The following is a 72,089-nucleotide window of genomic DNA, read 5'->3' on the forward strand; positions in this document are numbered from 1 at the left end:
AATGTGCTTAACCCTCAACCCCCATCACAACAAAATGCCTATGTTCCTCAACAACAAAAATATGTCCCTCCACCGGGTTATCAAAATCAACAAAGGCCCCCACAAAACAATTACCAACAAAATCCACCACAAAATGGCCAACAAAACAATCAAGGAGTTGGTAAGCTCGAGGGCATGATCATCCAAATGCAAAGGGAATTATTGGCTCAAATTCAAAAGAACGATCAAGCTCATAGTGCCGCGGTCAAGATGTTGGAACAACAAGTGGCTCAACTAGCCGCTTCTAGCTCTCAAAGGAAGAACGGCCAACTACCCCCCCAAGGTGAGCAACCACATGAAACCGCTAATTCTATTTCCTTGAGAAGTGGTTCAAGCTATGATGGGCCATCCATGACTTTGGATGAAGAGGTGGTTGTTAAAAAGGCTAAGCTTGGGGGAAATGAAAAAAAGAAGGCTAGTGAAGAGCCTATTGTTAAAGATCGTGTGCCATTTCCTCATCGATTGTTGATGCTAAAAAGGAAGCGCAAGCTTGGTGCCAAAGATGTTGGGTCTCCTATGCTAAAAGAAAGTGATGAGGTGTTTATTGAAGAAATCTCTCATAATGCTAAGGTGAGTGATGTCATTTCAAAGGAACTGGATGCTCCCAAGGAGAATGAGAAAGAGATAGTGAAAGATGTGGAGGATGCTCCTCCCAAGGAAGTTGTTCAAATACCATTTCCCCATCGTCTAGCAAAGCAAAAGGAAGAAGGTAAGTTTGGTAAGTTCATGGAAATGTGTAAGAATTTACAAGTCACCGTCCCATTTTTAGAATTGCTTACCCAAGTCCCCTCCTATGCAAAGTTTATGAAGGAAATTCTCTCAAAGAAGCGATCCTTCAATGAGGTTGAGACCATTGCTTTCACCGAAGAGTGTAGTGCACTCTTACAAAACAAGTCTCCCCCGAAACTTAAGGACCCCGGTAGCTATTCTATTCCTTGCACTATAGGCAAATATACCATTGATAAGGCCCTTTGCGACCTAGGTGCTAGTGTGAGTGTCATGCCTTATTCCCTTTGTGAAAAACTTAACATGGGTGCTTTAAAATGCATAAGTACAACATTGCAAATGGCGGACCGTTCTTTAAAACGACCCTTAGGTGTCTTAGAAGATGTACCCGTCAAAGTTGGCAAGTTTTTCATACCCGTTGACTTCCTCATACTTGACATGGCCGAGGATTCACAAACCCCAATTATATTGGGTAGGCCATTTTTACGCACCGCGGGTGCGTTAATTGATGTGAAAAATGGGAAGTTGACGTTGGAAGTAGGTGATGACCGGGTTTCTTTTAGCAAAAACAACACCATTAGAAGCCCAATGTTACAAGAGTCTTGTTATTTACTTAGCACTGCGGACTCTTCTTACGCCTCTACTATGCTTGGATCCTCACTAATGGATCCGTTGGAGGACGATGTGTGGGTTGTTTGCCTTGTAGGTGATGATGCTAAGGACGCTATTCCTAAAAGTGGAAAAAGGAAGAAAGGGAAATTTTATTTGAAGAATTTCAAATGGTTGAGAAATGCAAAGATAGCTATGAAATGGAGCTTGGTTGGTGGCAAGCTCAAGAACAAAACTTGACTCAAATAGCTTCTTACGTCGTGCGGGACGTTAAACCAGCGCTTCTTGGGAGGCAACCCAAGCTTTTTATTTGTTTTTATTTATTTTCTGCAATTTATTGTTTTTTGTATATTAGTAATAAAATACTCGACTTGATAATGTTTCTCTTTGTGATTTTTAGGTGAAAATGGAGAAAAGTGAATTTGGCACGCTTCCCCATGCAAGAACCCCGTTCAGGGACGTGGTTTTCGAAAAACGAGAAGGAGTTCAAACAAATGCGGAAAAGAGTCAAAAATCTGAAGAGGAGGTCAACCCCGATCGGGGTCGTGGTTCTGTGACTTCATGGCCTTTGTTCTATACGGGTAAAAAAAAAGGTGGATTTCTTTCTATCATTCAAACATACCCGACGGTACTCATTTCCTCCTTTCTCTCTCGTTTCTTCACATTTCTTCACTAAAGTCACAAAGAAACATCTACATCCTCCCGAATTCATGCTAGCTTGGGGGAGATTAGCAAATCGAGTAAGTCTTTAATTGCTTTGCATATTAGTTTAGATCTTGCAACCCATTAGACATAACCTCTAGTCCTTCCTGTTTTGTGCCTTGAGCCATTTTTATGGTTTGATTGGGTGATTTGGATAGTTGGCACATTGAGGACAATGTGATGTTTAGCTTTGGGGGAGATATTGCATTTGCATATAGTATAGTTTGCATATAGTGTAGAATTTTTGAAAATTTTTGAGAGAAATTTTTGCTTTATGCTAGTTGTAACCTACTTTCCTCTTTGCTTATCCTAAAAATGGCTTGGTGCTAATGATTTATTCTTTCATGTTGGGATATTAGCTACATGGGGATGTCTTGACATAGTAGGTGGGAGATGAAGAATGAACCGAATAGGCTTGATCTTGACTTGTGGCAAGCTACAAAATTGATAAGGAAGAGCCTCTTTTTGACCGATGCATCCATATCCGGTCTCTCTTAGGTGAGTGTAGGTCTCCTTATGATGTGTGTTACGTTAAAACGCACAAGTATGGTTCTCATGTCATCTCTTGTTAAGCATGCATTCATTTGTTAAAGTATTTTGGAGCCATTCACATGATAAATTTAGCTTTTTTGACCCCTTCACAAAATTTATCCCTTGCTACATCATTGAAATTGCCTACCCTTGTTGAGCTAGTAGCTTTGTTTGGTCTTGTTTAGGTGCTCAATTGGGATTTGTTTCAAAGTTTGAATATCATGTGAGCTTGGTCTTAATGCTCAAAAAAGAAAAGAAGAGAAAAAAATGAAAAAGTTGAAGTGATGTAATTGGAAAATGAAAAAAATGAAGATGGAAAAAAATGAATGAATGAGAAAAAGCATGAAAAAATGAGAATGAAAATGAAAAAAAGAAGTATGCATTGAAAAGAAAGAAATAGAGAAGAAGAAAAGATGTGAGAAATTCTCAAGCATTATTCATATATTTTGGAGGATTTTCTCATGGTTTGAATTGCAAAATTGGGTTAGAATTGGGATTGAGCATCCTTACATTTGGTTGTTGCTAGCTTGACTTAGCTCCACATTACCATAATTCATTTGTTCCCCCTTCTTACCCATGTTTATTTGCCTTCTTCCTACCCATTTGGCTTCTTTATCATGCTTACATTTGATTGTTTTGGCTTGCTAGTTTTGATTGTTTACCATATTAGATTGCGGGCACATTATTATAGGTCGAGGATAGTTGAGTGTTTTTCACAAGATTGTCCTTTCACATAAAAAGAGTTTGAGTGCCCCGTGAGAGTCCATAAGTCAAAAGATCACGCAAGAGCTTAAGGGTTTATTCAAAGTTTTCTATGCCACGCCGTCGTGTAAATCTCATCCATGTCTTGCTTTATCCCTTGCCCATGTTGTTTCGGGTTTTAAATCATTATGCTTAGCTTGTTAGGATATTGCATTTGATGGGATTTGGTTTCTTGCTTGGGGACAAGCAAGGGTTTAGCTTGGGGGAGTTTGATAAGTGCATATTTTATATACTTGTACCCCTCATTTTAGCTCGGTTTCTATTGTTCGTCATACTTTAATTAGTATATATTTGAGCTAATCTTGTGTTCTAGGTGTATTGTTGTGTTTGTTACGGTTTTGTAGGAATCTAAGCATTTAGAGGCTTTTTCCTACCATTTTATTCACCAAGTTCACTAAGCTAAACAAGGCCTAACATTGGACTAGCATGGGAGTGTTTGGATGGGTGTTTGCATAAAGATTTGTTGGTTTGAAGTGAGAATTGCAAATGTTGCCAACAATCAAAGTCAAGCCCAACTTCAAAGTCCAAGTCAAGGTGGAAAAGATAGGATTCCAAGCTACCTAGGATGCCAAGAATTAAGGTCTTAACCGGGTGATTAATCGCACAATTAATCACCAACATTGGATACCCTTTGCAATTAAGATGAGAATTTAGGGAATTGACCGAGAAACACACGACCCCGATCGGGGCCATGCAACCCCGATCGGGGCCATAGTCATCTTCAATGCTTACGTTTTGCTTTTCTCTCCTATAAATAGGAGAGGTATTCCGAGGCTTTGATCATCCAATTTTCACGTCCCATTTCCATCTTAGAATAGCCTCAAGCTTTATAATTCTCTCATTAGTTTTCATATTTTGTTTTCAATATTGTTAAGCATTTGGTTCTTAAACATTTGGTTATTTTATACATTCAAGCATTTGGTTACAATTTGTTCTTCTATACAAGTTATTCTCTATTAAGGTATTCTTATTTTTAGTTTGCAATTTACATTACTAATTTAGTTACCACATAGTTTACAATTAAGTGCTTCATTTTACATTAGCATTATTCCTTTTACATGTTATATTATCAAATCCATATAAATCATACAACCATGTTTAGCATTTCTTATAATTTAGTTTGCAATTTACATTTTAGTATGAGTAGCTAATTCTCTTGGTCTAAGGGCTAGGGGAGCCATGCAATAATCAAATATGTAACATGATAAAATAAGTTAATAATAATATTGTTCATATTGCTTCTATCACATGCTTGTGCCACAATGTTTAATCTTTGTTTAGGGCCCTATTCAATTGATTAAGTTTGTTTATTCGTTCTATAAGTCGAGAGGCACGGAATTGAATTAGACTAAGCATGCATAGTAGGACGACCTAGTCATGGACGAGAGTTTCTCTAGGACCCGGTCTATGGTTGATGCTAATATCGTAAGATGGGTATCTTTAAGCCTAAGCAATTGACAATGTTGTTAGTACCAAGTTTATCATGATCATATGTTTATCTTTGCATGTGTGACCCGAACCCCTTAGACTCTCCTTTATTATATAATTTTACATCATTATTATTATCATTCACCAAACAACCAAACCAAACCAAATCGTAATCGACCTTGATAAAAATCTACCCATAGCAATTCACGAAGTAATTCCCGTTTCCTTGTGTTCGACCCCTATTGCTACATTAACTTGTTGTTTAGGGAATTTATCTTTGCATAGGTACGCGATAAGCCTATCACATGTCTTTGTAGGACCAAGCGAAAACGTCTTTGAACTCGCGTAGGAGGTCTATGAAACTGGCCCATTCGGTGGGGCTCAAGGTGGTCCCTATCCAAAGTTCTAGGGGTTCTAGTTTGGTTCCTACATTGATGGGTTCAGTGTTCTCTATTACTGGTCCCCCTTCCTCCTCTTGTAGTATTTCCTTGGCTATGTAGGGAGGTATCTCAATTGAGTTTGGGTCTGGGTCATCCTCAGTATCATCATAAATAGAATTGCATTCAAGATAACACAAAGAGTAAGCAGAACCTGATTTATTCATATTAAAGTTTAAGAAAAGTTGAAACAAAGAAGCCATCTGATATGTGGTCAGCAGCGGTAAAGGGACAGTTGTTGGGGCATTTCCCGAACTACTGTTACCATTTGAGGCTAAGCTAGGATAAATAAAGGGAATGGGGGTGACGACAGGAGGAGACTCCTTAGTGACTTCTCTAGACTCCGACTCTGACTCTGACTCGAATTCATCGTCTTCTGGTTCTCCTTTGAACATCTCTCCTTCTCCAGTGGTGAGCTTGAAGAGTCTTCCTTGATTGTTGGTCCACTTGATTGATTTTCTCCATCCTTTCTGCTGATTCGCGTTTGTTTCTGTGATTAACACAGTAGGGTTGAAGTGGTTGTCTTGAAGTATCATGGTAATGATCTCATCCTGCGCGGCTCTAACAAATCGATCTTCTCCAAACAGTAGACTAACAGCTTGTTCATCTAAGCAAGGTGCTTGACGAGCTTTGACGGTAAGAACCGTTTCTGAAGGAATGAAGTAGCAATCGTGAAAGATCTCGATTCCGGCTAGCTTCTTTTCGAGATAGTGCCAAGGTTCGGGAAATCCGTGAAAGAGTTCTTGACTTCCTTCTTTAACAAAGTATCCATTTAGGGTAGGGAGATAGGGTCACATTTGGACTCCTACGCACTTACGGTTTTGAACTTGAGCGAGCATCTCGAGAACTTCCTCTTTAGTGGGTTTGTATCCTAATCCAAGTGGTATCCTTTTTGAGTTGCCTTACTTGTAGGGTGCGAAGGTGTTTCTTCGGACAGGGTTCAAAGGCATTCCAGGGAAGTATCCCTGGGATTTGAGTATGTGGTTGACCACCAAGTTGGAGTAGGGATCGTAGTATAGGGGTGCCAATTCGCTTTCTATGACACTTATGCTTTGAAAGCCCCCAAGTTCATGTACTGGATCGGCAAGGACTTGATTATTTGACTTCTTTTCGATTATTGCCTTGATGTGCGACGAAGTGATCGTCACCACTTTGCCGTTTAGTGGAATTTTGATCTTTTGGTGAAGGGTGGATGTTACCGCTTTGGAAGCGTGAATCCAAGGTCATCCCAGAAGTATGTTGAAGGAAGCTTCAATGTCCACTATTTGGAATTTAACCTTTCGCTCAATTGGCCCTGTGGCTATGGTTAGGTTAACGAGTCCTACGACCTTTGGTCGTGTACCATCATATGCACGAACACCTTGATTGGTAGAGGTCCAATCCGACTCTTTCATGCCTAGTTTGTATGCCGTTTTGAGGGGTATGACGTTGACCACGGAGCCATCATCTACCAAGGTCATCGGCACGTTCTTCTTTAAGCAAATGACGGTGATGTAAAGAGCCAAGTTGTGACTAGCGCCAAAGGGTGGCAAATCTTCGTCTGAGAAAGTAATAGGATTACTTAGCTTCAGTGATTCTTGGAAGACCAAGTTGACTACATCGTCGGGTGTGGAGTTATGTGCCACATTTAGCTTGGCCAAAGCTTGCAATAAAGCTTGGCGATGTGGGAATGAGCTTGCTACTAATTGCCAGACTGAAAGATCAGCCTTGGTCTTCTGTAATTGCTTGAGCAAATGGTCAGTAGAGTCATATTCATTATCATTTGGTGTGATAACAATGGTTGGACCATTTTGAGTAGTACTTTGATATGGACGCCCCGAACGAGTTAGGTGGTCCACATCTTGGTCTTCACCATTTTGGACTATTTCCTTGACTAGGGAGTGTTCAATGAGATACTCGTTTTCATCGTCATCGGCCCATACTCCATTGACTGTAGCTAGTTCCCTCATTCTCATGATCTCGTCCTCTAATTGTGTGATTTGGTCGACTAGTTTATCAACCACGGCGACTATTTCTTACATAGTAGCATTTTGAGAAAAGATTAGTGGCGCATGTTCTTTAGGTGTCTCATTGGGGTCATGTAAAGTTGTCACCACATTTTCCAATTCCCAAACTTGCCTATCCACACTTCTTGCCCATGCGATGAAGTCGACAATGGTAGGGGAAATGGTAGAGTAGAACCCTTCATTCTCGATCGCGTGGATCTTGTCTTCGACTGGAGAAATGAGGTGTGAACAATCTAAGGTAGATTCTTCACTTGTGATCACTAGAATTCCAAGAGGATTCTGAGTGTTGTTGGGCTTACCTCCCGGCGGTATTGGTAGTCGACCATTCTCTATCATGTCTTGAAGCACATTTTTCAATTTGTAGCATTTTTCTGTGTCATGCCCCTTACCCCTATGATATTCGCATTATGAGTTCTCGTCCCATAACTTGGACTTCTTTTCAGGTTTGGGCGTAGGTTCTATGGGTTGGAGTTTGCCTTGTTTCATTAGCCTTTTTAGAGCATTGGAGTAAGTGTCCCCAAGATTTGTAAATTTCCTTGGTGGGGCACTCTTCTTGGATGACTCGAGGAGGTTAACTTCATCGGTCTTGCTAGTGGAGCCGTAAGAATGACTTATTGAGCCTTGATATCCTCGACCTTTCATTTTGGAAAAGAGCCCTTTACGGATGTCATCTTCGATCCTTGTTCCTAGTACGGTTAAGTCCTTGAAAGTTTTAATGTTTTGGTACCTCAAATGATTGGCATAGATGAGCTTTAAGTTGTGCACGAATTTCTCCACGAGGGTAGCCTCATCCGGGCGTTCAACTAGTTGGGTACTAGTCTTCCTCCACCTACTTAGGAAGTCGGTGAAACCTTCTTTGTCATTTTGGATAAGAACCTCTAAAGTGCGCATGTTAACTTGGATCTCAGCATTATCTGCATATTGCTTAGCAAACTCGACTGCGGCATCTTCCCAAGTAGCGATCTTCTTGTATTCTAGAGAGTAGAACCATTGCTTTGGGATGGTGTCGAGAGATGAAGGAAAGATCCTTAATAACATATCGGGTTTGATGCCTTTTATAGACATATAGTCCTTGAAAGCACGGATGTGGTTCAAAGGGTTTCATGCCCCTTGAATTTAGGGATATCCGTCATGTTGAAGTTGGTTGGCAATTTGGAACTCACGGCCTCATACTTGCGATTATTCTCCCTATAAATGTCATCCCCTTTAAGATACATCAATTGCTCCTCTAAGTATTGGAGTCGTTTCTCAGCTGCAGTCATACCCATGGGAGGATTTTCGTCCCTGAAGTCATTCACGAAGTCATCAACGATTTCACTTTCTCGAGGAGGCAACCTTGCTTCTACGGCATAGATCCGGCCCTCGATGGTGTCAAGGCAATCATACACTTGGTCTTGGGTAACTTGGAGTTGAGCTAGCGCGGTTAGGATTCGATCATTACAATCTTGGAGTTGATTGAAGTCGCTTGTTTCAGGCATCTTGGAAACTGGATAAGAGATCGACGACGAATCAAAACACGATCGACCATTCTAGCACACTTACTAAGAAAGAAATGTTTTGACTCGTGAAGTGGGTGTGTGCCACTTGTGTCAGTGAGCTTTTGAAGAAATGATAAAATTTGAAAAATGTTGGTCCTAGTCAACTTTAGTGTAGTTGTAGGGGTGGACTCGAAGTGAGGTTTTGAAATGGGTTTGGGCCTAAAATTTGACTCGACAAATGGACAGAGTTTTGACTCGGTTTTGCGCTAATCATTGGCCTTTTTCGAAATTTACATTTTAAAAGGGATTTGATTTTACAAAAATCGTCATGGTTTCGTTTAGAAATGGTGATCACGTAAGGTACAAACATTTATACAAGCATTATAACGGGATGCTGAGTGCATTTAAAAGGGTTTTGGTTTAAAGGGTGGGTTGCCATACCGAACAATCAAACCCGAAGTCTGTGGAGAGGCTCGTACCAAACAAGAGTAAGGCCGATTCCTAGTCCATTTCCTCAAGTAGTGAAAGTCCTTGATACAAACAAGAGTAAGTACCATGGTATGGATGATGTCAATCGCTATCCATCCTTAAGCCCAAATATTAATTAGGACCGTTTAGACGGGACGATTGGTCGAATGGGTTGGGTTGGGCCTAGGAAGGCCGAAGAAAATGGTCTAGGAACACCGAGTTATGAAAACCGACAATTATCTTGTACAAACTATTCCCTAAACTTGTTCAAGTTTCACCCTTTTGGCTACTCGTAAGTGTATTATCCCCAGCGGAGTCGCCAAACTGTGGACATGGGGCCACGGGGGCGCTTGGGAAACAAGCGTTTGCATTTGTGGAGTCGCCACCAATTTTTATGGGAAATTGGAACCGTTCGAATACCTCGTGTCATGTCAAGACACAAAGTAGTGACAAGAACACCAAGAACTCGTTACCCTTAGCATTCTATGTCTAGAATGACTCTCGTGGATGCCAATGAACACGGATGTTCACAGAGATCTGGAGTAAGTGGTGAGGGTACGTATTAGGAAGCTCTTTTGATCAAACATCTAATCCCGCCCACCTCGATAGCGGCCTCTACTAATGATTATATACATGCAATGCAACATCTAAGTAGGAATTTAAGCTCAATTATATGTGAAGGCATACAAATGATACAATAAAAGAAATACAATACAATAATGAAAATTACAATAATTACAATGGATTCAATTGATTTATGTCGAAAATACTTCCAAAAACGGATAATTTGAGAAAGAACAAAATAAAGGAATAAGCGAACAGGAATTAGGCGATAATACGATTAATAGTTGATTAAGTACGTAAGCTAACTAAACTAGGTCAAGGCAGAACGGAAGTTCAGAGACAGAAATCATCCTGGAACAGGCGCAGCAGAGCTGCGCCCTCTGGAAGAGGCGCAGCAGTTGCTGCGTCTGTTCCAAGGGTGAGTTCTGGCTGTGAAGCCGGAACTGCAAATCGTTAATGTTAATTGGTGAATTTAAGGATTAATCATGATATTCGACTCGGATGAAAGTGATTTAATGGATTAATTACATGCGAATGAGTCATAAAAGCAACAAAACATGGATAAGACGAACGCAAACAAATTAATTACATGAATGAAAGATTGATTAGTGATATAGGTGAACTAAATAGGTTAAATATGACAAATTAATGATGAATTAATGACGAATATGACAATAGACAGATGAAAATATACCAAAGATTGAATTCCAGAAACTCAATATGAAAGAATCGAATCTCTACAACCCGGATTGATTTTAATGACGAAAAATCCGCAAATATTAGATTACTTGGGATTTAAGTCGGGATTTAATGATGAATAATATTTGTTAATGATGATAAATAATATACATGTGAAATTATTATGCTATTATGTCAAAGAATTGAAGAACAAACGAAAACAGACAATGAACGCCGAATTGACAGAGGACGAAGGAAGAAGAAAGGAAGCAGGAACTACGGCAGCCTCACGAAGAGGCGCAGCAGGTGCTGCGTCCCTTCGAAGAGGCGCAGCAGTTGCTGCGTCCTTTCTCGACGGTCATCTTCTGGTAATCCGTAAAAAGGGTTTTAAAGCATGGTTTTATAAATCGGTTTTAAGAAGTATTTTCGACATAAACCTTACATTAATGATACAAAAAGGTAAATAACAATAATAAAGGAGAGATTTACACCCTCAGACTTACATATTTGACGAAACGAGATGAACTAAGTTTACGATTAGTGATGCTCAACTCGAATGTAACGAAAGTGCCCTCGTAAGAGGAAAACGATTAAGATTAATTAAGTTGATTGATTGTGGATTTAGTCAAATTGGTCGGTCATGCAAACGAGGCTGGTACTCAGAAGGATCCGAGCTTACGTGGTCGAATGTTCAAGCACGTAGACGCCAAAAAGTAAGAACGTGGTCTAGAATGCAAAGGGAGAAGAGAAGGGTGGACACTCGCGTGAGAAATATGAGGAGCGAAGGCTCCTATTTATACTAATCACGTGAAGGAATAGGGTTTTTGGAGAAACTTTGGAAGTGAATCTCGAAAAGATATGAAAAGATACGAAAAAATACGCAGAAAAGGACCTTGGAAGAGGCGCAGCACCTGCTGCGTCTGTTCCCAGGTGGTTTCCTCCTGCGAAAGAAAGATTTTCGTGTTTAATTTATGGAATAACGGGATAACCTTATTTTCCTTAATATTTTGAATGAATATTACGGGAAATTGTTTACCAAAGATTAAAAGATTGTGAAAGATTTATAAAATATGGAATAGAAATATCCGGAACATTCTAGAACATTCTGACTCGGGATTTAAAGGTTATCAGAAAATGAAGACGGTTTTAGGCCCGGACTCCAAATGTACTCTAATTACTGTCAAAACGACCGTATCGGCGCGTATATGACAATTAAGAGGTAGACATCAATGTTTGAGCAATCACTTGACGATAAACTTACGAACTGTCACAAATCGTTCCGCGTACCAAACATGCGGCCCAATCATCACCGGGTGGTTTGCGGGAGGTTCATAAATGAGGTATCTACAGAGCGCCTAAAGTTCGACTCGGCAACTAACTGAGCTATTTGAGATTCAAATTCATTGATTTGGGCGTCCATAAATCTATCATCTTCTTGTAGTTTAAGTGCAAGTGCCTTAATCAAAGATTCAATTCAGCAATCTCTTCTTTCTGTTTATCAAGAGAAAGAGCTTGTTATTGCGGTGGCCAAACGAATGGAGGCTTTTGATAGCCTCTTTGATGAAGCGGATGTGACAGCACAATTGCAAAGGGTTGACTAGCTTGTCTACGCTGCCTAAACGCATAAACTTCATCGTTCCCTGTCAAGCAAATAACGGCATTGTGCCCAGCGGTACCACATCTCTCACAGTAAACCACCTGTTATGCCATAGGATGGAACATAGGTGAAAGATCAAAGGTACTCAAGCCTTCCCTTTAATGATCTTTTACTTAGAACTGTCTAGGTAGGACCTATGGGGCCTATCAAAACAACACTAGAGAAAAAGATAAGAACTGCCTCAAGGAATAAATTCCTTGAGGCTAAAGACAGACAAAAATAAAACAAGCAGATAAAATAGTTGCCTCCCGGCAACGGCGCCAAAATTTGATACCTTCGTTAGATACCAAAAATAAATACCTATTACTACTAACAGAAGCTAGCGGTAAGTAGGGTCGATCTCCACAGGGAGGCGGTCACTATCTACTTGTTAATTCAGTCTGTCTACGGTCACAAGATGGGGGTTTTGAGTAATTTTAACTAAACTAAAAAAAGTAAGGGTCAAGAGAGAGTAAAATGCCAGGATGTCGGGTTATTGTGATAGATTCATAAGTCATCTAAAGGTAGGTCAGTCGATCTAATGTGAGAAGGGTAAAAGAAAGGTCCTTCCGGTCCGCTACCCGCCCTAAAATACAACTAGCTTAACTTCCGCCCTCACTAGTGTAGTCTATTGTCCATAACAGGTCTATTCATTCCAATCTTCCGATCTAAGTCTGAACATAACCAAATTAACTAGTTCAGTTGCATGCATCCAACCAAACGATTATATAATTAAATTGTTAATGCAACAATTCTCACAATAAATCTATTAACCAACTATCACATCATCACTACACTATCATGACTCACCTAATCCTAGAATTAGAGAATTAGCTAAGCATAAATATAAATAAAGCAAGAACAAGAGATGAAAAAATAATAACCATTGCAAATTAAAGAGAGTAAAGAGAGAGAATTACAAGTTAAGATCCGGAAGAAGAGAGGCAAGAACAAAGTAGCAGCAATTAAGAGAGAAAAACAGTGTTTAAGAGTATATGAGATATTCTTAACCTAATCCCGACTTCCTTTATATAGGGAAGTGATTATTAACATAAAATAAACCTAACACGGAATAAAAATCTTGAGTATATAAGCTAGTCACTCGATCGAGCAACTTTATATCACTCGATCGAACAAATCCAAGCTAAAACCTCTCGATCGAGGAATTTAGGTACTCGATCGAACACTATAAAAAAATAAGCCATTCGATCGAAGACAATAACTACTCGATCGAACAAGATAGTACTCGATCGAGTACTTTCCAGCGCACAATTCCTGCTTCGCGCACTGAATTTAAAACGGCCGCCATTTCTTCGTTACTTGGGAAAACAGAGCATTTCCAGTGGCATTGGAAACCTAAGAGGACAAACTTTCATCTCCAATTAGAATCATCTGAAAATCACTTGTAGAACTCTAGATATGGCTCTTTAAAGTAGGCACTAGCAATATGAAACTCTTCCTTTGCTCGCCTAGCTATCTTACTTCTTTGTGCATCTCAAAATAGTAGTCTTCAAGCTCCAACTCAACTCATCTCCTAAATGCATACATAGGGACATGTTTTAGGCTTGATTACACTTCTCTTTGGTTCATTCCTGCAAATAATATAAGACAAACCAAAGTAGACTATCCGGGGGACATTTACTACTAAATATGCATAGAAATGCGTGCAAATACGGTATAAAAAAGTCTATATAAAATGCACGCATCAACAAGCTATAATTTCCGCCTCCATAGTAGAGGTAGAAACCGTATTCTGTTTGACACTTTTCCAAGAGATAGCACCACCAGCTAACATAAACACATATCCTGTATTGGATTTCATATCATCTACACAACCCCCAAGGCCTGCATCTGAATAACCAGCGATTTCTAGAGTAGTAACATTTATGTACACAAGCATGTGATCTTTTTTTTTGCGAAGGTATCTCATAACCTTCTTAGCTGCAACCCAATGCTTATGACCAGGATTAGCTATGTACCTCCCTAACACATTCACTGCATAAGCAATGTCAGGTCTAGTACACACTTCAGCATACATCAAACTACCAACAGCACTAGCATAAGGAATGTCTTTCATAGCCTTCTCATCAAGTGTATTTTGGGGACTATCATTCTTGCTTAACTTATCGCCTTTAGATATGGGAGCTACACCAGGCTTACAGTCTAAGAGGCTAAAGTTTTCTAGAACTCGATCGACATATGCCCTTTGAGATAATCCCAACATTCTCTTAAACCGGTCGCGCACAATCTTAATACCAAGTACAAAGGATGCTTCCCCCAAATCTTTCATGTCAAAGACATTTGAAAGATTTGCCTTTGTTTGATGCAACAAACCAAGATCATTACTAGCAAGTAAAATATCATCAACGTAAAGGACAAGAAATATGAATTTCCTCCCACTGATCTTGGAATATATGCAAAGATCAATTGCATTCTCAATAAATTCTATAGATTGCACAACCTCGTGAAACTTTAAATACCACTGACGAGAAGCTTGTTTCAAACCATAAACAGATTTCTTTAATTTACACACCATATGTTGTTTACCTTTCTCAACAAAGTCATCCGGTTGCTGCATATAAACTTCTTCACTAAGATGACCATTCAAAAAGACAGTCCGAACATCCATTTGGTGCAATTCTATATCATAATGAGCAGTTAAGGCCATAAGAATTCTAAATGAATCCTTAGAAGAAACAGGTGAAAAAGAATCATTAAAATCAACACCTTCCCTTTGAGTATAACCCTTTGCCGCAAATCTGGCCTTAAACCTCTCAATAGCACCCTTAGAATCCTTCTTTATTTTAAATATCCATTTGCACCCAACCGGTTTAAAATCACTAGGAGGATAACTAATTCCCAAACTTCATTTTGAGTCATAGATTGCATCTCACCATTGATAAGACGGGTTTAATATGGTATATGAGTGTCGATTTGGATCATTATTGTTGGAATAAGTCAGATTCTAGGGGGGAAATGTATAAATTCTCATTTTACAATATTTATTGTATTTGAGAATATTTAAGTGAAATTATGATGTTAAGTGTGATTTTGGGTTGATCTTGAGACATGGTAAACAAATTAAATATTTGGGCTCAATAAATAAGAGGTAATAGATAAAGATTGGAATGTCGAGTGTACTAGCAGTGGAAAAGAATAGCCAAGAAATTGTAAAAGCCTTTGGACATGAATGAGGTAGGCCTTGTTCCCTTATGGGTCAACAAGTGAAGAAGTCCAAGCAAGTCACATAGGCCTTGTCTCTAATGGGACCAACAGCCTTCACAAAGGAGAATGACGCAAGACGGAAGATTTAAGCACGGAGTAATTTCGAGCAGCAACTCATGCGGGTCGCGGGTCAGGCCGCGGGTCGCCCGTGGTGCGGATTTCAAGAGTCGAGTTTTTTATATTTGCAGCTTTTGTTTTCTTATTTTTGGTTTTTGTTTTGTTTTAATTATTAATTAGGTAATTTTGCTATTAAGTTGATATTATCATTCATATCATTCATTCAATAAGTGGAATTTGGGGAAAAACTCTCTTGAACCCTAATTAATCTTTTGCTTAGAAAATTATGAGGAACTAATCCTATTTTTATTGAATCGATAAACTGAATCTATCTTCAGATTAATTGTGAGATTGTTCTTTCTCTCTTTTATTTCTCAAGTATTGTTTATGTCTCTTGCTCGTATTTTATGATTATTGTTTTCTCTTGCTAATCTAATCAATTGGTAATTGTTTACATTAATCTATTGCAAGTTTAGAAATTGAATCTGTAATTATTCAATTAATCTAGACTAAAGTAGCAAGCTTTACCCTGATAATTTGTATGTGTTTCATCGTTATTAGGACGAAGTAGAGACTAAACATATAATTCGAATCGTTAACTGCGTGTGTTAAAGATCGCTATCTTTATTGCTTTCTTGGATTGTTAATGCTGGTTTTGGATTAAATCTAGACGCGTGGATTAGATTGTTCAATAATTAGGGTCTTCTAATATCGCGTTTCGAGTTAGTTGACTAAACTTAAGAGGGAGAAGGAAATTCGTATTTCCACAATAAAGTACTTGAGAGTAATTGAATTAAAGACAATCGAAGACCAATTAGTTTGTTGATAGTGGATGTTTGTTGACCCAAGACCTTTTAATCATCTGAATTCATCTTATTTACTCATTCTTTGTCTTATTAGTCATTAGCTTATTCAATCAACAAAACCCTCCCTATTATTTTTACTTGTACTCTTTACTTTTTATACATTAATTACATCGCCTTCCCTGTGGATTCGACACCCGACTTACCTCTACTATATAGTTAAGGTAATAGGACTTTATTACTTATTTTTGGGAGCATACGACTTCGGCGCACCAAATTTTTGCGCCGTTTCCGGGGAAGCCAATAGTTAATTTGTGTGTTTGGCAGTATAGAGTCTTAGTTTTGTTTTATTTTTGTTTATTCCTAATACCCGTTCTACTAACCATCCACTCGAGCCTTACAACTGAGAGATTGAGCGGACACTTTTCAGGTTGAAGCATATCAGTGGGAGCCAGTTAGTTATTTTCGAGCACCTAGATTCCAAGGCGGATTTACACTCTGATTCAGATATGTCGAAAATTTCTATTACCACTGAGAATATGGCCCGAGAGACCCGCACATTAAAGGAGCTCACAGCTCCAAATCTTGTTGTTCAGATATTATGTATCACTTTTCCAGCATTGGATGATGGGGTTACTTTTGAACTGAAATATGGGCTGATACATCAATTACCAAGTTTCAGTGGGACGAGTATTAAGGATCCGAATAAGCATCTTTTGGACTTTCATATTGTGTGCACCGGTATGAAGCCAATTGATGTCACAGATGAGCAATTAAAATTGAGAGCGCCTTTCCTTTCTCCTTGAAAGGCAATGCGAGAGACTGGTATCACTACTTGGATAGGTATGAAGAAAGCATTCTTGGAGAAGTATTTTCCGCCTTCTCGATCAGCTCAATTGAAAAGAGCCATCGGTAATATTGAGCAGCAAGACGGAGAAACTTTGTACAAGTACCTTGAAAAGTTTAAGCAGTTATGTGCCAGTTGCCCCTACCATGGTTACTCCGAACATGATCTCATAATGTACTTTTGTGGTGGACTGAACCAAGATGACCGTCGTATGATTCATTCTGCTTGTGGAGGAAATATGGCCAACAAGAATCCAGAGGAAGCTTGGGAGGTTATCACATAGCTAGCTGAGACCTCTAGATAGTTTAAGAGAAGACCTTCACGGAGAGGAGTGAGTGCTATGAGTGTTAATCCTGTCTTGGAGGAAAAGATTGATAATATTGCGTCCACACTCCGTGATATGTTATCTGGCAGACAAATGGCTGTTATTTATGGCATATGCTCTACTAAGGGTCATCCTAGCGATTTGTGCCCTCAAATGCAAGAGGGTGATTCTCAGACGGTGAATGGTGTATGGGAGAGTATTCCAAAAAAGAAATGGGATCCATACTCTAATACTTATAATGAAGGATGGAAAGCTCATCCCAACTTCCGTTGGGGAAATTCTCAAGCTAACCCATCATCTGGCCTCCTAGAGGTCAGTTTATTATGCGACCACAAGAGCAACCCTTCGTACCTCAGGCACCACCACAAGCTACATCGAGCTCATCAATGTCTACTGAGGACATGATTCGGGCTCTTACCATCAGTGTCACTCAAGATAGAGCAGAAAATAAGCAAAATTTCAAGAATCTTGAGAATCAAGTTAGTCAATTGGATACAGCAGTGAATCGGCTGGAAGCTAAACATTTGGGTGCTTTACCATCTCAGACAGTTCTGAATCCTAGAGAGAATGTGAGTGATGTGTCATTGATAAATGTTAGACAATTGGTGGAGATTGAAAAGTCAAAAGCTAAGCCTAAGGTGGTGACTATTCAAGAAGAAGAGGAGTTAGTTGTGGAAGATGATAAGCTACTGAAAGATGAAGGAGAAGAAGATGCATCTAATTCAAAGAAGGTGACACCATCCATGCCTTCATATGAGCCACTGCCACCTTTTCCAGAGGCTTTGAAGGACACAAGGAAGAAGGAGACTGACACTGATATTTACGAAACCTTTCGTAAATGCGAGGTAAATATTCCTTTACTTGATTTGATTAAGAGTGTTCCTAGGTATGCAAAGTTTTTAAAATAACTTTGTACAATTAAAAGAAATCAAAAGGAATGTAGTTTGAAAAAGCCAAAGAGTAAAGCTAGTGAATTTGTGTCGGCTTTGTTTAAGAGTAAGACTCCTCCTAAGTGTAGTGATCTGGGTGTCTTTACTATACCTTGCACTATAGGTGATACACGGTTTGAAAGAGCCATGTTAGATCTAGGAGTGTTGATAAATGTCATTCCCTTCCATGTTTATGAGTCTCTTAAGCTTGGTCCTTTAAAGAGTACTAGGGTGGTAGTACAACTTGCTAATAGGTCTAGTGTTCACCCTAGGGGTGTAGTAGAGAATGTAATGGTTAAGGTAGATCAGATGGTTTTTCCTGCTGATTTCTATGTTTTGGATATGGCACAGGAGGTCGATGGAGTACCAATTTTATTGGGTCGACCATTCTTAAAGACTGCAGGAACCCGAATTGATGTTCCAAATGGTTCCTTGACTATGGAGTTTAATGGGAGGGTGGTTAAATTTGAAATTAATCCACCTAATTTGATTAGCTCCGTGGTTTATTCTCTTTGTGATATTGCTACTACTCATACTTCTATGAGAAGCCGGAAGCCACCACTTCCGAGCAAAGATTGTGAGATTTTGTAGGACTCCCCACCTAGAGAGAAAAGGTGTATTCTTTTATGGGAGAATCTTAAAGATGCTGAGGCTGGTAAAATAAAGGGTAAGACTTGGTTTGATAAACTAATTCGCCGGAAAGGCTCCGGTAAAGCAACACAAATCATATATATCAAGTCAAGTAGTGCCCACCCCGTTCCATTGGTAAGGTAACTTTCTAGACTCTTACTTAAGTCGGGTGGTTTACCACTCCGCGAGATGTCAAGCCAACGACGTAAAACAACAGCGCTTCTGGGAGGCAACCCATAGATTTGTGTGTGTAATTTTTGCAAAAAAAAAAAAAAAAAAAAAAATATCGGAACTGCCTTGATTTCTAATGTTGGCGACATAAGAAGGGAGACATACATAGAAGGTTAGTTGGGTAGGATAGTGGTTAAGGTGTGTAGAAACCGCGGTGTGTTGTTGTGGGCACCTTTCTAATGTGGTTGGATGGATTGTTGATTTGGTGTAGAGGAGATTAGGATTGACCATGTGAGCTTGGAGTTGTAGAAGTATTTTATTTATGTGCAATCTGTTGCTGGCACATATGTTATTAGAGCGACTTGGTCATTTATTAGGATGGAGTAATAAGAGGCGTTAGTCTTATTTGGTTACTCTTGTCTTTTGTTGGCCTTAATGTTAGTGTACTTTATGGAGGATGCTAATGGTCAAGTGTGGGGAGGAGGTGTGGTGTGTGAATTGCTCTATTTCACTCGGTGTTGAGGGTTGGCATGTCTATTGAGTCGTCTGGATGAGGTTTGTTCTCCTTTTCTCTATATTGTGTCCTTGCAACATTGAGGACAATGTTTCATTTAAGTGCGGGGAGGAAGAATCGTTCCGATTTATACACCTTTGTAACTGTGTGGTGTGTTTCTTTAAGTTATTTATTTCAGCAAAAAAAAATTTGAAAAGAGGAAAAAAAACGAAAAAGGATGAAAGAATGAAAAATGAAAGAAAAGTATCCCGGCTAGGTGAAAACCCGAAAGGGCGCCTAGGCAAGATTGGGATGTGGCCGAGGACGGAGTGAAAACCCGAAAGGGCGCTCCGGGTAAAATGAAGAATCGAGTTGTGCCACTGAGAGTAGAGTGAGGTTGAAAAAAAAGATAAGTTAGAGTGAAAACCCGCAAGGGTGGGCGCTCTAGGCAAAATGAGAGAATTAGGTAATGAAAAAAAATTCTTCCGATGCTATTTTCTCACTTTGATGTGTTGAAGACCGTCTGGTATAAGCATTATTGTGAGTCTTGTTGATTTTCCTATACTTCTGTGGATCGGTGTTGGTGTGAGCTATCATTAAGTCCTTTGAGTTTACTCGAGGACGAGTAAAGATCTAAGTGTGGAGAAGTTTGATAATACGGGTTTTATATGGTATATGAGTGCCGATTTGGATCATTATTGTTGGAAGAAGTCAGATTCTAGGGGGGGGGGGGGGAATGTATAAATTCTCATTTTACAATATTTATTGTATTTGAGAATATTTAAGTGAAATTATGATGTTAAGTGTGATTTTGGGTTGATTTTGAGACATGGTAAACAAATTCAATATTTGGGCTCAATAAATAAGAGGTAATGGATAAAGATTGGAATGTCGAGTGTACTAGCAGTGGAAAAGAATAGCCAATAAATTGTAAAAGCCTTTGGACATGAATGAGGTAGGCCATGTTCCCTTATGGGTCAACAAGTGAAGAAGTCCAAGCAAGTCACATGGGCCTTGTCTCTAATGGGTCCAACAACCTTCACAAAGGAGAATGACGCAAGACGGAAGACGGAAGATTTAAGCACGGAGTAATTTTGAGCAGCAACTCACGCGGGTCGCGGGTCAGGCCGCGGGTCGCCCGTGGTGCGGATTTTAAGAGTCGAGTTTTTTATATTTGCAACTTTTGTTTTCTTATTTTTGGTTTTTTTGTTTTGTTTTAATTATTAATTATGTAATTTTGCTATTAAGTTGATATTATCATTCATATCATTCATTCAATAAGTGGAATTTGGGGAAAAACTCTCTTGAACCCTAATTAATCTTTTGCTTAGAAAATTATGAGGAACTAATCCTCCTTTTCTTCGATCGAAAAACTGAATCTATCTTCAGATTAATTGTGAGATTGTTCTTTCTCTCTCTTATTTCTCAAGTATTGTTTATGTCTCTTGCTCGTATTTTATGATTATTGTTTTCTCTTGCTAATCTGATCAATTGGTAATTGTTTACATTAATCTATTGCAAGTTTAGAAATTGAATCCGTAATTGTTCAATTAACCTAGACTAAAGTAGCAAGCTTTACCCTGATAATTTGTATGCGTTTCATCGTTATTAGGACGAAGTAGAGACTAAACATATAATTCGAATCGTTAACCGTGTGTGTTAAAGATCGTTATCTTTATTACTTCCTTGGATTGTTAATGCTGTTGTTGGATTAAATCAAGACGCGTGGATTAGATTTTTCAATAATTAGGGCATTCTAATATCGCGTTTCGAGTTAGTTGACTAAACTTAAGAGGGAGAAGGAAATTCGTATTTCCATAATAAAGTACTTGAGAGTAATTGAATTAAAGACATTCGAAGACCAATTGGTTTGTTGATAGTGGATGTTTGTTGACCCAAGACCTTTTAATCATCTGAATTCATCTTATTTACTCATTCTTTGTCTTATTAGTCATTAGCTTATTCAATCAACAAAACCCTCCCTATTATTTTTACTTGTACTCTTTACTTTTTATACATTAATTACATCACATTCCCTGTGGATTCGACACCCGACTTACCTCTACTATATAGTTAAGGTAATAGGACTTTATTACTTATTTTTGGGAGAATACGACTTTGGCGCACCAATCATACATAGCCTCTTTCCATTTTCTACTTGTGGGGAAGAAATAGCTTGCTTATAGCTTACGGGTTCAACTCACTCAAATCATAATCATCTTCCCCATTATAGACAACATAATCATCAGGAATAGCAGAATGTCTCTCTCTATGAGAACGCCTTAAAGGTGCAACAACAGGTGACAACCTATTCGGGACTGGTGAAGCTGTATTATCAGTCACCATACTTCCCATATTTGAAGAAGAAGGAATGCTAACAGGCTCAGAAGGACAAATGGAGTTAGTATTACAATGACAAGATTCCAAGTCATTCTCCAAAAATTTAGCTGTCAAAGACTCCAGTAGAATCTATAACCTTTAGAAGTTGCAGGATAGCCAATGAAAAAAGCAGGAGTGGTTTTAGGGTCAAGCTTCTTTTCAGAAGGGCTATAAATTCTCACTTCAGTTGGACAACCCCATACCCTCAAATGATTCAAACTTTGTTTTCTCCCAGTCCACAATTCAAAATGTGTTTTAGGAAGTGATTTGCTAGGTACTCTGTTTATGATATATGAGGCAGTTTTAAGAGCTTCTCCCCAAAGAAAATCAGGTAATTTGGATCTCGACATCATACTCCTCACCATATCTTTCAAAGTACGGTTACGACGCTCAGCCACACCATTTTGTTCAGGAAGACCCAACATAGTATATTGTCCAACAATACCACATTCTTGCAAGTATTCAGCAAAAGGTCCCATGAACTGTCCCGAATCACCATGTTTACCATAATACTCATCCCCTTGGTCCGATCTCACAATCTTAATAGTCTTATTTAACTGGTTCTCAACCTCAGCTTTAAAGATTTTGAACTAATCAAGGGCCTCAGACTTGTTACTTATAAGGTAGACATAGCCATATCTAGAATAGTTATCAATGAATGTGATATAAGATGTATTTCCACAAATGGTAGAGGATAATGGTCCACTAATATCAGTGTGAATAACCTCTAGGAGTTCGTTACTATGGATTGCACTCGTTTTCATAGATTTGGTCAATTTTTCCGAATACAATCAACACAAGTGATATCAAAATCCTCAAAATTTAGCTTGGGAAGTATTTGACATTTGACAAGTCTCTGGATTCGCTCTCTAGATATGTGGCCAAGTCTCTTATGCCATAAAAGGGAAGAATTTTCTTTGGTTAATTAAGGCTCTTTTGGTTCCAACACTCTCAACATTCAAGGAAACATCATTTGAAATTAAATTCAATCGGTACAAATCAACACAAAGAAATGCATTTCCAATCATACGAGAGTTATCAAACAATTCAACTCTTTTATTAGAAAAAACCAAACGAAATCCACACTTGTCTAACAGGGAAATAGAAATCAAATTCCATCTATAGACGGTACATAAAGAGTATTTTCTAGAGTCAAAAAAATCCTGAACTAAGCTTTAAGATAACTGTTCCTACGAACTCCACATCAGGTTTCGCTCTATTTCCTACGGACATAGTGACTCTACCCTCACTTGGTGTTTGTTTGTTTTGGAACCCCTGCAGATAAATGAAAATATGAACAGATGACCCACTATCTAACCACCAAGAATGAGGAGGAACATCAACTAAATAGGATTCAAAACAAAATAAGGCCAATGAATTACCTGTCTTTTTCTTTGCTAACCAGGCTTTATATTTAGAACACTCACTCTTCTTATGACCAGTTTGGTTGCAGAACCAACAAGTAACTCCAGTAGTATTGGTGCCATGTTCTTTATTACTCTCAGCCTCAGGACCCTTAAGATTGTGAGATGGACCATGCCTTTGATAGGGACTAGGTTTGTGGTATGGGATAGATTTATTCTTTTGGAACTTATTCCCTTTAGAGCTCTTATATAAAGGTTTACCCGACTTCCCCTTCGAAAATGGTGGGTTAGTTACTAAGTTCACAACTTCGTCCTTCGTCTCCTTCCCATTTTTCTTTTCAACTCCAACACACAAAGAAATAAGGGCATTGACTGTCCAGGTATCATTTTGGGTGTGATAGGAAGTTTTGAGGTGATCTCACTCTTTTTGAGGAAGAGAATTAAGGATTTGATAAACAAGGAATGGCTCAGCAATGGGTACTTTGAGTTTAGTAAGACGGTTTGCAATATACTCCATTTTAAGGATATGAGCTCTAACACCACTGACCCCATCATATTTAGTGTTAGTGAGATAATCCATTAATTCCCCAATTTCAGCCTTTTTCAGATTCCTTATACCGATTTCCTATAGCCTCAAGCAACTCCTTAGCAGTCTTAATCTCAGCAGAAAAACCTTGAAATTCCCCAGAAATCGATTTTTTCATAATCAACATACTTAACTTATTAGCCTTTTCCCACTTATGAAAATGATCCTTTTGAGCTTGAGTGCTCTCATGTGTAAGAGCCGAAGGTTTGTCCTCAATCAAAGCTATATCTAAGTCAGCTAAACCAAGGGCCAACTCAACGTCACTTTTCCACTTAGCAAAATTATTCCCACTCAGAGTCTCAATAGAACAAAGTTGGTTGCTCACAGGAAATTGGTTAACTGAAATAACAAATAAGACAAATATTAGCATGATATGGATATACTTTCTTTATAACTTTACACAAGAATATGCTACGGGAGTCGCAATATTCTCACAGGAATTCATATTATACCTTATGCATTCCTCTTTAGGCGGAATACACAAAGCACAATACCTACCTCCAAGTAAATAGACAAGGAAATTTCTCAAAAATAAATCCCCTTTGGGCAGATAAATTTCTAAGAAATCAAATTATTTACACTTGTATTTACTCAACCACTTACTCAAATTAACTTATACAACTTCCCTCTTTGGATAGGAAATTATAGAAACTAATTTAAGAAGCACAAACATTCCGGAATCCTTATGAATTATTTTAAATATTGATAGATAGCCCACTTTAGCCAAGCTACCCACCGCAATTAAAATAAATCACCGAAACAATACCCATTACATACATGCTATTTCCATTTTTTTTCGAGTTTGTCAATATTAAAAGAATAATACGGCATGTTATTAGTCATTAACCATTCGTTTTTTTTATGATTAAACTTATTGCGGGTCAAAGTACATACGTATACCACTCATTAAAATCTAATAACAAAGTGTAAAGTCACGGCTTAACTTCATATATATGTTATATTTTTCGTTAGGACAACATGGTTTATATGATATGATGATGATAGCATGATGATAAACAGACCCGCCCGGAGAGGAAGAAAACGAGTAACTTTGTTAGACCCCAGTAGCAGAAATACAAATTGAATAAAATTTAATTAATCATGAAAAACAAAATCACAAAACTCAATTAATATTGATCAAATTGTCTTCCACACAAAACAAGGCAAAAACGATAATGCAGGACAAAAAACTAGCCGACATTATTTCATACTACGAACTCCGTAGGGCATTAGATTGAGCTTTTCCTAGGTGGAAACGGGAGCTGAGGACGTTCGTAATCTATAGGCAATAACAATGGGTTTATATTCAAACTTAAACCACGCATAATAATCGGATAGTGTGAGACGGCAATTAATATTTCTTGTACCGATTGATGGTCTCAAGTTAAACCTCGCAAGTGCACGATTTTATCGTTGTACACTTAAAAGGGTCGATCCCACAAGGAGTAGGTGGAGTACTAATCGTTCTAATTCACCGGTTTAGCTAAGTCGATAAATAACAAAGAGGGTGGTAACAAACTAGCACTTAAACTAACAAATTTAAAGACTATAAACTAGACTAGATAAGAACAAGCTAAAAGATAAAGGATAGATCAAATAAAGAGAAGGACTAGAACTCGGTTCTCCCACAAATATGAGTAATTCCACATACTAGTCGTCTTGGCTAATCAATAGGGGTAGAAAGGTAAGGGGGAGATGGCTCTAATTCGCCTAGAACCTCCCTTCCGGTCTCGCAATAGGACACTAGCTACTCCGACTAACCCCCCTCCCGGGTTCGAAAGCCGGTATCCCTAACTCAAAACCCGACAACCCCAAGAACATGCATTTTCCCAAGGAGGTCAAGTAAATGGTCAAGGTCATTAAGCCCTCATCATATTCCGGGTCATCCCACTCCCCCTTCCGGAGGTCGATTTCAAACGCTAGCCTAGAGGCACCCTCCCTCGGTTCTCCCTTCCGGTCTCAACCTTAGTTGGTGACAAGGTCAAATCTCGGGTATCCAAATTACAACCTAACCAACTCCCGTTGGTGGACAAGGGTCACAAGTTGACACTACCCAAAACTCAAACCTTAAACATGCAAATTCCCCTAGACTACCCTCACCAATTTTCCCCATAAATTAGCCTTAATGATAATTAGTTAGTGAAATTACCCACATCGGGTCAAACCGAGTCCTAGAAGGAGATTACTCACTAATCATGTCTCTAAAGGCTAAATAAACAACAAAGATGGAATCTTTAAACATAAACATGGGTGGAAGATGAATTCTACTTCTAAACATTCAACAATCCAACAATAATTAAGAGGAAAGATGGTTTAATCTAATAACAAGGATGAACAAACTAAAAGACACAATCTTTAACACAATCAACTCAAAGATTAAGTCTTTGAGGACAACTAGCAAGGATGAACAAAGGAAAGACAAATAATGAAAAGATAAACAATGAAAAGATGAACAATGGTGAAAACAACAACAATCAAACAACAAAGATGCAAATTTAACATGAACAACAAACAAGAGAGAGAGATTTGGCTAAACTATCAACAAACAACAAGTTTCAACAACTTCCAACAAAAAGAAATCTAACAACAACAAACAACAATGGAAAACAATTGAAGAACAAGGGAGAAAAGAGAAAAAGGAAAGAAACAATACCAACTATTGAAAGGATGAACAATAAGGAAGAACAAGGTAAGAACAATAATAATAATCTTTGATTGATGAAGAATGATTGCCAAGTTACAAAGGATTTGAGTTTCCTCTCTTAACCTTACAAATTTCTTCCCCAAACTAGGATTGGATCCCTAATTTTCTGGGAAATTAGGTATTTATATGCCTTCAAAAAGTTAGGTGAGAGTACAAGAAGAAGAAGACGAAAACTGCAGCCGAGGGAGTAAATTGTACCCGGGAGGGTACAATTGTACCCGGGAGGGTACAATTATGCCCGGGCGAGTACAATTATGCCCGGGCGGGTACAATTGTACCCTCCCGGGTAAAATGTCAAAATGGGCTGAAAAACGCTAAAAATGCCAAAAACTTGAGAGGTACCCGGCCGGGTAAAGTTGTGCCCGGTCGGGTGAAGTTGTGCCCGGCCGGGTGTAGTTGACTCCCTCGGTTGTAATTCCTCCTAGTTGCTTTCATTTTTCAAACAAATCCCGCTCCAAGTTCCATCCCTCTTACATTCTCGAGCATGGTACCTACAAAAGGGTTCATAAGTACGGAAAAAATGCTCAAAACATGTCTTACACTAAGCATGAGGGAAAATAACTCGGACTAGGCTAATACTAACTAAATGAGTTCATAATGCTTGATTTATCACGACAAAATGGGTCCGGGACATCAAAATATGGGGGTTGAAATGGTGTTATCAAATCTCCCCACACTTGACCCTTACTCGTCCCCGAGTAAGTCCAAAACCAAAGCACAAGAGACTACTATAATATCCATCAAGAGTGTGTGCACAATATAAGCATCACTTAATTATTCTAAATTAACAGCCGATCGAGTATTTGCGCACTCAACGCCCCTTCAACTTACAATTTGACACTCATGAGGGAAAAGTGCCCTATTGCAAGGCAAGTTGAGTCTTGCTACAAAATTGCGATGCATCCAACATGAAAACACATAATCAGGCTATGAAATGCATCTAACAAAAATGGTCCACTTTCCTCATCTAAGTGGCCGGATTTTTAAGCAACAAAACATGGTCTTGGTCGGGAGTACCATCTCAGAAGTTCCAACGGAAGTGCCAACCCCCTAAGCATGACTCAAGCAACCCTAGTGTGACCAATACTCAAGAAACACATTCAAGAGCGGGGTAAGGGGAAGTAGGCAAGCCCGCCGAGAATTACAAAACCGACACGAGATTCAACCAAAAGACCCATGACTAAGGGGACCTAGGCAACGACATCCTCACGGTTTTCACTTGTCACTCAATGAAAGAACAAGGTGATTTTTGTGACAAAAAGTAACCAAAATCACTCTCCTAACTCGACTAGCGAAAACGTGCCCGCAATCTAATGTGTAAGACCGTCCTATGTCCAATGAAATGCAAACAATGGTAAAATGCACACAATATGAAACAAGGGTTGTAACGGGGCTAGGGAGTAGGACTAAACGGGATTGGTGCAAGCACCGTTTGGATATGTGGAGTTCAAATCAAGAATTGCCGACACATCGTAACCCACTTCTTATTGCAACACATGAGACACGTCTATGCCCTAACATAGGATTGTTTATCAAAACCATGCAAAAATTGCATAAACCCGACTCAAATTGGAAAAACTTGAAAGTACTCCTCTTATTTCAACAAATGGTAACGTCTACACCCTAACAAAAACTCGGTTTCCCAAGTCATGCAAAAATTGTGTAAACCCGACTCATTTTGGAAAAACATCAAATTGCCCCTTTATTTAGCAACGGCTTTTTCTACCCCTTTAAATGATGAGTAAGGGTGTTGCTTGCCTTTTTCTTGACAACATATATACAACACAAGTAACTCATTTTCTTTTTTGATTTTTCATAACTTTTTCACTTTTCTATTTCGTTTTTCATTTCTTTTTCAAAACCTCTTATTTATATACAATGCCAAATGCATACCAAATTCCGACCCAAGTGGATATGTATACTATCCACCACTATGACCAAAATCACCTCCTACAACACAACTACAAAACCGACCAATTCTTGATTAAGGAAGGGTGGTTATGGAATGTAGCTATTTTAGTGGGTTTGCCAAATGGAAAGGCTAAAGCTCAAAGGGGTAAATCAAAAATGGAGATAATGGAAGGGACAAAACAAGGCAATTTGGCTATGTGAGGTTCATATGCATGTGAAAACATATTTTATTTCATAACTTGTGCACAAAAAATAAAATGCAAATCATGGTCTAAGGACGGAATGACACACTTATGCGTCTTGATGTGACACGCCTCGCGAGGAAGCCTACTCTCAAACCTAGATGAGGGCGGGGTATGAATGTACCCACCCTAGGAGGCTCTACCCTTACCTTTGAGTGGCTAAGTCGAGCCCTAGGTCTAGTCTACGGTCCTAGGTCTCACATGACCGGTCTAAACTCATTGGTCAAGCCCGCTTCCCTTGGCTAACTAAGAGGCCATGGGTGCAAGTCACGGGGAGGGGAAAGGCACAATTGGAAATATAGCTCATCATGGGCGTACTTGGTTCCCTTCCTCGACCATGCTTATGCAAATCATTTACAAACTAAGTGCAACGAAGTTTAACAACAACACATATGCACATGTGAACAAATGCATGCGGAAATTTAAACAAACATGAAACGAAACGTGCAACAAGTTGGCTAATCCTAGCAACACATCAACACCAACAATCCAAAGTTCCCCAAAGGAACATCCAAGGCACAAAAATCCCATCCTCCTCCATATTATACAACAATATAAAAAGAGAGAGAATGAAAAAGGAGAAAGAGATAAGAACGTGTATACCAATCGGTCTTCTAGTCTCCTTTTTGCCTCGGAATGTCAATGTACCTATGTCACTTTGTTAGCCAAATACATGTATATACAATGCAAATATTTTTGTAATTTTTCGAAATTTTTCAATTTTTAGGCATTTTTTGAATTTTCTTAAATTTACAAGCATTTACAAATATATACAAATATTCACAAGAGAGGATATTTCCCTCCCCACACTTGAAATGTACATTGTCCTCAATGGACAAAAGCATAGGGAGTGAATAGGAAAACTAAAGGAACATATTTTTGTATTTTTAATTTTTGAAAATAAAAAGAACATATTTTTGGTATTTTTCTCAATATTTGAATTTCCTCCCCACACTTATTTATTTACATTACTTCCAAATGGAAATAAATGTGTGGAGGAAAATAAAAATGAAAATGCATGTTTTTGGTGTTTTTTTTAGGCCCTCCCCACACTTATTTATAGACATGGGAGGGCATTTAGAGAAATAAAAGAACATGTTTTTGTTGGTTTTTGTCATTTTTCAATTTTTTTGTGATTTTAAAAATAAGAATGCAATGCATGCTCTATACTATATGCAATAATTGAAAGGACAATGCAAACTATACTACATGAATGCATAGAGAGCTAATTTAGATTAACTCCTATTTGGGTCATGTCACTAAATGCAAAATGCGATAAAAACTTAATTAAAGAGAAGGAGAATATATACATTGTGGTGGTTGTTAAGTAACTCCACCAAACCTCTTCATCAAAGAGTCTTCAATCAACCGGGATCCCCCTCTTGGAATCCCGCTATCCCTTTAACAACTTCAAATTTTCCCATGGAGTAAGAGCTTCCAAGTTTTGACAACATTTCATGTACACCGCTTATGGCGTGGTGCACTTCCGACCATTTCCGGGCAATTTCTTCTTCAAGCTTCTTCTTGTCATGGACAAGAACTTCTTCATTTTCGAGGCTTGGTTCACATTTCCCTTTTCTTTTCACTTTCTTTCTCCATTTTTTTGGTTTCTTCTTCTCAACCCTTGGCTTCATTTTTTAAGGGGTATTAGTGCTAGAATCAAATTTGGGAGGGATCACATTGGGGTGATCCCCTCCACACTCAAGCTTCAACTCTTCTTTTCCTTTTTCATTTTTTGGGCAAGCTTCTAATGGATCCAAAAATGAAGGCCCTAAATTAGGTTCATCCAAGTTATCTTCCACCATATACACCCTACAACAAGAGTTGCTTAGAGATGGAGCTTCCATAGACTTGGCAAGTTCAAATTCAACTTTGTCTTCACCCACTTGCAAAGATAACTTCCCACTCTTCACATCAATCATTGCTCCACCGGTGGCTAGATAAGGTCGCCCCAAAATAATAGGCACATTGTTATCTTCGGACATGTCCATGACATAGAAGTCGCATGGAATCACAAGTTTCCCTACCATCAAAGGAACATCCTCAATCACCCCCAATGGATACTTGACCGAACGATCGGCTAATTGTAGAGAAATCCTTGAAGGCTTCAAATCTTCAAATTGTAGCTTCTTGAACAATGAAAGAGGCATTAAGCTAACACTTGCTCCCAAATCACACAATGCTCTCTTTATCTTCACCCCTTGGATAGAACAAGGAATAGAAAAACTTCCTGGGTCTTCAAGTTTGCTAGGAAGTTTGCTAGTGAGGATTGCACTACATTCCCTAGAGAGGTTAACGGATCGTACCCCTTCACTCTTTCTCTTCATAGTGACAAGCTCCTTTAGAAACTTTCCATAGTTAGGGATTTCGGTCATCATGTCAAGAAATGGTATGGTGACATTCATACCTTTCAAAATTTCAATGAACTTCTCGTATTTCTTCTCAAGTCTTGGCCTTGCAAGCCTTTGTGGAAAGGGAATTGGTTCAACATACTCCCTTAGAGGTGGAGTAGAATCTTTGGCTTTAGTTGGAATCGGTTCATCTTGCTTTGGAGGGCCAACCATCTCCACCTCCGTTGACTTCTCCACCTCAATTTCACCTTCTTCCACAACTTCAACCGGGTGCTCTTTCATCACTTCACTAGACACCCTTTTCCTCTTCCACTTAGGAGATTTCTCAACCTCCACCAATTGCCTTCCACTTCTCAAAAATACCGCATTCATCTCCCTTGGGTTAACCGTATTACCCGGAAACTTCCCCGGATTTTGAGCCAATTGACTCAATTGTTGTGAAATTTGGGCTACATGAGTTTCCGTTGATTTTTGGGATGTTCTTATTTCATCATTAACCCGGCTTTGTGAGGCAATGTGGTTGTCAAGCTTTGAGTTGACTTTTTGGTTGGCAATCACCAATTGCTCAAAGGCTTGCTCCCAAGAAGGTTTTTGAGGGGTTTGAAAGTTTTGGTTTTGAGGTTGGTTGAAATTTTGTCCCTTGAAACCCCCAAATGGTTGTTGGTTTTGAGTGACAAATTGTTTTCCTTGGAAACCGGGTGGTATTTGTCTTTGGAATTGAGAGTTTTGATTGAACCTTTGTTGTTGTGGTGAAGAAGTGGTTGGGTTTTGAATGTTTTGTGAAGCATAAGACAATAAAGGATGAGTTATTTTTCCATTACCAAATTGGTTGTTGGTATTATTGAACCCTTGTCTTGCACTTGTGGATTCCCAAACTCCATTAGCTTGCTCATAGCACACCTCTTGGAGGGGTGCAATCAAGGGACACCCAATTGGAGTGTGCCCTTGTTCCCCACACAACTCACAAGACAAGACTTGCCTCATATCGGAGCTTGAAGATTTTGAATTTAGCAAAGCAACTTGTTGGGTGAGTTCATCTAGCATTCCCTTAACCTCCACATTCAAAACCGCGTTAGAATCCTTGTTCTTGCCCTTTCTCAATTGCCTATCACTTCCCCATTCCATAGTTCGTGAGGCCATCTCCTCAATTAGCTCCTTTGCCGCTTTATGCCCCAAAATGTCTAAGGCACCTTTTTCCGACCCCGCATATGAAAGCCGAAGGTCTTGGGTCAAACCTTTGTAAAAATTGTTCACTAGCTCGGCCTCGGAGATGCCATGGTGGGGGCATAACCGTTGGAGTCTCTTATACCGCTCCCATGCCTCATATAAGGTCTCATCCTCTTCTTGAGTAAAGCTTTGTAGTTCACTCTTTACTTTGGCCGTTCTTGAGGGTGGGAAATACTTGTTCAAAAATGCCGAAACCAACTCATCCCATGTCTTGAAGGAATCCGAGTCACAATTCTTCAACCAATCCTTAGCCGAACCCCTAAGTGAACGGAGGAACAACCTAAGGCGTACCGCGTCATCGGAGACCCCATTTGACTTGTACATATCACAATTTTCAAGGAACTCATTTAGATGATCGTTTGGGTTCTCCAAGGGACTTCCTCCAAATTGGTTGTCTTGAACAAGGTTGAGCAAGACATTTTTGATCTCAAAGTTATTAGCTTGAATTCTTGGCCTTTGGATGCTTGGATTGACTATGTGCTTAGGAGCCATAGTCTCTCTTATCGGAACCGGATCACCCATGGTGTTAGGTTCTTGTTCTAAAACCCCAAAAGGATTTTCAAACACTTCGGTAGCTTCTTGGTGATTACCTTCTTCTATTGGTGGTGTATCAAGTAAACCCCTTCTTCTTAGAGAATTAAGTCTTCTTGCCGTGGCTTCAATTTCGCGATCAAGTGGATATGTTGGTTGACCTCTTCTTCGTCGCCTACTCATGCAAAAGACCTAACCACTTGAAAGAAAAGATTAGTAACAAAGGACTTAGTCTAAACTAGAACAAAAACGATTAATATCTAGCCGTACTCCCCGGCAACGGCGCCAAAAACTTGATGGTCTCAAGTTAAACCTCGCAAGTGCACGATTTTATCGTTGTACACTTAAAAGGGTCGATCCCACAAGGAGTAGGTGGAGTACTAATCGTTCTAATTCACCGGTTTAGCTAAGTCGTTAAATAACAAAGAGGGTGGTAACAAACTAGCACTTAAACTAACAAATTTAAAGACTATAAACTAGACTAGATAAGAACAAGCTAAAAGATAAAGGATAGATCAAATAAAGAGAAGGACTAGAACTCAGTTCTCCCACAAATATGAGTAATTCCACACACTAATCGTCTTGGCTAATCTATAGGGGTAGAAAGGTAAGGGGGAGATGGCTCTAATTCGCCTAGAACCTCCCTTCCGGTCTCGCAATAGGACACTAGCTACTCCGACTAACCCCCCTCCCGGGTTCGAAAGCCGGTATCCCTAACTCAAAACCCGACAACCCCAAGAACATGCATTTTCCCAAGGAGGTCAAGTAAATGGTCAAGGTCATTAAGCCCTCATCATATTCCGGGTCATCCCACTCCCCCTTCCGGAGGTCGATTTCAAACGCTAGCCTAGAGGCACCCTCCCTCGGTTCTCCCTTCCGGTCTCAACCTTAGTTGGTGACAAGGTCAAATCTCGGGTATCCAAATTACAACCTAACCAACTCCCGTTGGTGGACAAGGGTCACAAGTTGACACTACCCAAAACTCAAACCTTAAACATGCAAATTCCCCTAGACTACCCTCACCAATTTTCCCCACAAATTAGCCTTAATGATAATTAGTTAGTGAAATTACCCACATCGGGTCAAACCGAGTCCTAGAAGGAGACTACTCACTAATCATGTCTCTAAAGGCTAAATAAACAACAAAGATGGAATCTTTAAACATAAACATGGGTGGAAGATGAATTCTACTTCTAAACATTCAACAATCCAACAATAATTAAGAGGAAAGATGGTTTAATCTAATAACAAGGATGAACAAACTAAAAGACACAATCTTTAACACAATCAACTCAAAGATTAAGTCTTTGAGGACAACTAGCAAGGATGAACAAAGGAAAGACAAATAATGAAAAGATAAACAATGAAAAGATGAACAATGGTGAAAACAACAACAATCAAACAACAAAGATGCAAATTTAACATGAACAACAAACAAGAGAGAGAGATTTTGGCTAAACTATCAACAAACAGCAAGTTTCAACAACTTCCAACAAAAAGAAATCTAACAACAACAAACAACAATGGAAAACAATTGAAGAACAAGGGAGAAAAGAGAAAAAGGAAAGAAACAATACCAACTATTGAAAGGATGAACAATAAGGAAGAACAAGGTAAGAACAATAATAATAATCTTTGATTGATGAAGAATGATTGCCAAGTTACAAAGGATTTGAGTTTCCTCTCTTAACCTTACAAATTTCTTCCCCAAACTAGGATTGGATCCCTAATTTTCTGGGAAATTAGGTATTTATATGCCTTCAAAAAGTTAGGTGAGAGTACAAGAAGAAGAAGACGAAAACTGCAGCCGATGGAGTAATGTACCCTCCCGGGTAAAATGTCAAAATGGGCTGAAAAACGCTAAAAATGCCAAAAACTTGAGAGGTACCCGGCCGGGTAAAGTTGTGCCCGGTCGGGTGAAGTTGTGCCCGGCCGGGTGTAGTTGACTCCCTCGGTTGTAATTCCTCCTAGTTGCTTCCATTTTTCAAACAAATCCCGCTCCAAGTTCCATCCCTCTTACATTCTCGAGCATGGTACCTACAAAAGTGTTCATAAGTACGGAAAAAATGCTCAAAACATGTCTTACACTAAGCATGAGGGAAAATAACTCGGACTAGGCTAATACTAACTAAATGAGTTCATAATGCTTGATTTATCACGACAAAATGGGTCCGGGACATCAAAATATGGGGGTTGAAATGGTGTTATCACCGATCAACCGAAAATAATAATAAATCCCAATACAATCCTGCTCTGATACCACATGTAAGAAATATAATATAGAGGATCATTGTATAGGGTACATACCGTTAACGGAAGCCATAGATGAATAATAGAAAGATAGTGATTAGTATGCTAGGATCTTCTCCTCCCTCACCTATTTATATAGGTTAAAGGTATTCTAAACATATATAGGTTAAAGGTATTCTAGACATGAAGAGAGACCTAGCCATAATAAGACTGTATTTGGGCCCCCTATCAGGCTGCCCACTATATAATAAACAGGCCCTACACTTATCTGTACCATCACACTATGTATTTAATAATATTGATTGAGACAGACCTAGGCCCAATGGATCACATAAATGTAGTGAGCTTTACCGGTCTTATTCAACCCATTTTAACAAACAATAAAACCCGACTAATGGAAGTCCAAATCCAACATTAAAATGAAAGGAGCATGTGAGAGTCTTAGCTTTAGGATAATTGGTAGACAAAAATTGTTTGATATAGGATTTGAGCCTTGAATCTTAAGGTTAATGCACAAACTTTTTAAGCATTGAATCACCCATGTTTATTGCTTATATTAGCACTAGAATGTACTATATCTTTTAATGAGAGATCTTATTTTTCATTAACTATAAAATACGTTTATTTTAAATTTTAAATAAAATATTATCAATCATATTAGAAAAATTATCCCGAATCAATTCTTTTTATATTTTTACATTATACTCCGTACAACATTAGTTTAAACGAAAAAAAATTAAAAATATATTTTTTTTTTAAATTTTGAAAATGCATTGAAAATTTTTGTTGGTGCCCCCTTGTAAGAAATTCCTGCGTCCGCCCCTGCTTACATCGGTAGAATAAAGATGGAAGATCATCTTTATAAGTGTCCAGAGAATATAATAGTACGAGGCCTTTTGGGAAGGAGCCCAAGAACAAATCCTTGAGAGCTTGGCCCAAAGCGGACAATATCGTACTATTATGAGCAGTGGACACGGATGCAGCAAAGGCCCAATAGAAGGATATTCACGCTTCCGCACAACAGACCTATTAAAAATTGATATCCGTAGGGGATTGGTTGTGTTGGATTTGAGGTGAAAGCGAGAGGAGGTAAATAAGAGAAAGCGATTTTACTTTGTTAGTTAGAAAAATAATTGTGGAGGAATTTGGGGTAGGGAAAATGGGTCGATTTAAAGAAAAGATCTTAATGTTGACTGATTGTGTTAATCCAATGACTTGTCAATATTTTCTTCCTATCTAGAATTTAATTGTAGCGGCAACAGTCACAACATCAACGACATTCGAATGGGCAATGACGGAACTAATTCATAATCCTAGCAAGCTCAAAATCTTACAAGTAGAGATGCAAGAAACAGTCGGAAAAGGAAATCCAGTTCAAGAATGTCATTTTAGTCAACTCCCATATTTACAAGCAATTATCAAGGAGACCTTGCGCTTACACCCTCCAGCTCCTATCCCAATACCAAGGAAAGTTGATTCAGACGTAAACATGTGCGGATACACAATCCCTGCAAACTCAATGTTGTTACTTAACGTAGGGGCCATTGGAAGAGACCCAGAGACTTGGGATAACCCGGAGAAGTTTGAGCCTGAACGGTTTTTGGGATCGGAGATTGTTGTCAAAGGTCATAATTTTGAGCCGATTCCATTTGGTGCTGGTCGTCGTATGTGTCTTGGTATGCCACTGGCCAACCGGATAATCCCTCTGATGCTTGCTTCACTCATTCATGAGTTTGATTGGATACTTGAAAATGGTGTCACACCCAAAAATATGGACATGGGGAAAAAGATGGATTCACTGTTGAGAAAGCTCAGCGACTTCGTGTTGTTCCAATTTGTCGTTAATTAATACTCATTTGCTTTGAAAGTGTTGAAACTTCGACTGTATGTTAGTTGTTTATAAACGTCAAAAGATAAAATATACCGTACGTTGTCTATTTGATACTCCGTATTTATAATAACAAGATCCGTATGTGATAGCATCCGGCATCAATATAATGTCAAGGAAATATACTTTGTTTAATGACGTTGTTCACCATAATCTAGAAGACACATCCTCCCCAAAAATATCATTTCATAGGGTGTTTTGCCATTTATTTAAAATCATTTCATAGGGTGTTTTGCCATTTAGAAGTGGTGTCGGAGTACGATTTATTAAGTAAACCGCACTTAAGACACATTTTCCCCAAAAATATAAAGGTAAACTAGCTTGAAAAAGAAGAGCTCGTGCGACATTTAAAATGTGGCGATGTTTTCGCTCCACCCAGCCATTTTGTTGGGGGTGTCGACGTTAGATGTTTGAAATAAAATTCCATTTTTGTGAAAGAAAGGTATAAGTGGCCGGAATTCGGCGCCATTTTTGGTTCGTAAAATTTTTATTTTCTTTTCAAATTGGCGCTCTATCATAGCGAAAAAAAATTTAGCAAAGTTTGTTTTGTATCGCTTTTGTGATGTAAAAGATAGACCCATGTAAAGCGTGAAAAATCGCCCACAATTGTTAAAAAATGTTGAGACCCGCATGAAGCATTTTTGGAATATGGCCCCCATAATCACAATGTATAAGATCAAATAAAGTAGCATGACTAGTACTTGAAAAAAATTGTTCGCGAGTTTGCTTCGCTCTTAAACAAATATCACATGTTTTGCTTGTGAAAAGCATCCTGAGTTGGAGAAGATTTATTAAAAAAAGGGTAAAAACGGGAAATATTGAAAGAGGGGTGCCCCAACCTTCGGTGCCATAGTTCCATGGGATAGGGAGACCCGGTTAAATATGCATGGGCTTTCTCGGACTTGTTGGAGGTAGTAAAGCCCCTCGTATTGCTCACTCGCCCCAATCACCGTCTTCGAGATACGGTCCTGAATTAGACATAAATTACGAGAAAATTAGATTGTCAGTGTAGTGTCAATAAGAAAACTAGAAACAGATATTAGATTGCAATTCAAATTAGCTGCATAAAGAACATTGTGCAAAATTAATCGAGACAATTTTTCGTTATCACTTTGAGTAGCGATCGTAAGGTCACCGTTTGGGAGACCAACCGAGATAGGAGTAATAGATTTCAAATTCGAAAAAAAAAAGAAAGACAACCCGACATTTGATGGTGGCATTGACGGTCAGCGGAGACCTTTCTTTTTTACGGTCAGCGGACTGCTTTGTTTTACGAGCCTGCAACATATTACCCAACTCCTCCAATTCGCTCGGTGATAAAGAATTGAGAGCGATTTTGTCGAACTGTGCAATAGGCGGCTGGGAGGAGGACACACCCGAGTTGGCATTAACGGACGCCATATGGGCTTTGGGAGTCGGACCAGAAGGTTTGGGTTTGGTGCGGTCAACCTGAGTTTTACTACGCGCATCCGGGACATAGTCTGCGCTACTTAAGTCAGTGGCATTGGGGTCGATGATTATACGATTACGGGGACGATCTCCTACCATTTGGGGAAATTGCCCGTGGCTTGGTAGCAAAACTTAAGGCTGTGACCGGACTTTTGAGAAGCGATACAGTAATACTTAGATGGTTTAGACGGATTACGACGATCATTTCTAACATCACCGCGCCCTCCACCGGACTGTCGTGCCCCGTGGTGAAAACGAGCAGTGAAGGCCATGGCAGCGGGTGTGGACTCGCTGATGGTAGCGGATATATGACGGACTCCCTCATATTGTAAAAGACGGTTATAAATAAGATCTAAGGAGGGAAGATAAGTAATATCGATAATTTGAGAACGAGTATTAGCAAAGCGGTCATCGAGACCCATTAGAAAATCATGTACTTTTCTCTTTTCTCGACGAGCGTTGATAAGATTCAACTAATCGCAGGCGCAGAGATTGCATGAGCATGACGGAAGAGCACCGAGTTCCGAACTAGCATTCTAAATTGCTGTCATCCGTCCATAGTATGCAACTAAAGATTCTGTTAGACCTTGACGGCACGCCATTAAATCAGCCTGCAATTGATGAAATCGGGCCTCGTTAATTTGACAAAAACAATTCTTTATATTGGTCCAGACCTGTTTCGCCTCGGGACGAAGCGCGAGTTGATTTCGTAAAGCTTTTTCAATCGTATTAAAGATCCACATGGTGACCAACGCATTGGTTTATTGCCATGTTTCGAAAGTTGCATCAGTAGAAGACGGTTTGGTGATGGTACCGTTAATAAATCCGTGTTTCGGTGATAATATTTGGTTATGACATTTAAGAGGTATTTTAAAGCCTTTTATTTCACTTCTTTACATTTTTCAAACAAGCATATTAGTCACCAACACAAAGTCATCCTTGGTTACACATACCATGCCGGATTTTAACCCGGGTACGATGATGAGTACCGACTAATTACATTCAAAATGGACTTAAAACAATTAGTCCATAATCATTTTCAAAACTATTCATGTCAAGCTTGTTAAACCGAACCCGTCACCGAATATTATCAAATAATGATTATTATTCGAGTCTAGTTCTTCAAATCGACAAACGCGGTCTAAACGACCCTTCCAAATCAACCGGGTTCAAAAACCCATTTTTAACACGTTTTATAACGTTTTCTAAACAGTCAGAACACGGCATACAACCGTTGGCTAACCCGCGCCTCAAGCAGGCCTTTTCTTTCTCATTTTCAAAACCAGAGGGAGGCCCCTTACACCGCCGGCTGGCTCGCGCCTCTTATAGCCGTCTGGTACAGGGCCTGTTCCCTTCCAAGATTAGTCCGGGGCGATCCGACTCGGTTAACCCGGATATAGGACGGATCAGATGACTATTCAAACCATATTTGCAAAATGCCTTACTAAGACAAATGGATCATGTTATGCACCCTAAACCTAATACGGTAAATGGATGTTTAATTTCCGTCTTGCATGCAAATCAATCATTAATCTAACTCGACATCTTATACTTGATACGTGGATTAAATCAACCGACTTATAAAGCTCTCGCATGTTAGGTTTAAATCATTGGATGCGCATTCATGCATTTAAACCGTTTTATCAACTTTTGCATTCAACCAACCAAGATCGATCAGTAGAGGCCGCTAAACGCGGGCGGGATTGGGTGTCTGATTAAAGGGCTTCCCAATACGTACCTTCACCTTTACTCAGAAACTTTGGATAGTGGACGACCTTATCCTGGGCGTACGAGAGTCATTCTAGAGATAGGATGCTAAAGAGGGACGATTTTCTTATCTTTAGTACCTATGTCAAACGCTGCTTTGTGCTTCGATTTGACCGAGGTATAAAGTGGAATTCGAACGGGTTCCAGGCATCCCACAAATGCTTGGTGGCGACTCCGAACATCTCTAATCGTTTCGAGACCCTTACCGAGACGAAACCGACCGATCTAAAACGATCCGGTCGAAGGCATTTTTACGCCGCCGAGCGTGGCTTTAAAAAAGACAGCTGTATGTCCACAGATCGGCTGGGCTTGCAGGTGGGCCATGTCCACAGATTGGCGACTCCACTGGGGAGAACTAGATCACTTACGTCTTTGTGATCCTTAGATGGTGAGACTCGAACGAGGTCTTGGTTGGAATGCATTAATTGATATTTTGGTCACGGTCGGGTTCCTTGTCCGGGTCCACAACCTAACCCTTTTCGACCAATTGGCTCGTCCCGTCGGCGTGAGTTTTCTCATCCCCGCGTTTCGAATCCCGATTGAGTCAAGCATACCATTGACGTTACACATTTCTGTTTCGTCAAAGAGCTTTCATCACTTTCGAGCACGAGGCTAGGGCACCCTCCTTACACATTTTGTTTGGATTGCTATCCCTCTCGCAAATCGGGGTTTGATTGCTTGGTGTGTAACCCACCCTTTTAAGCCAAAACCCGTGTCAGCATGATGCATAATATAATGAAACTGTGAGTGCTTATGTCCTACTTGATCATAAGTCCTTCCGTGTCATTTCAAACTTTCAAAACACCTTTTTGCGCCGTTATAATGGCCATTTCAAACCTCGGTCTTTCGCCGACCGATACACGCCTTTCTAGGCCGTCGTAATGACGATTTTTAAACTCGGTTTTGTATAACCATTTCAACACGCCTTTCTAGGCCGTCGTAATGACGATTTTCAAACTCGATTTTGTATAACCATTTCAACACGCCTTTCTAGGCCGTCGTAATGACGATTTTCAAACTCGGTTTTGTATAACCATTTCAACACGCCTTTCTAGGCCGTCGTAATGACGATTTTCAAACCCATTTTTGTACAACCATCTCAAGTCACCTTTTTACGCCGTTATAATAGCCGCGTCTAGACACGAATTTTAACCCGTTTCGCGCCGACAATGGCTCTTTCAAAACCCGAGAAAACCACGCACCCTTTTATCGAGACACTTTCGGGATCCCGAGGACCATACACCGTCCTCGAGACCTCTTCAAACATTTCAAACTCGATTTTTAAAACATATAATTTTGAATTTCAAAACCGTCTTGGGAAACAATACACTGTTTTCCGAGCCGACTCAAACTCAAACCGTCTTTTGCAAATAAACTTAAGACAACCCTTTTCAACTGATCGATTTGCGGAGATTTCTATCTTCGGAAGCCGCCCACTAAAGCGACAAATGAATCTTTTTGAAAATTTCTATTTTCGGAAACTTCAGTCCACAATTCCAATTCCGCCTTGTGTCTATCGAGTCAAAGCAAACGTACTTATGGGTCTTTACTTATGAGTCGTCTCACCACGAGACCCGTCCAATGGCGTCACGCTGTCATGATTGGACTCGTGTCAAAGGTTCGGTCAAACACCGTCACGTCATAAATCGAGTCGGCACCGAGGTACCACACACGGTCACCCCGTCTTGTTGAGTCGATCTTGGTCTCGTCCTCGGTGTTGTCTGCGTTCAGTCTTGGAACCGTGTCGGATTGAGTTGTAATGTGAGCTGTTTTTCTGCCTCAGAGCCATGGCCCCGTCTTCAGCTTCGCCCAACAACAACAATGATAACAACAGAGATGTCACAACTGATCAGCTAGCCAGCCTACTTACCGCTCTTAAGGTCACCCTGGATCGCGTCGAGACCCGTATCGACGCCCTCGAGAACAAGGAAATTGGGGAACATAATACCCCACCTCTGACTGAGACTGAAAAGAGGCTGAAACTCTTAGAAGAACAACTCCTAGCCCGGGGTAACAACATCCACCTTGAAAATAACCGAAGGTTCGAACCTGTTGGGGACCAATTACCTGACAACTTCACCCTGACTGATGTGCCTAAGTTCAAGGGAGTGGAGGACCCACTCAACCACATTCGTGCTTTCAAAGACTACATGGCCATTAAGGGGGTCAAACAGGAACTTTTTACCAGGATCTTCCCATCCTCTTTGGAGCTGATTCCTCGCCAATGGTACTACTCCTTGGACCCGAAAAACCTTACCACCTGGGATGAGATCGCAGTTGAGTTTGCCAAACAGTATGCCGACAATGTCGAGATCCAGGCCAACACCCGTACTCTCGAGGTGTTGACCCAAAACGACAAGGAAGGATTCACTGAGTTCCTAACCCGTTGGAGGAGGGTGAGTACTCAGTTGGTCAGTAAGCCGAGTGAGTCAACTCTGGTAGAAAAATTTGTCAACAACCTCCGCCCGGTTTATGCTAACCTGCTGAGGTATCAAAATATCAAAACTTTTCAAGATCTGCAGATTCTGGGGACACGTATTGAGGACGACCTCCGAAAGGGTGTCTTAGCAAAGACCACCGGCAGGGGTTATCAAGGATCCACCTCAACCGGATCTCGCCCTTACGGTCAGACAAACAAGATTGATGAGATTAACCTCGTCGAACCATCTGCCAAGAAAACTGAACGCCCCCAGAGAGTGTTCACCAACACAGGGTCAACTTATGCAAGTGCCCTGAAAAGGCTCATGGACCAAGGGAAGCTACAACCGATCGGGCCCACCCCGGACCCGGCCGATGCCAAGAAATCCCGATTTTGGAGTCCCAACGCCTACTGCCAGTATCATCGAGGGAAGGGGCATGATACCGAAAATTGCTTCAAACTCAAGCACCTCATTCAAGACATGATTGAGAAGGGAGATTTGCCTATACCTCCACCAACTAAGCCAAACAACAAGACGAATCCTCTGGGAATTCACGCCATCTATGACGATGAGTCGACCCTAGACTGCTCTCATCTCATCTTGCCAATTGACGACGAGGTGAATATTCTGGAAAAGGATCCTCCAGACGGAGTGTTTGTGTTCAGTGCTGCCACTATGCTCACTATGTTTCAGCAAGTTGAAGAGGCCATAGCCAACCTCTCTGAGAGAATCACCCGACTCGACGACGCCTACCGTCGACTCATCTTCAATCTCCCGGCACCACGTCCGAGGGAGAATTCCCCAAACATTCAAAACTACCCACCCCAGGATGGATTGCTCCCGCGACCATTCTGGCATAGACCCCATGAAAATCACCTTCAAAATAACCACCTTCACGAGAATTACTCTCAAAATAACTACCCTCAAAATAACTACCCTCACAAAAATCACCCTCACAAAAATATCCCCCACAAGAACTACCCACCGAGGAATACCCCTCCAAGGTATCCTCGAGACCCTGAAATTAATGGCATATGGCAGGATGATGTTGAGGATGTCTATGTCATCCCGGGGAAGGAAAAGCGGACGAAGGAAATCGGACATCTCACCCGGTCCGGACGCCCCTATCAAAATCCGAGCAACCCAACGGTCGTTCCAACAACGAATGACCAAATCGTCCCAGAGGTGGACACTCAACCAAAGGCTCCCGAGAACTCAATCATGAAACAACTCCAGAAAGCAAAAGCCGAAATCTCAATTTGGCAACTGATCGCAACGTCTTTTGAGCACCGACAGGCCTTGCTGCAGGCCTTGGGGAAATTAACCGTGCCCTTCACCTCTTCCCAGAAGAAATAGTGGCACACATGACGAGAGATGTCCGTGATCTGAGTAACCCGGTCGTCTTCTCCGATGAGGATATCCCCCTGTTCGGAGCCAATCATAACCTAGCCCTGTATATCACCGTACAATGCCTCCAGAAATATATACAAATGGTCCTCGTGGATGACGGCTCTGCCGTGAATGTCATTCTTCTCAAAACTGCCCATAGGCTAGGTATCAAGGAATCTGATTTAATCCCAACGAATCAAGGAGTACGCGCCTACGACGGCACTCGTCGCAAGGTCGCTGGGCTAGTCACTTTGACCGTCGCAACCGGGCCATTAGAAAGACAAACCAGTTTTCAAGTGGTCGACATCGACGCGTCCTTCAACATGCTCCTGGGACGTCCCTGGATTTACGCCGTCAAAGCGGTCACATCAATGCTCCACCAAAAGATCAGGGTCCCCCTCAACGGGAAAACGATCACGATCCCCGCTTCCCCAATCAAAGCAGTTTTGAGAAGAGGGGTAGCCTCCCAAGCCATTGAGGAGGACGACAATGAAATGTGGGGTTTCCAAGCTGTCAACACCATAACTTATGAATCGGCAACCTCTGATGGTGACCCGTTCACCAACCTCACGATCAACCGTATCATGATGCGTCAGGGTTATTTCCGGGGTTTGCCGCTCAATCCACTAAAAGACCCTTTGCCTCCCTTGAAACAGGCTAAGGTCCCCAACATTCCCTTTGGGCTGGGGTACGAACCTATGAATGAAGATATCCAGGAGATGAACCTAATTAATCCGAAAACACAAGAAGCACGGAGTCATCCTCCGTCCATACCACCATACCCTCAACGGATACTTCGTCCCTGAGGGAGAGTCTGAACTCTACCACGGCTTTCCGGAGCCAATCTATGACTCTTTGGCTGATACGTGCATTTTATATAGTCTTTTTAGCCTAATTTATGCACCTATTTCTATGCTTTTATCGTGGTTTTATGCTACGAAATGCCCCGAATATGCTACTTTGGTTTGTTTTGTCTTATTTGCAGGAATGGACCGGAAAGTAGTGAAATCAAGCCATTTACCGTCCTTTTAGCATGAATTTGCAGGAAGAGTGAATTTGGAGCGGGAATGTAGCTATTTTGAGATGCGCAAAGAAGAAAGATAGCTAGGCGAGCAAAGGAAGAACTTCAAATTGATAGTGCCTACTTTGGAGAGCCATATCTCAAGTTCTACAACAGATATTCATGTGATTCTAATAGGAGATGAAAGCTTGTCCTCTTAGCTTTCCAATGCCACCGGAATCACCCTGTTTGGCCAAGTAACGAAGAAATGGAAGCCGTTTGAAGTTCAGTGCGCAAAGCTGAGAACTGTTGCTGGAAAGTACTCGATCGAGTAGAATTTTGGTCGATCGAGTCCTTTTTCTACTCGATCGAGTAGATTCAATTTATGGTTTACTCGATAGAGTGGTTATTTCACTCGATCGAGTGGTTTAAGCTTTAGTTACTCGATCGAGTGGTTTTAAATCACTCGATCGAGTGGTTTCGCTGATGGGTTGGGCTTTTTAGCTTTATTTTCCGCAATTAGGTTAATAAATCCTATTTTCTTATAAATAGGAAAGTTAGGACGACATTTGTACTCTCTTCTTCTCTCCTTTGGATCTGACACTTCTATTACTGCTACTTTTGTTACTGTTACTTTTGTTCTTCATTTCCGGATCTTTTAATTTAGTAATTCTTTCTTCCCTTCTCTCTTTAATTTAATGTTTATTGTTCTTATTTCTTTTACTCTAGTTTTCCTTATTTCCATGTCTAGCTAAATCCCCTTAGTGTGTTAGGATTAGGGAAGCCGTGGTAGTAACATGTTTTAATTGACTTGAATAGATTAGTCTTGCGATAAGAATTGTATTAGGCAATTTAATTGTTACCAGGTCGAATGAATGCATGCAGGAGACCAATAAATCTTGTTAACCCCGACCTGGATCGAAAGATTAGAAGGGAAGGCTTGCTTAGTTACAATAGGGTATTGTAGTGAGGGCGAAAGCTAAGCTATTTACGCTCTAGGGCGGTTTAAGTACCGAAAGGTGACGACCATAGCTCTTCTTATCAATAGTCTAATCGCCTCAGTATTCCCGATAGTATAGCTGCCACGGTGGACCGACTCCTAGCATATTTCCCTTCCCTTATTGTTAATTTCTCGCATTCCTTTCCCTCTTGCCTTAATCTCTTAGTATAGTCAAAACCTTTCAAACCCCCATTAGTGACATTAGACAGATAAATAGACAAGTAGATAATAAACCGCCTCCCTGTGGAGATCGACCCTACTTACCGCTGACTTCTGTTAGTAGTACTTAGGTATTTTATTTTTGGTACGAAACGACAGTATCAAATTTTGGCGCCGTTGCCGGGGAGGCAATCTATTTATTTATTTGTTTCATTTTATCTGTTTTTAACCTCAGGGGGTTTTCCCTTGAGGCCGTTTTAATCTTTTTCCTTTAGTGCTGTTTTGATAGGCCTTACAGGTACTACCTAGACAGTTCTAGGTGAAATATCGTCAAAGGGAAGGCTTGAGTACCTTTGACCCGTCACCTATGTCCCATTATATGGGACAGCCGGTGATTTACTGTGGGAGATGTAGTGCTGCTGGGCATAATGCAGTCTTTTGTTTGGCAGAGAATGACGAAGTTTACGCGTTCCAACAGCGTAGTCGAGCTAGTCAAGCAGCTGTAGTTGTGCCGCCACATCCACCCTATCAATGGCCACTGCAACAAGGTCTTCCTGATATACAAGAAGAAGATATTGCGGAGCTGAAATCCTTGATGGAGACACTTGCATTCCAAGCGCAAGAATATGTCTCGCGAGTTGATGAACTCGAGTCTGTAGTTGCTCAGCTAGCAGCTGAGATGGAGATAGAGGAGATCGCGGAGCTGACATATTTAATGGGAATGCTTGTATCACAAATGCAAGAGAGCAATAAAAATATGGACGCTCGATTCCTTAAGCTCGAAACTGACATTGCTCTGTTAGCAGCTGAGATGCAAGAAGAAGAGGTATACCTTGCTGAGAGCGGTCTTTCCCCTGAGGAAACCATGTTACCCAATGCTGAGGATGACCTCTATGACTCGGATGACGAGTTTCTATCTTATTTCAATGCCTCACGCGAAGATTTCAGCCCTGTACAGGAGGAATCACTCGATCGAGTGACTAATATAGGTCGATCGAGTGATTTGCCAGGAGAAAGTGCTCGATCGAGTGGAATTTCTACTCGATCGAGTGGAATTCAAGAGGAAATTGGTCGATCGAGTAGCTATTCCGCTCGATCGACTGATTTGGCCATTGGGAGCTTTGATTCGTCATATGGGTTTGATTTAGATGACGATTTTGATGATGATAATGGATACGGTGAATCTCCCTATTCAAAGCCGAAATTTGGATGCACTTGAGGCTGGGATTTACGGGACGAATTCCACTGAGGAGGGTGACAAAGAGACAATTTGAGTCGGTATTTGCTCCTCGCACGGATGAGGTATTACACTCTTTTGTCGATGACTCCATTGAGAGCAACCTACCTGAGGTAATTAGCGGTAATTTTATTATTGTTGATTTTCAAAGTAAGCTACCTCATTTGACTCGTGCTAATTCTTTTAATGCTATACCCCCTCCCATGTGGACGTATAACTTAACTGCCTTTCACCGTACTTGTCATGTCAAAATTGCTAATCTGAATCGGGACCCTAATATATTGACAATTGCTCCCGCGCTCCTTTATTTTGTGGATAAATTTAGGAGCGCTCATAGGAAATTTGTACGACTTAAAAAGTTAAACATTTTTATTTCCTATTTTGCTATTCCACTTTGGTGCTACTTATGCTTTTTTGTAGCACATGCGCAGATTTATGATTTAATGCTGCGCGCTTTGAGCTGTTTTGATTGTGACTAATTAGAGAGCTCGAAGAAAAGAAGGTCGAGCTGGGACCTGACTGAAGCTAGCGCTACCCGAGAGGCAACCCGGCGATTTATTTCTGCATTTTTATTTACCTTAAGTTGTAATAAATGGTTTTTGTACCATAGACTATCTCAGTATGCTTGTCTAGTTAGTTTACGGGCTGTTTACATTACGTTTTTGCAGGAAATACATTGAGAATCACTCGATCGAGTAGTTTTTCTACTCGATCGAGCACTTTAGCTGATGGATTCACTCGATCGAGTGAAAGTTTTACTCGATCGACCACCTGCAGATATGAAACTACTCGATCGACTGCTTTTCTGCTCGATCGAGCAGTTTTGAATGCCCATTTCACTCGATCGACTGATTTTCTTCTGCTATCGAGTGTATTTGACTTGGATTAGCTTACTGAGACGGTTTTCCGGGCCCTTAGCCACCTCCCATTTCATGATCGGTTTGGGGAGGTCCCCTTATTCGCGCATTTTGTGAGTTTTTCCGTATTTACTCTTTTCCTCCTTTAGTTTGCATTTCCTTTCCATGTTTTGGTACAATGGGGGCATTGTACGGTTTGGTTTGGGGAGGTTATGCATCCATATCTGTGTCTGCATTTTGTTGTTTATTGCATTTCTGTTATCACATTCAATTTATGTATGCATTGTCTTTTATTCTTAAAAATTTAAAAATTCTCATAAAAAAAAATTGAAAATTCAAAAATTCAAAAAAATCACGTTTATTTTAGCATGTAGGTTGAGTCGGAACGGTAGATTTCAGTGATGAAATTGCACTGCAATTGTCTTTTTGCTTAAGCCTTGCATTAAACTATTATTCTTTTAGCTTTGTCTTTTGCATATCTACGAGTTAATGTTTAATTTAGTTGAACGAATGGACTTGACCTGAAATTTTGGCAACCTACTTATAAATTCTAAGGAATTAGAGCCGTATAAACTGGTGTCATTTGTGACCAGTTTCATGTAGGAATGTGAGTAGTTACTCCTTGCATAGCATGTTCATCAATTTGCACATATATGAAATTCAATTGCTTTTTGCCTACATACATTCGGGTTAGTGGTTGGTGTCACAAGCAGGGAGGTGCTTACAATTTCCCTTTCTTTCATTTTTACCCATTTAACTCCACATCAGCCAAATTTGCCTATTGACCCTTAACTACATTCCAAATTTAGCCTGCCTTGTCAAGCTAGTTTAGATTGTTTTTGCGGTATATTGTCTATTGTATCAAGTTTGTCTTATATCTATTGTTTTGGAGTTGGTATTTATGAAGAAAAGGAGGAAAATAGAAAAAAAAAAAAAGTTGAAAAAGAAGAAAAGAAGAAACCGAAAAAAATAGAAAAAGAAAGGAAAAATTTGAAAAAAGAGATGTTGTTTGTTGATTAGTCGGTTTCTGCTCCTATGTTCTATCTTATATCATTTGAGGAGTATGTTTGGTTCGGTTTGGTGAGTTTTGTGCCAAATGAAGGGCATTGTGCTTATTTCATAATTGAGTTGGAATCGGATATTGATATATGGTTTTGTTTAGGTACTAGCTTGATCACCTATACCTCCACATTCCCATAAATGTTTTGCCTTTTCTTACCCATTGCCTCACTTTACCATATTTTTGTAAGCCCTCGGCTGTGACAGGACCTTGTTTGGTTGGAATGTATGTATGGTAGCTAAAATTGTCTATCATATTAGTTGCATGCATGTTTATGTGGGTCGTAGTCTAGGTGAGCGACTATTTCTCTTTCTCTCTTACATATATATGTTCACCCTTTGCTTCATGAGAGAAGAGTGACCCGTGAGAGTCCGATTTTAAAGGTCTTGCAAGGTCGACGGTTCAGCTTTATTATAGACATCTTACAACTCGTTTGCATTTGACTATTTGCTATAGGTGTTAGTTTACTGCATTAAATTGGTTTAAGTGGGCATTTGTAGCTAGCTCTGAGTTATCTTTTCCGTTCCTTTAGTTGCATTTTAGTTTACTCGAGGACGAGTAAAGGTTTGGTTTGGGGAGATTTGATACGTGCATTTTATATAGTCTTTTTAGCCTAATTTATGCACGTATTTCTATGCTTTTATCGTGGTTTTATGCTACGAAATGCCCCGAATATGCTACTTTGGTTTGTTTTGTCTTATTTGCAGGAATGGACCGGAAAGTAGTGAAATCAAGCCTTTTACCGTCCTTTTAGCATGCATTTGGAGGAAGAGTGAATTTGGAGCGGGAATGTAGCTATTTTGAGATGCGCAAAGAAGAAAGATAGCTAGGCGAGCAAAGGAAGAACTTCAAATTGACAGTGCCTACTTTGGAGAGCCATATCTCAAGTTCTACAACAGATATTCAGGTGATTCTAATTGGAGATGAAAGCTTGTCCTCTTAGCTTTCCAATTCCACCGGAATCACCCTGTTTGGCCAAGTAACGAAGAAATGGAAGCCGTTTGAAGTTCAGTGCGCAAAGCTGAGAACTGTTGCTGGAAAGTACTCGATCGAGTAGAATTTTGGTCGATCGAGTCCTTTTTCTACTCGATCGAGTAGATTCAATTTATGGTTTACTCGATAGAGTGGTTATTTCACTCGATCGAGTGGTTTAAGCTTTAGTTACTCGATCGAGTGGTTTTAAATCACTCGATCGAGTGGTTTCGCTGATGGGTTGGGCTTTTTAGCTTTATTTTCCGCAATTAGGTTAATAAATCCTATTTTCTTATAAATAGGAAAGTTAGGACGACATTTGTACTCTCTTCTTCTCTCCTTTGGATCTGACACTTCTATTACTGCTACTTTTGTTACTGTTACTTTTGTTTTTCATTTCCGGATCTTTTAATTTAGTAATTCTTTCTTCCCTTCTCTCTTTAATTTAATGTTTATTGTTCTTATTTCTTTTACTCTAGTTTTCCTTATTTCCATGTCTAGCTAAATCCCCTTAGTGTGTTAGGATTAGGGAAGCCGTGGTAGTAACATGTTTTAATTGACTTGAATAGATTAGTCTTGCGATAAGAATTGTATTAGGCAATTTAATTGTTATCAGGTCGAATGAATGCATGCAGGAGACCAATAAATCTAGTTAACCCCGACCTGGATCGAAAGATTGGAAGGGAAGGCTTGCTTAGTTACAATAGGGTATTGTAGTGAGGGTGAAAGCTAAGCTATTTACGCTCTAGGGCGGTTTAAGGACCGAAAGGTGACGACCATAGCTCTTCTTATCAATAGTCTAATCGCCTCAGTATTCCCGATAGTATAGCTGCCACGGTGGACCGACTCCTAGCATATTTCCCTTCCCTTATTGTTAATTTCTCGCATTCCTTTCCCTCTTGCCTTAATCTCTTAGTATAGTCAAAACCTTTCAAACCCCCATTAGTGACATTAGACAGATAAATAGACAAGTAGATAATAAACCGCCTCCCTGTGGAGATCGACCCTACTTACCGCTGACTTCTGTTAGTAGTACTTAGGTATTTTATTTTTGGTACGAAACGACAGTATCAGTGGCCAGGGCTAGATACCCAGGAGTGGAAGTCTTCCAGGACTGCTACTTTATCCCCGACAACATCGAAGCTGCATCAACCGAGTCCAAACCGTCACCATGCTTCGACGGACAAGCTGTCACACTACTCTTTGGGGAAGATAACGTCAAACGCCTCGACTATGAGGACATCATCAACATTGCCCTGAAAGACAATCAGTTTGATCCAACCGCCTTGATCTCCGATACTGACCCGGAGAAAGCCACCCAGGGCTGGAGGAAGACCATCAAGTGGACCGATCGCCAAGGTCGCATTCTCAAGATCACAACTGGAGAAGGCCCTATGTTCAAAGAGGAAAGTGAAGAAGGATCTGAGTCGGAGTCAGAGTCTATTATAGCTCCTAACACTCCGGAAGTCCCAGTCAAGGTCCCCTTCCCACTATTTTATCACAAAGTCGTGGTTGATTCAGAGGCTGAGTCTACTAAGGTCACCCCCACTCCCATGAAAGGAGACAACCTGGAGCCTGTTCCAGGGGCCACTTCTTCTGTCGTGTCGCCTCTGACTGACCACGAGATGTCTGTCCTCTCTGAGCTTTTCGCTCGTGTCAAATTAATGAACGCTATGTTTGCTTATGACTCGTCTCAATTTAACTGCAATGCGATTCTGAATGGTCATGAGGAATTTGACTTGAGTGACTACCCACCTCGCTTAGAACTTGACAAACGGGAAACCAGAACCCCCATCATTGAGGAAACCGAGCCTATTAACGTAGGAACCGACAATACACCTCAAGAACTTAGGATAAGGACAACCCTGGACCCCTCGGAAAGACAACAGTTCATTGACTTCCTCCACAAATATAAGGACGTGTTCGCCTGGTCTTACAGAGACATGCCTGGGATTGACAGAGAAATTTCATAGCACCGGATACCCATCAAACCCGGGGCTAAACCTGTGAAACAGAAGCTACGCTGGATGCGTCCTGAGTGGGCCTTAAAAATCAAAGAAGAGGTAGACAAACAGTTCAAAGCCGGGTTCATCAAAGTATCTGAATACTCGGATTGGTTGGCCAACATTGTGCCGGTACCAAAGAAAGACGGAAGAAGTCGGGTTTACGTCGACTTCAGGGATCTGAACAAGGCAAGTCCAAAGGACGACTTCCCTTTTCCACATGTTGACATTCTGGTGGAAAACACCGCCGAACATGCTCTCCTATCATTCATGGACGGGTATGCCGGGTACAACCAGATTAAAATGGCTGAGGAAGACATGCACAAAACTGCGTTCACTACACAGTGGGGTACATATTACTACACGGTCATGCCTTTCGGCCTCATCAACGCCGGAGCAACCTATCAGAGAACCGCTACCACTCTCCTACATGATATGATGCACAAGGAGGTAGAGGTATATGTCGATGACATGATTGTCAAATCAAAAGAACGGGACGGTCACATCAATGCCCTCCGGAAATTCTTCGCTCGTCTGCGGAAATATAACACGAGACTAAATCCTCAGAAGTGTGCATTCGGGGTCACCTCCGGAAAACTCTTGGGACATGTCGTCAGCAAAAGAGGCATTGAGATTGATCCAACCAAAATCAAAGCCCTTCAACAAATGCCTCGGCCTAAGAACAAGAAGGAGATTCGGGGATTTCTCGGTCAGGTCCAGTACATCAGCCGGTTCATTGCCAAGCTCACTATGATCTGTGAACCGATATTCAAGAAGTTTCGTGCCTCCGATCACACCGATTGGGACGACGACTGTCAGAAGGCATTCGACAGGATAAAGAAAATCCTATCCAAACCTCCTGTCCTCATGCCACCTCAACTGGGGATTCCTCTATCCCTATACCTGACTGTTACCGACACAGCAATGGGAGCAATGCTAGCACAAACAGTTGGCAACGAGGAGCGAGCCATCTACTACATCAGCAAAAGGTTCATTGAGTACGAGACGAGGTATACCCAACTGGAAAAGATATGCCTTGCCCTAGTATGTGTGGACAGCGGGCCGCCCACGGGGGCGCTTGGTGAAGGTCGAAAAACAAGCGTTTGCATTTTGTATGGAGTCGCCACCAATTTTTATGGGAAATTGGAACCGTTCGAATACCTCGTGTCATGTCAAGACACAAAGTAGTGACATGAACACTAAGCAATCGTTACCCTTAGCATTTTATGTCTAGAATGACTCTTGTGGATGCCAATGAACACGGGTGCTCACGGAGACCTGGAGTAAGGGGTGAGGGTACGTATTAGGAAGCTCTTTTGATCGAACACCTAATCCCGCCCGCCTCGATAGCGGCCTCTACTAATGATTAGGGAAGTTATTCGTACTTGATATATCGTCGGCTATATGCATGCAATGCAACATCCAAGTCTTAATCCTAACATGTGAAATTTAGACTAAGTCGGTTGACAGTTAATTTAGCATACAATTGGGTCGAAGTAGGATTTAATGTTCATTTACATGTGAAAACATACAAGTGATAAAAGAAATACAATAATTATAAATTACAAGAATGAAAATTACATTAATTACAACGGATTAGGCGATTTATGTCGAAAATACCTTCAAAACGGATAATTTGAGAAAAAGGAATAAAAGAATAAAATAAACTAACGAACAGGAATTAGCGTGATATTACGGATAATAGTTAGTTAATACGTAGACTAATTAATCTATGTCAAGGCAGAAAAGGAGTTCAGGGACAGAAATCATCTCGAACAGAAGCAGATCGCGCCCCTGGAAGAGAGCAGCGCGAGCGATTCTGCTGCGTCATTCCAAGGGTGAGTTCTGGCTGTGAAGCCGGAACTGCAAATCGTTAATGTCGATTGGTAATTTTAATGATGGATTAATAATATTTACTCGGATGGAAGTGATTAAAAGGTTAATTACATGTGAAAGATGGTCATAAAAGCGATAAACATGAATGATACAGATGTAAACGAATTAATTACATGATATTATGATGAAAACATTAATGAGTCCTCTATCGAAATAAATCAATTAGGCTAAATACGACGGATATACAACGAATATGTGAATAAGCAGATGAAAACTATATCAATGACGAACTCCAGAAACTCAATATGAACAAATTGAATCTCTAAAATCCGGGTTTGAATTTAATGACGAAAACCCGCAAATATGAATTACTTAGGATTTAAGTCGGATTTGTGGCAATTAAACATGCTAATGAATGATGAATCATATGATACAATATACATGTGAATTATCAGTGACGATTATATCAAAGAATTAACGGACGAACAAATAACAAACAAAAAAGAAGCGAATTACAGAGGACGAGGAAGAAGAAAAGAAGCAGGAACTGCGGCAGCCTCACGAAGAGGCGCAGCAGGAACTGCGCTCCTTCGAAGAGGCGCAGCAGTTGCTGCGTCTTTTCTCGACGTCCGTCTCATCTGAAATCCGCAAAAACAGAGTTTTAAAGCACGGTTTTAGAAATCGGTTTTAATGGTGTTTTCGACATAAATCTTACAATGGTGATACGATAAATAAAATACAATAAATAAATAAGGATTATACACCCTCAGACTTACATGTTGACGAAACGAGATGAACTAAGATATCGACTAGTGAATGCTCGACGCGAATGCAAAGAGAGTGCCCTCGTAAGAGGAAAACGATTGATTAATTAAGTTGATTGAGTGTAGTTGGTCAAATTGGTCGGTCATGCAACGGAGAGGCTGGTACCCGGAAAGATCCGAGCTTACGTGGTCGAAAGTTCAAGCACGTAGGCGCCAATTAGTAAGAACAAAGTCTAGAATGCAAAGGGAGAAAAGAAGGGCGGACACTCGCGTGAGAAATATGAGGAACGAAGGCTCCTATTTATACTAATCACACGACGGAATTAGGGTTTCGGAGACTCTTTGGAAGTGAATCTCGGAAAGATATAAAAAAGATACGTAAGACATTCAAAGAAGGGCCTGGGAAGAGGCGCAGCGACCACTGCGTCTCTTGGAAGAGGCGCAAAGACTGCCGTTGCGTCTATTCCCGTGAGGTTTCCTCTTTGAAGAAAGATTTCGCGTTTGAGTTATGGTAGGACGGAAATAATTCGATTATCTTATGAATATTACGGGATATTATTTGCCAAAAGATAAAATTTGTGAAATATGGAATAGAAATATCCGGAACATTCCGAATATTCGACTCGGGATTTAATGATTATCGAAAATGGAGACGGTTTTTGACCCGGACTCGAATGTACTATAATTACTGCCAAAACGACCGTATCGGGACGTAGATGACAACTAAGAGGTCGACATTTAATATTTGAGCAATCACTTGACGATAATCTTACGAGCTGTCACAAATCGTTCCGCGTATCAAACATGCGGCCCAATCATCACCGGGTGGTTTGCGGGAGGTGCAGAAATGAGGTATCTACAGAGCCCCCACTTAGACTGAGGCTTGGACAAGGCGAAAGTCAAAGTATAGCCATCAGGTCAATCAAAGATTACAACCTGACGACTATGGCGACGCGAGGCGGCTCAAGGGGTCTGAGCCAAGGACCTGTCGTCGGGAATATTTTAGAGTCTGTCGACTATCGGGGAGAGTCGTTTAAAGTCCATTAGACTACGTAAGGGGGCTCGCCAGCCATAAGAAGAGACCATACCTGAGACTTCTTTCTCGAGATGCTTCCGGGGATGCGTAGGAGCTAAGGGTAAGACCTAAAGGGTATATAAGGACTGTGCTAGGGTATGGGGCCCTAAAGGAAAGCATTGACGGGAAGGAGGCCTAATAAGGTCAACTTAAGGGTAGCTAAGGCTTTGGGTATAGGAACTTCTGGAGAATGACACCCTGTCGTACTCCGCGGGGAAACACAAAATATAGTGAGGGACAAAGCAGGACGTCGGAGAAACTATTTGGGAATCCGCTTGCGTCGGTCTCAAGCGAACTCTGGCAAAAAACTTGAGGTTGAATCTGCTTGCGTCGGTCTCAAGCGAACTCTCATTGGGGAATATGTTGACGACTAGGAACATCTTGATCGTCATGGAAGAAATCTTAAGTGAGCAATACTGCAAAATACTGCTGCGATGGGGACAAACATTTTGACGACTAGGAACATCTTGATCGTCATGGAAGAAATCTTGAGTGAGCAATACTGAAAAATACCGCTGCGCTGGGGACAAATGAATAATAGTATGCAACAGTCCGCTGCTGGCTGACGAAAATGCGGGCCGGAACGAAAGAAAATCGTCGAAACGGACCAAAAGAGTAAAATAGCATCGAGGAAGAGGCGCACCAAAGATGGGCCCACAAATAACGAACTTATAACGAATTTTTGAAAATCCGTATGGAGGGAACCAAAGGAAGAGGCGCAGCAAGAGCTGCGTCTCTTGGAAGAGGCGCAGCGCCTGCTGCGTCTTTTCCCCAATTTGGCCCTTTCTGCGTAAAAACGCGAAATCAGAAGGGATTGTGTTCATTATTTCGAAACACAATTCACTCATTTCTCTCTCAAATCTTCACCATTTCCGCCAAGGTTCGATTCAAAAGCTTGCTTTAAATATGACTAATCGAGGTATGTGTCTTAATCTTGCATTAATCTTCTTCATTCGTTGAATTTTGAGCCGCGAAAATTAGGGTTTTCGACCCTTTTGATCGAAAATTTGGGGCTTTTCCCCCAAATGGTTTTGCCATGCCAAATTGATGCTAGAAATGGATAGTAAGTAATATTAGGAACATAACCATGTATTTGTTTCGAATTCTCATCAAGTTTTGAGCCTTTGAGCGAATTTTGAGACGGTTTTACAGCTAAACCGTAAATTGCTTCGAAAATAGCCTTAGGATTGCCCATTTGCGATGAAATTTGATATTTGGGATCCTTGGATGATGGGTAAACTTCCTACCATCTCGAAATTTTGGTTTGTGACAACTTTTTCAGGACACCTTTCTAGGGCATAATCGCCATTATAGCGAAATGCTGCCGAATTTTCGACTCGAACCCGGAACTAGGCTTTGAATTGGACTTGACTTGACCCAATTTATCACATGAGCGATCGGGTTGGTGGGAACATGGCCAAAGATGGCAAGGAAAGGGTGTTTCCAGGGCTTTGAAGGCTCGAAAACTCCTTAACCAAGGCTTGTCGACATGTGACGCGGCCTGAATTTACTTTAATGTTGCAGGTGATGAGGCTTCTACTTCTGGGAGAGCTCCCATGGAGATAGACGCTATTACTGTCGAGGAGGCTTTAGAGCAGGCCTTCACCGCTGCGGTGATGGCTTCTGGAGACGAGACTCATGAGGAGGAGGCCGTCGAGGAGGAGGAGGCCCCGAGACGGGCCAACGTTGGGTGAGGAGGCCGTCGGCTGAGAGGAGCTCCTGCGTGGGCTGAGACCTGGGAGAGTAGGCATATTGTGTGGGCTGCAGAGGGTCACCTGTCCTACAGGACGGTGAAAAGCTTGGTAAATAAGAATTCACTACTCATTACCTATTCTCTTTCATTCTTTTTGTCCGAACCTCTTTCAAATTTCATTCAAAACTAAAGATAGCTTTGTTTCAAATCATAATAGGAGGCCGGGAACATCAGGTCGTTCTCGGGTTACACGACGGCGATGGAGCACTACGAGCAGCTGTCGGCGGAGGAGAGGGCCATGATCGAGCGTGGAGCGTTCGGTCCTCTGGTTCAGGTCTGGAGGGATATCGTGAAGAGGAAGTTGCGGGCTAACCTTAGCCTGGTCCGCGCTTTCTTGGATCGATTCTGGGATACGACTTCCACGTTTCATCTACCTTTTGGTGAGGTGGGAGTCACTTTGAAGGATTACGGCATGATTTCTGGTCTGCCGTGCGGGACCGAGGAGATGGTGTGGCCGGAGACTGCTATGAGGGCGGATTCGGCCGAGGCGAGGAGATTGATCGGCTGGAACTTGTCGCCGAAGGCCGTTGCAGTGCCGGGTTTGGTACCCAGTACTTACGTTCGAGACTACTTTGCGGGGAAGACCCCGGCGCTGGTGACGATCGATGGGAGGGAGACAGCTCCTCCTCCTGTCTGGTGAGCGAGAGGGCTCATCTGTGGCTTTGGTGGTTCCTGTCTTCGATTTACCTCGGAGACAAGGGCGAGAAGCTATCGACGAAGCTCCTTCCCTTTCTTTCTGACCTGAGTTCCCTAGGGAGCTGGGACTGGTCATCATTCTTTGGTTTTGCGGTCCTCATCCGCTTCATGAGGGCCATGGTTCGTCCGGAGTTGATGGAGAAGGGGACTTCTCCGGCGCCGTCGGACTGGACTCTTGTTGGAGGTATGAACCTTCCTTTAGACCAAAGTAAATTCCTTTCTTTACCAAATCACGAAAGTTCGTCATTGATTATCCTGTTTTACAGGCGTGGGTGTACTCTTACTTCCCGAGTCTCGCGCCCAAGAGGACGGAGCCGTTGGAGAGAGCCTATCCCGTGGTGAGGGATTGGGTCATGTGCCGGACGAAGAGCAAGCGTTCTTCTCACAACGTCTACCGGCGGGACGTGAACGCCCTTCAGCTGAGCAGCGTGAGTATCTCATTTGTCTTCTTATACTTCGCTTTTAATTGATCATAGGAATGATTTTTTTTTTTTGCCTTTACATTGTCGCAGTGGGTGCCCAGACCTTGGGCGGAGTACGCTGGAGCGCCTCCTTTTGTCGCTGAGGTCCTTCGACCTAGGAGCCCGAGTCGGCTGCTGCTGTGGACGTCGATGGGTCCTATGTGGTACTTGGGCGAGCGGTTGGCTCGTCAGTGCTCTCGAGACGCGTTGACGGTTCCCGTCGATCCTCCTAGGACGATGTTTAGGGAGCCTTCTGAGGCTGAGAGAGAGGCAGACTTGGCTGGTGCCAGTGGCGACGACCTTCTTCTGCCTGGCGAGGACTACTCGGCGTTCCTTTACGGGAGGTTGGCGTACTGGCCGGTAGTGGTGAGCATCTTTTACTTTTTCTTGATTTTGATTTTGAGGATTCCGACGAAAGATCATCGATTAACGAGAGCTATTTGTCTTTGCAGGAGGTTGAGGCGGCGGGCATCGAGCCCCCAGAGTACCCCGAGACCCTTGAGTACACTGACGCGACTAGGAGGACGACGATCTCCGAGTTGCGTGACTTTGACGTAGCCGTGACGGATGCTGGCTTAGATGACTGGCAGCATCTGATTCGGAGGGTAAGCCTCCAACTTGTATGACTTTTGTGTAAGAACACATTTGATTGAGTTTGCTCAATTTGCTGAGAATTTCTTTTGAAAATGCAGGTCGCGCCGTCCCGGTTCGTGGCGCTATGGAGGGTGGCCAACCGGTTGCGAGCTACTGCCATCGAGGCACTCGTCGGTGGTCGAGGTCGCCAGGTACGAACCTTTATTTGATTGATATATTTTTTTTTTTTTTTTGATTTTGATTTTCGATCTTGCTTGAATTGATTGACATGAGCCAATTTGTTGCTGTTTACAGGGTGACCGCGAGCTGGAGCGAGAGTTGACCCAGTCTCGGGAGGAGACGGCTCGCTTGCTGAGGGAGCTCGAGGTTCGGGATGCCGAGATCGCCGTTCTGGTGGCGAGAGTTGCCGAGTTGGAGGGCGCCCAGCAGTAGTTTTGTGTAGTTTTGTAGACTTGTACATTTGGACTTCTGATTTGAACATTTTTGGACTTTGTTTGGGGCGCAAGCCCCCAGTTTGCTTGGACTTTTGGACTTTGTTTGGGCGTAAGCCCCGATTTGCTTGTACATTTGTATATACGATGGCCACGAGTGCCTTTTTCCGGGTTGTGTTGCTTGTACTGCGCAGTTAGTTCTTGAACAGGTTTGGTAGACAACGGTTTGCGCCGTCATGCTGCCGAAATTTACATGGAAATTACGCAAAACATACATTTTGATACATATGGCTTAACTAGCGCAAAATGAGACTCAAAAGAGCACGAGGAAAAGCAAAAAAATTTGTCGGAAATGACCGGACGGTAGGGAGGGTTACCCCCTAAAAAAAAGAAAAAGGAAATCTGTAAGTTAGAGATGTGGGAATGTTGAAAGTCGTTAAAAATGAAAACAAAAGAAAATTATTTCCTAAAAAAGAAAATGAAATTTATTTCCTAATAAAATGAAATTTATTTCCTAAAAATAAATAAATGAATTAAAATAATGATAAAAAAGAAGAATTAAGTGTGATGAAAATGGCGAAGGTGTCGACGTCGCCTCGAAATGCGTGCCCACAAAAATAGGAAACTTGAAACATGGCAAACTGTTCGTATTTACCAAAATAAAATCCCGTAGGAATAGGAAATTATTCGTTATAGAATTAGGAAAGATCCAAACGCGGAAATCACAGAAGGTGAGCCTGGGGAAGAGGCGCAGCATGAGCTGCGTCCCTTTGAAGAGGCGCAGCAGGTGCTGCGCCTGTTCCCAAGCTGGTCTGTTCTGGCGGATTTTTTGGAAACAGCAATTAGTATAAATAGAAGCGTCGACGGGGCGTTAATTCACACAATTCTTCCGTCTCTTCCTCGTCTATTCACATAAAACTCTCAGAATAAATCTTCAAGAGAAAATTGTCATCATGAATACTTTGGAGATCCGCTTGAAGGAATGGACCAACGAATTTTCGAATATGGAGAAGCACGACATGGGTGCTTATAACCTTGGGTCTTTGTTGAGTTTGAAACTCATTAAGGTAGTAAAACCGTTCTTAGATGCTTGCCTTGACTATTGGGACCCGAATTATCATGTTTTCGCGTTCCCGGGAGGTGATATTTGCCCGTTTCCTGAAGAAATTGCTGCTATTGGTGGGTGGGACCCCGAACATTTACCTGCCATTCCTTCCACTTCACAAGGGTATAAGAGCAAATTCAGAGACTTGCTTGGACTGACTAGACTTGAGGTGGATCGCTTAGTTACCCCGAAAGGCGTGAGAATGTTGGACTTTGTAGACCGATTCATTAACAGGGCCGACCCTACTGTTTCCCATGTTGCCCAGAAGGAGGGCGTTTGGCTTTTGTCTGCTGCACGTGTATGTCTTCCAAGGACACGTTGATGAAGATTTGAGAGGTGATCCCCGTCTTTTGGGTCTTATTGAGCAAATGGAGTCGCGCAGAGCCCACTTGCTTGTGCTTAGGAGAGATTATCTTGGGTTTGGATAATAGGAAATCCAACCGCGATCTGCCGTTCTTGGGGAGTCCGTCATTTTGCGGGTAAAAGACATCTTTTTTTTTTTTTTTTTTTTTTTTTTTTTTTTTTTTTTTTTTTCGTTTGGTGTCTAATACCTGCTCTTGGTAGGTTTGGCTTATGGAACGGCTCCGATTGATCGAGCCCCCAGTTCATGCACTTTCCTATCATTCCCGTATGATTGCGATGAGGACGCGGTTGTACATGGTGGACTTCACCCGGGTCTGCGACTATTGGAAGAACAAGCTGAAGAATGATGATGGCCCGTTGATTAGGTGGGTTGTACCGTGGTGGCACCTCAAGTCCATCCCGGAGTGTCTTCTTTGGATCCCACTAGGTCCGTGCGCATTCCGGGATTGGAGTTTATGGTATGCATCTTTCCGGAAAGATTGATGAGGCAAGTTGGGCTGAAGCAGACTATCCCTAGGCTTGATACCGTCCCGCAGACTGCTATGGCGCTTACTACAGAGAGCCGAAGAGAGTGGGCCATTAAATGGGCCCAAAGAAACATGTGGTTCTTGAGTTTCTCCGCCAATGCTTTGTGGGTGTCGGACTCTTATCTGAGGTGGAGAAAGGCTGCAACTCCGGAAGAACGCGAAAGACTGAGGAAACGCGAGCCTGTTGACTACAAGGTGCGCGAGGGAGAGAAAGAGAAGGAGAAGCATCTGACAGAGGGAGAAGAAGAAGCCGGATTTCAGGTCATTCATCCTTCAAAGAAATCAAAGACTACTCCTGTCGCAGAGATGGTGGTTGGCAAGAACGGAAGAGTCAGGCCTCGAGAAAGACCGTTGGTGATTAGGTCTGAAGTGGTGCAAGAGCGCCCAGCTCGAGGTCGTGACAAGAAATATGACAAGAATGACAAGGGCAAGGGGAAGATGGAGGAATAGCCCGAGTCTTTATTTATTATTTGATTATTATTATTATTGTTGCTGTAATAAAAAGGAGGGATTTTTAGAATCCTAGCCTATTCTATTTTTATTATGTAACGTACTATTATTATTTAGAAAGTGAATGAAATAAAAAGGTTAAATGGTTATGAAACCATTGAGATTTTCCATTTATTATTCTTGTCGAATTTCAAATGCAATGCAAATGTCCTTCTATTTACATTTTTAGATATAATGGGTTGAATCCCGTGAAGGATTGCCTACGTATTCAGTTAAAAAGCGAAATCAAACCCTTGCGCGTAGTTCAAGTAAATGTAAAAGAATAATTGTTCGAAGCAAGAGCTTGTAATGAACATAGAAGATAAGCATGAGCTTTGCTTACTCTGAAGGTGCGAATTTAGTTTATTTGATGATATGAGGATGACAAACTTGTCAAAATGCAAGAGCACAGTGACATTTAGCTTATTTCAGCTTGGCCAGGGGCCGTTTATTTAGTGCCACAAGAGCGACACATGGGTTTACGCGAGGCGCGTTTTTGTCCTATTCTAGGCATAGTATCGTTTCAATTGGTCGAGGTTTGTGGGGTTTGAAAACTCGTTCCCATCTAAGTCTGTGATTCTAACCGCACCCCCTGGGAGTATGGATTTGACTAGATATGGTCCGGCCCAGTTAGGTTTGAATTTTCCCCGTGGGTCGACAGGTAAAAGAGCACTAACCGATTTGAGTACTAAGTCTCCTTCCTTGATGTTTCTTGGCCTAACCCTTTTGTTGAAAGCTCGTTTGATACGGGCTTGATATGTTTGGACATTATGTAAGGCGCGTAGCCTACGTTCATCCAGGAGGATGAGTTCTTCATATCTATCCCTCTTCCAATCGGCTTCCGGGATTTGACTTTCGAGTAGAATACGCAAGGATGGTATCTCTAGCTCGACTGGCTGTACAGCTTCCATGCCGTAGGTCAAATAGAAAGGAGTAGCCCCAGTGGGCGTCCTGACAGATGTACGGTACCCCCATAAAGCAAAGGGTATCTTGCTTGGCCAATCTCTATAGTTGTCAGTCATTTTCTTGAGAATTGTGACAACGTTCTTGTTTGCCGCTTCTACCGCGCCGTTAGTCTGTGGTCTATAGGGCGAAGAGTGGTGATGCTTAATCTTGTATTTGGCTAGCAATTGCTCTGCTTCAGCTTGGAAATGTGACCCATTATCGCTAATGATCTCATGTGGGCAACCATATCGACAGATGATGTTGTTTTGTATGAATTTGGCCACATTTTTAGCCGTAAGACCAGTGTAGGAAGCCGCTTCTACCCATTTGGTGAAATAGTCAATTGCCACTAGGATGAAACAGTGACCTCCTGTTCCGGCTGGGGTTATTTTCCCGATTATGTCGATTCCCCATGCAGAAAATGGCCAAGGAGATGTCATCGTGTATAGCAACGAAGGAGGGACATGTTGTACATTCCCGAAGATTTGGCAATTGTGGCAATGTCTCACGTATTTGATGCAATCGGATTCCATTGTGGTCCAATAATACCCTAAACGTGTGATTTTCTTTGCCATCATGGGCCCACTCATGTGAGGACCGCATTCTCCGTCGTGGACTTCTTCCATCACCTTTCGTGCCTGTGAATGATCAAGGCATCGTAGGACTACACCAAGAGGTGTTCTTTTGTATAGTTCTCCTTGCATCAGTATGTATTGGGAAGCTAATAGGCGTATAGCACGTTGTCCTCTCTTGTCCATATCCGGTGGATAGGTACCATTAAGCTTGAAATTCAGGATTGCTTGGAACCAGGGTTCCTGTGCGATTTCCTCTTCATCGGTGATTTGATGGACGTAAGCCGGCTCTAACCGTCGTTCGATACATAAAGGCATTTCCACCATGTGATCTGGCATATTTATCAAAGAGGCAAGTTTCGCAAGAGCGTCTGCAAATTGATTTTCCTCCCGAGGTAGGTGTAGATATGTTACGTGATCAAAGAACTGAGCCACTTGGTCTATCCTAGCCTGATAGGGTGCGAGGCTTTCGCTTCGGATTTTCCAGGATCCTGTAACTTGGTTGATGATCAGTGATGAGTCCCCATGTACTCGGAGGTTTTTGATGCCTAAGCTTACTGCCGCTTGTAGCCCAATGAGACAAGCTTCGTATTCTGCGGCGTTGTTTGTTACCTCGAAGTCGAGTTTGACAGCAATCGGTGTATGCTCACCTTCAGGAGAAATGAGCAACACTCCTATTCCGAATCCTCTTAAGTTTGATGCTCCATCAAAGTATAGGTCCCAGGAGTCTACATCTGTTTGAAGTATATCCTCGTCGGGAAATGACCAAGTATCTATGGTTTGTGCGTCGTTGATGGGATTTTCTGCGAAGAATTCGGCGACGGCGCGACCTTTTATAACTTTTAGTGGCACATATTTAAGGTCGAATTCTGAGAGCATCAGAGTCCATCTTGCCAGACGTCCGTTGAGGACGGGTTTCTCGAAGAGGTATTTGACTGGATCCATTTTGGAGTATATCTTGACGGAGTAGCTAAGCATGTAGTGACGTAGCTTCTTCGTTGTCCACACAAGAGCGAGGCATGTCTTTTCGAGTTGCGAGTATTTGCACTCATATTCCAAGAACTTCTTACTTAGATAGTAAATAGCTCTTTCTTCGCTTCCTACAGTTTGAGCCAACATGGCACCCATGGCGGTTTCAGTTACTGTGAGATATAAACCAAGAGGTTGATCTCGTTGTGGTGGCATGAGCACTGGTGGTTTAGCCAATATCTCCTTGATTCGGTCAAACGCCTTTTGACAATCATCATCCCACATGGTGTGGTCGGTTTTCTTGAGTTTCTGGAAGATAGGTTCACAAATCATCGTAAGTTTCGATATGAATCGACTTATGTATTGTACTTTTCCAGAATCCTCGACTTCTTTTTGTTTGAGGTTCTGGCATTTCAATCAGAGCTTTGATTTTGGAAGGATCTATTTCTATACCGCGTTGGCTAACGACATATCCCAGGAGTTTCCCAGATGTTACCCCAAATGTGCATTTCTGGGGGTTGAGTCTCATGTTGTACTTCCGTAGCCTTGCGAAGAACTTGCGAAGGTTCGCAATATGTCCCTCTCTTTCCTTGGATTTGACGATCATGTCATCTACATATACCTCAACTTCTTTGTGCATCATATCATGTAGGAGTGTAGTTGCGGTGCGTTGGTATGTAGCTCCGGCGTTGATCAATCCGAACGGCATTACCGTGTAGCAATATGTTCCCCATTGGGTGACGAATGCAGTCTTGTGCATATCTTCCATGGCCATCTTGATTTGGTTATAACCCGCATATCCATCCATGAAGGATAGTAATGCGTGGTCTGCGGTATTGTCTACCAATATGTCAATGTGAGGTAGAGGGAAGTCATCTTTCGGACTCGCTTTGTTCAAGTCCCTAAAGTCAACACAAATACGGATTCTCCCATCCTTTTTGGGCACGGGTACTATGTTAGCTACCCAGTCAGAATACTCGGAAACTTTGATGAACCCGGCTTTGAATTGCTTGTCCACTTCTTCCTTAATCTTTAGAGCCCATTCTGTTCTCATTCGTCGAAGCTTCTGTTTTACAGGTTTGAAACCTGGTTTAATCGGAATCCTATGTTTGGCGATATCTCTGTCGATCCTTGGCATGTCTTTGTAGGACCAAGCGAACACGCCTTTGAATTCATTTAGGAGGTCTATGAAATCGGCCCGTTCGGTAGAGCTCAAGGTAGTCCCTATCCTAAGTTCTTTGGGTTCTAGTTCGGTTCCTACATTGATGGGTTCGGTGTCCTCTATTACAGGTCCCCCTTCCCCTTCCTGTAGTATTTCTTTGGCTACGTAGGGAGGTATTTCGGTCAAGTCTGGGTCTTGGTCATCTTCAGTATCATCGTAAACAGAATTGCACTCAAGATAACACAAAGAGTAAGCAGAACCTGATTTATTCATATTAAGATTTGAGTAAAGTTGAAACAAAGAAGCCAACTGATCCATGGTCAGTGGCGGAAAAGGGACAGTAATTGGGGCATTTCCCGAACTACTGTGACTACTTGATGCTAAGCTAGGAGAAATGAAGGGAGTGGGGATGACAACAGGAGTAGATTCTCTAATGACTTCTCTAGACTCTGACTCTGACTCCGACTCCGACTCCGACTCGAACTCGTCGTCTTCTGGTTCTCCTTTGAACATCTCTCCTTCTCCAGTAGTGAGCTTGAAGAGTCTTCCTTGGTTGTTGGTCCATTTGATAGATTTTCTCCACCCTTTCTGCTGCTTTGTGTCGATTTCTGTGATCAACGCGGTGGGGTTGAAGCGATCGTCCTGAAGTATCATAGTAATGATCTCATCCTGCGCGGGCCCTAATGAATCGATCTTCTCCAAACAATAGGCTAACAGCTTGTTCGTCTAAGCAAGGTGCTTGACGGGTTTTGGCGGTAGGAACCGTTTCTGGAGGAATGAAGTAGCAATCGTGAAAGATCTCGATTCAGGCTAGCTTCCTCTCAAGGTAATGCCAAGGTTCGGGAAATCCGTGAAAGAGTTCTGAACTTCCTTCTTGAACAAAGTACCCATTTAGAGTGGGGAGATATGGCCTCATTTGGACCCCCACGTGCTTGCGATTTTGGACTTGGGCGAGCATTTCGAGAACTTCTTCTTTTGTGGGTTTGTACCCTAGTCCAAGTGGTATTGTTGTTGAGTTGCCCTCCTTGTATGGTGCGAAGGTATTTTTCCGAATTGGGTTCAAAGGCATTCCAGGGAAGTATCCCTGGGATTTGAGTATGTGGTTGACCACCAAGTTGGAATAGGGATTATAGTATAAGGGTGCCAACTCGCTTTCTATGACATTTACACTTTGGAAGCCCCCAAGTTCGCATACGGGATCCGCAAGGACTTGATTGTTTGATTGCTTTTCGATTATTGCCTTGATGGGTGACGAAGTGATCGTCACTACTTTGCCATTTAGTGGGATCTTGATCTTTTGATGAAGGGTGGATGTTACCGCTTTGGAAGCATGAATCCAAGGCCTTCCCAGGAGTATGTTGAATGAAGCTTCGATGTCCACTATTTGGAAGTTAACCTTCCGTTCGATTGGTCCTGTGGCTATGGTTAGATTAGCAAGTCCTACCACTTTTCGTCGTGTACCGTCATACGCACGTACACCTTGATTTGTAGGAGTCCAATCCGACTCTTTCATGCCTAGTTTGTATGCCGTTTTGAGGGGTATGACGTTGACCGCGGAGCCATCATCTACCAAGGTCATTGGCACATTCTTCTTTAGACAAATGACAGTGATGTATAGAGCAAGGTTGTGACTATTGCCAAAAGGTGGCAAGTCTTCATCCGAGAAAGTAATAGGATTACTTAGCTTAGGTGATTCTTGGAAGACCAAGTTGACTACATCTTCAGGAGTGGAGTTATGTGCTACATTCAATTTGGCCAAAGCTTGCAGTAAAGCTTGGCGATGTGGAAATGAGCTTGCCACTAGTTGCCAGACTGAAAGATCAGCCTTGGTCTTCTGTAATTGCTTGAGCAAATGATCAGTGGGGTCATCTTCGTTGTCATTTGGTGTGATGACGTTGGTTGGACCGTTTTGAGTAGTGCTTTGATATGGGCGACCCGAACGAGTTAGGTGATCCACATCTTGGTCTTCACCATTTTGGACTATTTCCTTGACTAGGGAGTTTTCAATGAGATATTCGTCTTCATCATCATCGGCCCAAAACCCATTAACTGCAGCTAGTTCCTTCATTCTCATGATATCACTTTCTAGTCGTATGATTTGATCGACTAGTTTATCAACCACGGTGACTACTTCTTGCATAGTGGCATTTTGAGAGAAGATCAATGGTACGCGTTCTTTAGGTATTGCATTGGGATTGCGCAAGGCCGTTACCATGTTTTCTAGTTCCCACACTTGTCTATCTACATTCCTTGCCCATGTGATGAAGTCGGAAATGGTAGGGGAGATAGTGGAGTAGAGCCTTTCTTTCTCAATTGCATGAATTTCATTTTCGGTGGGAGAAATGAGGTGTGAGCAATCTAAGGTAGATTCGTCACTTGTAATCACTAGAACTCCAAGATCTAAGTGTTGTTGGGCTTACCTCCTGGTGGAATTGGAAGTCGACCATCTTCAATCATATCTTGAAGCACGTGTTTCAACTTGTAGCATTTTTCTGTGTCGTGCCCTTTGCCCCTATGGTATTCACAGTACGAATTTTCATCCCAAAACTTGGACTTCTTTTCGGGTTCGGGAGTAGGTCCAATGGGTTGAAGTTTACCTTGCTTCATTAACCTTTTTAGAGCGTTGGAGTACGTATCCCCAAGGTTTGTGAATTTCCTTGGTGGAGTAGTTTTCTTGGATGGCTCGAGAAGGTTAACTTCGTCGGTCTTGCTAGTAGAGCCGTATGAACGACTTGTGGGCCCTTGATATCCTCGACCTACCGTTTTGGACAAGAGTCCTTTATGGATGTTATCTTCAATTCGCGTCCCTAGTACGGTTAAGTCCTTGAAAGTCTTGATGTTTTGATATCTCAAATGATTGGCATATATGGGCTTGAGATTATCCACAAACTTTTCCACAAGAGTAGCCTCATCCGGGCGTTCAACTAGTTGAGTACTAGTCTTTCTCCACCTACTTAGGAAGTCGGTGAATCTTTCTTTGTCATTTTGGGTAAGAACCTCTAGAGTACGCATGTTGACTTGGATCTCGGCATTATCCGCGTATTGTTTCGAGAACTCGATTGCGGCGTCTTCCCAAGTAGCGACCTTCTTGTGATCTAAAGTGTAGAACCATTGCTTCGGAATGGTGTCAAGAGATGAAGGAAAGATCCTTAAGAACATCTCGGGTTTGATGCCTTTGATAGACATGTAATCCTTGAAGGCACGGATGTGGTTCAAAGGGTTCTCATGTCCTTTAAACTTAGGGATATCCGTCATGCTAAAGTTAGTTGGCAATTTGGAATTGACGGCTTCATACTTGCGATTGTTTTCCCTATAAATGTCATCCCCCTTAAGGTACATCAATTGCTCCTCTAGGTATCGGAGTCTCTTCTCAGCTGCAGTTGTCCCTATGATAGGATTCTCATCCCTAGACTCGTCGTCGGAGAAACGTAGTACTTCACTTTTGAGGGGAGGTAACCTTCCCTCTACATCAAAGATACGGCCTTCGATGAGTTCAAGGCGGTCATAGGTTTGGTTTTGGGTAACTTGCATTTGGGCTAGCGCGGCTAGGATTCGATCATTACTATCTTGAATTTGTTGGAGATTTGTTTCATCACTTGATCCGGGCGTCTTGGAAACTGGATAAGAGATCGGCGACGAATCAAAACACGATCGACCATTCTATCACACTTGCTAAAAGAGGAAAAGTCTTGACTCGTGAAGTGGGTGTGTGCCACTCGTGTTGAGTGAGTTTTGAAGAAAGACAAGGTCTTTGAAAATGTGTGTCCTAGTCAACTGTAGTGTAGTTGTAGGAGTGGACTCGAAGTGAGGTTTTGAAATGGGCTCGTGGCCCGAATTTTGACACGACAAACGGACATAGTTTTGACCGGATTTTGCGCTAATTGAAGGCCTTTTTCGAAATTTTGATTAAAAAGGGGTTTTGATTTTTGAAAATTCGTCATGATTTGTTTAGAAATGGTGATCACGTAAGGTTTACACATTTATACAAGCATTATAACGGGATGCTGAGTGCATTTAAAAGGGTTTTGGTTTAAAGGGTGGGTTGCCATACCGAACCATCAAACCCGAAGTCTGTGGAGAGGCTCGTGCCAAACAAGAGTAAGGCCGATTCCTAGTCCATTTCCTCAAGTAGTGAAGGCCCTTGATACAAACAAGAGTAAGCATCATGGTATGGATGACGTCAATCGCTATCCATCCTTAGGCCCAAATAAGAATTAGGACCGTTTAGACGGGACGATTGGTCGAATGGGTTGGGTTGGGCCTAGCAAGGCCGAATAAACGATCTAGGAAGACCGAGTTATGAAAACCGACAATTGTCTTGTACAAACTTATTCCCTAACCTTGTTCAAGTTTCACCCTTGCTACACGTAAGTGTATTATCCCCAGCGGAGTCGCCAAACTGTGGACAGCGGGCCGCCCACGGGGGCGCTTGGTGAAGATCGAAAAACAAGCGTTTGCATTTTGTATGGAGTCGCCACCAATTTTTATGGGAAATTGGAACCGTTCGAATACCTCGTGTCATGTCAAGACACAAAGTAGTGACATGAACACTAAGCAATCGTTACCCTTAGCATTCTATGTCTAGAATGACTCTCGTGGATGCCAATGAACACGGGTGCTCACGGAGACCTGGAGTAAGGGGTGAGGGTACGTATTAGGAAGCTCTTTTGATCGAACACCTAATCCCGCTCGCCTCGATAGCGGCCTCTACTAATGATTAGGGAAGTTATTCGTACTTGATATATCGTCGGCTATATGCATGCAATGCAACATCCAAGTCTTAATCCTAACATGTGAAATTTAGACTAAGTCGGTTGACAGTTAATTTAGCATACAATTGGGTCGAAGTAGGATTTAATGTTCATTTACATGTGAAAACATACAAGTGATAAAAGAAATACAAGAATTATAAATTACAAGAATGAAAATTACATTAATTACAACGGATTAGGCGATTTATGTCGAAAATACCTTCAAAACGGATAATTTGAGAAAAAGGAATAAAAGAATAAAATAAACTAACGAACAGGAATTAGCGTGATATTACGGATAATAGTTAGTTAATACGTAGACTAATTAATCTATGTCAAGGCAGAAAAGGAGTTCAGGGACAGAAATCATCTCGAACAGCGCAGCAGATCGCGCCCTCTCGGAAGAGCGCGGCGATTCTTTGCGTCATTTCCAAGGGTGAGTTCTGGGCCGTGAAGCCGAAGCGCAAATCGTTAATGTCGATTGGTAATTTTAATGATGGATTAATAATATTTACTCGGATGGAAGTGATTAAAAGGTTAATTACATGTGAAAGATGGTCATAAAAGCGATAAACATGAATGATACGGATGTAAACGAATTAATTACATGAGATTATGATGAAAACATTAATGAGTCCTCTATCGAAATAAATCAATTAGGCTAAATACGACGGATATACAACGAATATGTGAATAAGCAGATGAAAACTATATCAATGACGAACTCCAGAAACTCAATATGAACAAATCGAATCTCTAAAATCCGGGTTTGAATTTAATGATGAAAACCCGCAAATATGAATTACTTAGGATTTAAGTCGGATTTGTGGCAATTAAACATGCTAATGAATGATGAATCATATGATACAATATACATGTGAATTATCAGTGACGATTATATCAAAGAATTAACGGACGAACAAATAACAAACAAAAAAGAAGCGAATTACAGAGGACGAGGAAGAAGAAAAGAAGCGAGAAGCTGCGGCAGCCTCACGAAGAGGCGCAGCAGAATCGCGCTCCTTCGAAGAGGCGCGCAGCTTGATTCTTGCGTCTTTTCTCGACGTCGTCTCATCGGAAATCCGCAAAAACAGAGTTTTAAAGCACGGTTTTAGAAATCGGTTTTAATGGTGTTTTCGACATAAATCTTACGATGGTGATACGATAAATAAAATACAATAAATAAATAAGGATTATACACCCTCAGACTTACATGTTGACGAAATGAGATGAACTAAGATATCGACTAGTGAATGCTCGACGCGAATGCAAAGAGAGTGCCCTCGTAAGAGGAAAACGATTGATT

The 72,089-nt window shown here is 41.3% G+C and overlaps 3 protein-coding genes and 1 non-coding gene across 4 annotated transcripts; 3 read left to right on the forward strand and 1 right to left on the reverse strand.

The window, feature by feature from the left end:
* Window positions 1-17,336: 17,336 nt before the first annotated feature.
* On the forward strand, window positions 17,337-18,841 carry LOC141589904 (uncharacterized). The gene is made up of 3 exons (XM_074410526.1): window positions 17,337-17,633; window positions 17,678-18,166; window positions 18,257-18,841. Exons 1-3 carry the CDS (start codon window positions 17,337-17,339, stop codon window positions 18,839-18,841), a joined length of 1,371 nt encoding a protein of 456 aa, XP_074266627.1.
* Window positions 18,842-30,367: 11,526 nt separating this feature from the next.
* On the reverse strand, window positions 30,368-33,022 carry LOC141589907 (uncharacterized). Its single transcript, XM_074410530.1, has one exon. It carries the CDS (start codon window positions 33,020-33,022, stop codon window positions 30,368-30,370), a length of 2,655 nt encoding a protein of 884 aa, XP_074266631.1.
* LOC141620248 (small nucleolar RNA R71) lies at window positions 32,352-32,458 on the forward strand. The gene has a single exon (XR_012531918.1). It is a non-coding gene; the product is annotated as a small nucleolar RNA R71 (small nucleolar RNA).
* Window positions 33,023-36,380: 3,358 nt separating the features above from the next.
* On the forward strand, window positions 36,381-36,938 carry LOC141589911 (geraniol 8-hydroxylase-like). The gene has a single exon (XM_074410533.1). The coding sequence runs from the start codon at window positions 36,381-36,383 to the stop codon at window positions 36,936-36,938; it is 558 nt and encodes a 185-aa protein (XP_074266634.1).
* Window positions 36,939-72,089: the final 35,151 nt, after the last annotated feature.

This window comes from Silene latifolia, chromosome 1 (genome assembly GCF_048544455.1).
Source record: "Silene latifolia isolate original U9 population chromosome 1, ASM4854445v1, whole genome shotgun sequence".
NCBI lineage: Eukaryota > Viridiplantae > Streptophyta > Magnoliopsida > Caryophyllales > Caryophyllaceae > Silene > Silene latifolia.

Excerpts from the sequence above, each read along its gene's own strand:
- LOC141589907 (XM_074410530.1), bottom strand. The coding sequence starts at position 33,022 with ATGAGTAGGCGACGAAGAAGAGGTCAACCAACATATCCACTTGATCGC.
- LOC141589904 (XM_074410526.1), top strand. The coding sequence starts at position 17,337 with ATGAGTGTTAATCCTGTCTTGGAGGAAAAGATTGATAATATTGCGTCC. Across the intron at positions 17,634-17,677 it reads CATCATCTGGCCTCCTAGAG|GCACCACCACAAGCTACATC; the intron begins GTCAGTTTATTA and ends TTCGTACCTCAG. Across the intron at positions 18,167-18,256 it reads AAACCTTTCGTAAATGCGAG|GAATGTAGTTTGAAAAAGCC; the intron begins GTAAATATTCCT and ends AGAAATCAAAAG.
- LOC141589911 (XM_074410533.1), top strand. The coding sequence starts at position 36,381 with ATGACGGAACTAATTCATAATCCTAGCAAGCTCAAAATCTTACAAGTA.